The sequence below is a fragment of the Pongo abelii genome, chromosome 14 (genome assembly GCF_028885655.2).
Source record: "Pongo abelii isolate AG06213 chromosome 14, NHGRI_mPonAbe1-v2.0_pri, whole genome shotgun sequence".
Lineage (NCBI taxonomy): Eukaryota > Metazoa > Chordata > Mammalia > Primates > Hominidae > Pongo > Pongo abelii.
The window spans coordinates 104061528-104122475 of record NC_071999.2 but is presented as its reverse complement, the minus strand read 5'-3'; the positions used below and the strand labels follow the sequence as shown (position 1 = coordinate 104122475).

Sequence of the window (60948 nt, the reverse complement as noted above, 5' to 3'; positions counted from 1 at the left end):
ACAATCAGGACAATGAGTATCTTTGCAGTGAAGGACTAATGTCTAGGAGGTGGCCCATGTAAGCTTCTGGGGGGCTGGTAGTTTTCTATTTCTTGATATTGGAGATTACAAATGTGTGTTCATTTTGTGAGAACTCATTGAGCTGTAAACCTATGATTTATGAAGTTATTTGTATGTATTTTATACTTCAATAAAAACATTTTTTTTTTTTTTAAAAAGGGAATCCCAAGATTAATAAAGTAATTGAGAAAGGACAAAATTCATGTTTTTTTAATGCAAAATCTGGGATTTCCAATTTATATATCCCAGTGTCTTCAGGAAGGAATTCACTTTTATTTTGTCAAATATTTTCTCTGTTGAGACAATCCCCATTGATCTGATTGCCATTTGATAAACTCTTTTCTCTCTTATGCCTGAGTCCTGTTTTTATTTCAGTAATAGTTATCAAGTATGACTAACATCCTTTAATGGCTATTTTATGTTATGAATTTCAGGAGAAAACACATTTGCCACTGAGGATTTTGTATAATATCATCTTGTAGCCAAAGCAAAAGTTGTGGGAGGAAGCAGCAGAAGATGAAGATGAAATAGGCTGGGGCTGATTACAAAATACCGTGAAGGTATGCAAGATTTCACATTTTACACAAGAATAAAAAAAGACAACAATTATATCTGGATTTTACAAAAATCATGAGATAGCTGTGTTTAAAATGGCATAGTAAGAAAGTTCTTCTGCAGTCTCATCTCTAAAAATGTCACCAAACAAAAATAAATAGAAAAGAAAACTCCATGTTTGAATAAACAAGGGGACAGTTGTAGTGCAGAAGCACAGTACATGGGGGAGGGTGGCCAAATTCAGTGATGATGGTAAAACGTGGGCTTAATGTCCACAGAAGGTGCCTGGAGTACAGATCTCTCAGAACGTCAGCAGAACAAGACCAACAATACCTAATTTGGAACACAGGGAAACACACAGACCCACCATATTTGCTAGAAGCACTTTGCCAGTGGAGCGGAGGAAACTGTCACATGCAGTGCCAAAGTTATCAGTCTGGATTTCCTGGGGAAAAGTTGACACTGAAAAACCCTCCTGGAACCCAAAACCTCACTCGGGGAACCTAATTGTGATTCTGATACTCTGGAAATTATCCCCGGCCCCTCTCCCATGATATTTCTGCAATTATTTGATATGAAAAGGACTGAATAATTCAGCAATGATTACTAAAGAAAATTAGACATTTGTAACTTGTAACTTGCAACAAATTGTAGCAAATAGTAATGAGAACCATACAACGATACTATAAGAAAAAAAAAAAGGGGAAAGGAGGAACACTAATGCTGGCTAAAAAAACACTCATCAGAAAGATGTTACCTCAAAGCAAGTGAATGTTGTGGCCAAACGGCACCATTCAAAACCTAAAAGGGAAAAAGAATTAATGTTTGATTGTCTATAAAACAAGAGCTTAAAGAAGAAATATAGGAAATTCAGGAAAAATATAGCAGGGCAACATAAGGAGATGAAACATAAACTAACAGACTAAAGGGAAGAAGAAGAAAATACATATTCACTATTATAGAAATAAAAACCTCATTAAAAGTAGCTCAAAGGAGCATATGGATGGCATATTGAGAAAAGCAAACAAAATGCAATGTAAATGAGCACACTTAAGAAGGATTAGAGAGAAACTGATCTATGAAAGACAAAACATGTTTAACATATGCCTAAGAGGTGTACATGACAAAGAGAAAATAATGGAACAGAAAAAAATTGGAAGATATTTAAATGTTAAGGCTGGGCGTGGTGTAATCCCAGCACTTTGGGAGGCTGAGGTGGGCAGATCGCTTGAGGCCAGGAGTTGGAGACCAGCCTGATCAACATGGTGAAACCCTGTCTCTAGTTTAAAAAAAAAAAAAAATTATCCAAGTGTGGTGACACACGCCTGTAGTCCTAGATACTCCGGTGGCTGAGGCAGTAGAGTTGCTTGAACCTGGGAGGTGGAAGTTGCAGTGAGCTGAGATCACACCACTGCACTCCAACCTGGGCAACAGAGTCTGTCTCAAAAAAAAAAAAAAAAAGATATTTTAAATGTTTAATAAACATTTCCAGGAGTAAAATAGAATTTGAATGTGCAGTTGTCTCAGAAAATTAGAAAAAAAAATTCCAGATATTTATTTAGTAGAAATAGAAGACATGAATCTGCAGTTTGAAGGGATCCATCTTATTGAAAAAATTGATGCAGACTAATCAACAGCAGTAACATCTGGTAAAGTTATGAGTCTACAAAGATGAAGCCAGAGACCTTGGCATTTTGGTGGGGAGGAAATGCTGGAGCCACCTCTAAGGCGGAAACGTAAGGTTGGCCTCTGACTCTTCAGGAAACATTCAATGTTAGAAAACAATGGAGCTTTGCTCACAAAGCTTTAGAGAAAGAGAGTGTGACAAACATTTTTTTAAAACCTAGCTAAAATTTTCCAGTACAAAGGCAATATACATTTTTTTTTTTTTTTTTAATACAGAGTCTCACTCTGTCACCCAGGCTGCATTGCAGTGGTGTGATCTCAGCTTACTGCAACCTCTGCCTCCCAGGTTCCAGTGATTCTTGTGCTTTAGCCTTGAGAGTAGCTGGGATTTTAGGTGTGTGCCACCACGCCCAGCTAATTTTTGTTTTTTTTGGTAGAGAAGGGGTTTCACCTTGTTGTCCAGGCTGGTGTTTAACTCCTGGCCTCAAGCTATCCACCCGCCTCAGCCTCCCAAAGTGCTGGGATTACAGGCATGATCCACTGCACTCAGCCTCCATACAAATATTTTTTAGTCACCCAGGATGCAAGCACTATAGCTTTTTTTTTGAGACGGAGTCTTGCTCTGTTGCCCAGGCTGGATTGCAGTGGCATGATCTTGGCTCACTACAACCTCCACCTCCCAGGTTCAAGAGATTCTTCTGCTTCAGCCTCCCGAGTAACTGGGACTACAAAAGTGTGGTACCATACCCGGCTAATTTTTGCGTTTTTGTAGAGATGGGATTTCACTATGTTGGCCAGGCTGGTCTCGAACTCCTGACCTCGTGATCCGCCTGCCTTGGCCTCCCAAAGTGCTGGGATTACAGGCGTGAGCCACCACACCCGGCCTAAGGGCTGTAGCTTCTATGAGCCCTTCTTAAGGAAAATACTATAGACAAACTTCAGCCAAATAAAAGCTCAATGAAAAAATTGCAGTATAACATCAATTCTACTTGCAGGATTAAGACCAAAACAGATCTCATGTTATGGTTGAGGATGAAAAGTTAAATCTATAAGTTCTGATGACGTAGAAGTGATGTAGCTATTAAAATTTTGGAGGGTGAGATAGTGAGAAGGTATGAAGTGACCTAAGTACTATGATTTTTTTTTTGAGATGGAGTCTCGCTCTGTTGCCCAGGCTGGAGTGGAGTGGCGCAATCTTGGCTCACTGCAAGCTCTGCCTCCCGGGTTCATGCCATTCTCCTGCCTCAGCCTCCGGAGTAGCTGGGACCACAGGCGCCCGTCACTGTGCCCGGCTAATTTTTTTGTATTTTTTAGTGCAGATGGGGTATTTTTTGTATTTTTTGTATTTTTTAGTACAGACGGGGTTTCACTGTGGTCTCGATCTCCTGATCTCGTGATCCTCCCGCCTCGGCCTCCCAAAGTGCTGGGATTACAGGCGTGAGCCACTGCACCTGGCCAGTACTATGATTTCTTTAATAGTTAGAGATTGAGATACAAGAAATCATTGAAATCTGGTATAAAAATAATAGATGGTAGTGAGGATGTTTTATTTAAGGATAAAAGTAAATACTAAAAACGGATAATATGGGGATGTAGAAACAAAAGAAATATACTAACATTATTGTTCATAATGGAAGTAATTCATACTGTCTAAAAATAGATGATTAAGTATTAAACAATTATAGCTATCAAAAACTTTGTGACAATAAATGCCTCTAAGATGGAGAACTGGGTACCTGGGAAGGCAGGAGAGACATATTTGTCTTTTGCTTTGAGACAGAGTCTTGCTCTGTCATCCAGGCTGGAGTGCAGTGGTGCAATCTCAGTTCACTGCAGCCTCGACCTCCAGGGCTCAGGCAATCCTCCCACCTCAGCCTCCTGAGTAGCTGCGACTACAAGGCTCATGCCACGACTCCTGGCTAATTTTTTGTATATTTTTTTGTAGAGACGAGGTCTCCCTATGTTGTCCAGGCTGGTCTCGAACTCCTGAGCTTAAGTGATCCTCCTGCCTTAGCCTTCCAAAGTGCTGGGATTACAGGTGTGAGCCTCCGTGCCCAGCCAAGACATATTTTTCAATGTATATTCTTATACCTTTTAAAATTTGTACATGTTCATATATTAGCTACTAAAAAATAGAAAAACAAAATAATAAAAAAAGGTGAAATTATAAATGTAAACGTTAGAACAAAGCCACCAGATTTTCCAATTATCATAAAAAACGTACCAGGCCAAATGTGGTAGTTCACGCTTGTAACACTAGCGCTTTGGCAGGCCGAGGCGGGAGGATCGCTTGAGGCCAGGAGTTCAAGACCAGTCTGGGCAACGTAATGAGACCCTATCTCTACAAATATAAAAAATTAGCCAGGTGTGGTGGTGCCCACCTGTAGTCCTAGCTACTTGGGAGGCTGAGGTGGGAGGATCCCTTGAGCCCAGGAGTTTGAGGCTTCAGTGAGCTATGATCACTCCAGTGTACTCCAGCCTGGGTAACAGAGCATACCCTGTATCAAAAACAAGACAAAACAAAACGAAACAGCACATACACCAAAACTATAAAGAAATCACAGCCTATATGAAGTATTTTTTAGGCAACAAAAATATTAAAAATGTAACAAAATAGGATGACGGAACTAAGACCAAACGTACCTCCCACGTTTATATAGGTGAGTTAATCTCACCTGATAACAATAAAAAGACTGACTGAATTACTATGTAAGACCCAACTATTTGTTGTATACTAGAAACATCTGAAACAAAGTGGAGCGGAAAAGTTGGGAATACAAAGATGAGCAATGGCATTAACTTAGTATCAGTTATTAAAAGGCTATACCCTTGGCTGGGTACGGTGGCTCATGCCTGTAATCCCAGCACTTTGGGAGGCCAAGGCAGGCAGATCACTTGAGGTCGGGAGTTTGACACCAGCCTGGCCAACACAGCAAAACCCAATCTTTACTAAAATACAAAAATCAGCCAGGCGTGGTGGCATGCCTCTAATCCTAGCTACGTGGGAGGCTGAGACAGGAGAATTGATTGAACCCAGAGGCAAAGGTTGCAGTGAGCCAAGATTGCACTACTGTACTCAGCCTGGGTGACAGAGTGAGACTCTATGTCAAAAAAAAAAAAAAAAAAAAAAAAAAATTAAAAGGCTACACCCATGGAATATTGTTATCAGGTGAAACTTCCCGAGTAGCTGGGATTACAGTCATGCGCCACCACGCCTGGCTAATTTTTGTATTTTTAGTAGAGATAGGTTTTCACCATGTTGGTCAGGCTGGTCTGGAACTCCTAACCTCAAGCGATCCGCCCGCCTCGGCCTCCCAAAGTGTTGGGATTACAGGCGTGAGCCACTGTGCCCAGCCTTAATTTAGATCTTTTCAATTAGGAAAGAGTTGGAATTTTCTGGTACATATATTGGTCATTTGTAACTCTTACTTTCTAATTGTTATTCAATGACTTTGGCTATTTTTCTTCAATCCATTATATTGTAAAAAAAAATGTAAGTATTGAATGTCAATGAACTTTTCAAGCATCAAGAAGTATGTAGGACTGGGCGGAGTGGCTCACGCTTGTAATCCCAGCCCTTTGGGAGGCCGAGGTGAGTGGATCGCCTGAACTCAGGAGTTCGAGGCAAGCATGTACAACACGGCAAAATCCTGTCTCTACCAAAAATACAAAAACCAACTGGGTGTGGGGTGTGCACCTATGGTCCCAGCTACTTGGGAGGCTGACTGGGAGGATCGCTTGAGCCGAGAGGTTGAGGCTGCAGTGAGCCGTGATTGCACCAGTACACTCCAGCCTGGGTGACAGAGTAAGACCCTGACTCAATAAATAAATAAAATAAAATAAAATAAAATAAAATAAAAGACATACCTAGATTTTGTTTAGTTATCATCTCAACTTTGGAAGGGCATAGTGACCTGAAAAAAACTGCACAAACTTGCCATTCAGATTTTCTTTCCTAAAGAGATGCTGACAAGTATTAAATAGCAAAGAACAGATGTGATTCCCTTCAGGCTCCATGTGCCTAATCAGGAAATTCTAAATCATCTAGGAAAAGGCAAGGGAAAAGGCCTGCTCTGCATCTTTCTCCTCTTGCTGCCTTTTGTACCATTTCTGCTGCAAGAGTGAGGGTCAAATTTTCTTGATAACTAAATCTAGGCACAGCGGGAAAGCAAGAAGCAGAGTTAAGTCGTGATAGAAAACCTTTCATACTCCTCTATACTGTCTTTACTGAATGCATGAAAACATGAGTAAATGCATCTTTTAAGGGTGTAGAAAACTTAGGTTGCTGGGTTTCAGTTTAGTCAAAGTATAGTTGCACAGCCAGGAATGACCTTTAGAGAATAACATTGGTAGGAAGGCTTCTACAGCAGCTTATTGAATGGACTCATGTTCTTAGCCTCACTTATTTTTAATTATTACTATTACATTTTATTGCAGGTATTTAATAAGTTCTTGATAAATACAGATTAATGATAAATATCATTGGCATTTTACAATTCTCATTAACAATATATTTGAGATTATTCATTATTCTTTTCACTTTATTGATAAGGAAGTGGTGCCCAGAGACTTGTCAAAGTTCATACAGTTAGCAGTGAGATTAACCAGGCCTAGAACCAGAGATTTCAAATCCATGCCTTTCTCTCAATGCTGTATACAACCGTAATTTCCACTAGGTTACTGCCTTGCTTCCTAGTAATTATGTTAAGCTCGAATTCTTCAGTCTGCTATTAAAGGTTCTCCAGAATTCAGGTAAACCTTATCTTCCAGTCTTTTTTTTTTTTTCTTTTTTGAGATAGTCTCACTCTGTTGCCCAGGCTGGAGTGCAGTAGTGCGATCTTGGCTCACTGCAACCTCCGCCTCCCAGGTTCAAGCGATTCTCCTACCTCAGCCTCTCAAGTAGCTGGGACTACAGGCACATGCCACCACACCTGGCTAATTTTCATTTTTTCAGTAGAGATGGGGTTTCACCATGTTGCCCAAGCTGTTCTCAAACTCTTGACCTCAAGTGATCCGCCCACCTTGGCCTCCCAAGTGTTGGGACTTCAGGCATGAGCCACTGCACCCAGCCTGAATGTTCTTGTATATGTCTTTTTGTGGATATATATTTCTTGGGAGAATTCCTAGACGTGAAAATACAGGACATTATGCTCATTAAAAGTCCTAGACAGAGAAACCTTGAATTCTGGACGACTGGGGCACTTACCTAGCTCAGAACTACTTTACTAGATTATGATGGGATTCTGAACTCGCCTTGTATTTTTTTTTACAAGAAAATTAATCACTATCAAACTATCAGGATATCAACATGTACCTAATATACACTCTGGGCATTTTGCATCATACATCATCTCCTATGCTGTTATTTACTAGCTGTTCAACCTTGGGCAAATTACTTAAACTTCCCGATCATCAGTTCCCTTATATGTAAAATAAGGATTAAAAAGAGCACCTCCTTTGGAGAGTTTTTATGAGAATTAAATGAAATAGTGCATATAAAGTCCTTATTAAATTGTCTGATACATGAAAGTACTCAAAATAATAACTCATAATAATCATTATATAACATCTTACAACAATCCAGTGAGAATTACTACTAATTTTCAGAAGTAATAAACAATTTGTTTTATTATAGTTACAGAATGAAGAGTGGAATGCAAATTTAGGTCTACTTTGGCGCCTAAATTTGGCACCAGACTGGGCGCGGTGGCTCACGCCTGTAATCCCAGCACTTTGGGAGGCCGAGGCAGTTGGAACACCTGAGCTCAGGAGTTCGAGACTAGCCTGGCCAACATGGTGAAACTCTGTCTCTACTAAAAATATAAAAATTAGCTGGGCGTGGCGGTGAATGCCTGTAATCCCAGCTACTCGGGAGGCTGAGGCATGGGAATCACTTGAACCCGCAGCCAGAGGTTGCAGTGAGCCAAAATCATGCCATTGTACTCCAGCCTGGGTGACACAGCAAGACTCTGTCTCAAGAAAAGAAAAAAAAAATTGACACCAAAGCCTGAGCCTGTTCCACTATATCATTTTGATGGGATAGGTTTTTTCCATAGAGCATGTCATTTAATCTTTTTTTTTTTTTTTTTTCCTGAGACAGGGTCTGGCTCTGTCAGCCTGGAGAGCAGTGGCACATTCTTGGCTCACTGCCACCTCTGCCTCCTGGGTTCAAGTGATCCATCCACCTCAGCCTCCCCAGCAGCTAGGACTACAGGTGTGTGCCACCATGCCTGGATAATTTTTGTATTTTTTGTAGAGACAGGGTTTCACTATGTTGCCCAGGCTGGTCTCAAACCCTTAGACTCAAGTGATCTACCTGCCTCAGCCTCCCAATGTTCTGGAATTACAGGCATGAGCCACCATGCCTGGCCTCATTTCATCTTCACAGCAATTCTGTGAATGATTTCTGCCAATTTGAAAAGAACAAGAAGGCCTTGATGGAAAGAATATCATCAACTAGAAAAATAGTGGTATGAGACAAAGTCTCAGAGAAACTTGGAATATGATTTAGTTTGCTGTGTTTTTTCTCAAACAAAACAGATACCCAGAAGTCTTTTCAAGCTTTCCAGGGTTCCATGGGGTTATTCTGCCAGTAAAGGTAGGATTGAGGTGTTTTTTTTTTTTTTTTAACTTTTCTAAAAATTTACCTGTAGATTTCAGCTCTCTCTTCTTTCTTCTCTTTCTAGTGCAATGGTCCGCTATTGTAATCACAGCAGGATTACAAATGGCGCACTCAGATGAGACTGTGGGAGATTTTAATAAAGGAATTATTTATACAAGCGTGGGCAGAGTGAAGGCAAACCCACAAGGCAGAGTAAAGGAACGTGGGGATGAAGAGTGGGAAGGCGTTCTCACCCCTGCATCTGCAGATGCCATGGAAGGGCATGGCTATGGGTGTACTATGGAGAAAATAGCTCTGTCTGTAGGAGAGGACTGCCCAACAGTGTGTCCCTTGGTGGAGGGACTCAAGATGTTTGTGATGGACTGGCAGAGTGGAAGACAGGGAACCCCAATCTCCCTCTGTCTTTCTTGGATCTGTGCAGGTGATGGTGACACACTCTGCATGTGACTAGTGCAGTCAGATATTTTAATGCACATTTTACAGATGTGGAAGTAGACTCAGAGAGTCTTAATAACTTGCCCAAGGTCATAGAGCTAGGAAGTGAAAGAATTGAGATTTCAGTGTGGGTTCAGGTCAGTGGTTCTTAACACTGGCTGAACATAAGTATCACCTGGTATATATAACTTCAGTATTTTCTTAAAATACTGAAGTCTGAGCCCCATGCTCCGAGATCCTGATGTAATTGGTCTGGCTTGGGGCCCAGGCGGTGTATTAAAAGCTCCCCAGATGATTCTAATGTGCAGCAGGGGTTGAAAACCATGGTTTGGTTGTACTCCAATGTCTGTGCTGTATTTACGGTAATATGAGCGGCTATGGGCATAGGGCTAGTGACAGAGAAGTCACTGAACTGAGGAAACCCACTGTCTTATGCTAAGAATACCACCAGAGTATGTTGAAACCAGGGAGTGCCCTGAGATGCTGGAGGCAGTTTGGAGGAGTAAGGGGAGACTCCTCAGAGGAGCTAAAGCTTGTGCTCAGCTGGGTGGCAGTGACAGTAACAATACTTGCTTAGTGTGGTTTTCCCATGGCCCAGCCATTACTCCAAACACTTGTTAGTAGTAGCTAATTTAATTCTTATCACCACCCCTATGGATAGGTGCTATATTGTCAGTAATTTATTTGTAATCTATTAATTCAATTAATATTTTATTAATATGTTTTGTCCATTTTACAGATAAGGGTGCTAAAACAGAGGTTAAGTGTTATATTAGTCTGTTCTCACACTGCTAATAAAGACATACCTGAGACGGGGTAATTTATGAAGAAAGAGTTTTAATTGATTTACAGTTCCACATGGCTGGGGAGGCCTCACAATCATGATGGAAGGCAAAGGAGGAGCAAAGTCATGTCTTGCAGGGTGTCAGGTAAGACAGGGAGCATGTGCAGGGGAACTCCCTTTTGTAAAACCATCAGATCTTGTGAGACTTATTCACTGTCATGAGAACAGCATGGGAATGACCTGCCCCAGTAATTCAATTACCTCCCATCAGGTTTCTCCCACAACATGTGGGAATTATGGGAGCTGCAATTCAAGATGAGATTTGGGTGGGGACATAGCCAAACCATATCAAGTGTCTTGCTCGAGGTCACACACAGATATAGGTGGGTTTAAACCCAAGCATTTTGACTTGAGAGCCCATCTGTGTTAACACTATTAACATAGGTGAGACTGGGGGTCAGGGGGAGAAGAGGGAAGATGGAGGGTAGAGAAGGTGGTGTTCTAGGCAGAACCTAAAGCAGGTGAAAGATGGAAGCAAGCAGACACAGAGAGCATTTAGTGGATCTTTGCTGGAGCTTGGGGTGAGTGGTGGGAGTAGGGGACAGTGGGCAGGGGTAGTGCATTTCCCAGAATGGGGTTGCATCATGTGCCTTATTCTAAAGGCAATAAGCAGCCAGAAGAGAGTGACTTGGTCAGATGATCTGCTGGTGCCATTTACCTTGGGAATCATTGTAGAAAACCTGTGTATGCCAAGGCCAGCAGCAGCAAGAGGTTCTGGGGAGGCATCTGTGCTCTTCAGGGTGGGTCACTGACAGACCCCCGCACCTGTGTGACATTTAGAATGTACCCAATGCCAGAGGACCTGGGCAGCAACCCAGAGGGAGCCCCAGCCATGAGGTGAAAGCTCTGGACTAAGGTTCAGTCCTCCTCCTGGTTCTCTGGTACCAGGATTCTCATACAATTCTGTGAAAAGTAGGAAGAGATCCTCTCTCATGTTGAGGGAGTGGGTGAGGCAACTCATAGTGTAGTGGGTTTATCTGACTTAGAAAAAGGAAGAAATGTGAAGTTTCTCATATTTGAGTACTGAAGAATAAAAGTCTCATTTTGCCACAGCAAAGGAGAGGTATATTAGTCCATTTTCACACTGGTATAAAGAACTGCCCCAAAGTGGGTAATTTATAAAGAGGTTTAATTGACTTACAGTTCCGCATGGCTGGGGAGGCCTCTGGAAACTTACAATCATGGTGGAAGGCAAAGGGGAAGCAAGGCACCTTCTTCACAAGGCGGCAGGAAGGAGAAGTGCCGAGTGAAGGGGGAAGAGTCCCTTATAAGGCCATCAGATCTCGTGAGAATTCACTATCATGAGAACAGCATGGGGGAAACCGCCCCCATGATTCAATTACCTTCATCTGGTCTCTCCTTCGACACGTGGGGATTATGGAGATTATAATTCAAGATGAGATTTTGGGTGGGGACATGGCCAAACTATATCAAGAAGGAAACTTTTTTTAAAAAATAGAGATGGGGTCTCACTGTGTTCTCCAGGCTGTCCTCGAGCTCCTGGGTTCAAGCAGTCCTCCTGCCTCAGATTCCCAAAGTGCTGGGATGACAGGTGTGAGCCACTGCACCCATTTTTTTTTTTTTTTCAGAGCCTGGAGGAAAGGATTTGAAGGTAGGATTGATGCGATGAATTTTCCAGTGGAGGACAGACTTGGGAGGTTGAAATCATAGCATAAAGAAAATTAGGATCTGGCAGCAATGTGGCTGAGGTAAGGGAAAAGGAATATGAAGTCAGATTTATGACATCAATATCAGTTGAAACTGTGTAGGTAAATGCTAAGTTTTGCAAAAATCCCCACCAGGAGGAAGAAAATGGCAACAATCCATCCCCACCTGCTTCCCCTACATTACCTTCCCCTCAAGTATCAGCAGATTATACTCGACAATTGCTTGGTGGTAAACATGTAATTACATTTGTTTTTTTATTTCTAGTCTTCACAGCCAATGAGACTGGTTTTGATCTAGGCCGCCTAGCTTAATGAAATCAATGGATTAAAAAGCTTAAATCTGTAGTTTGGTTTAAACTTCTTCTTTCTCAGCTCACAGGATATCTCAGTCCTTGGACCTCATCCCAGGGATGGAGAGGTTTTTGTCTTTTAAATGAACTGATTGGATGTAGGTTTAAGGACTATGTGAACAGACCTTTTCACATAAAATAATAAAAGTGGTATTGACCCTGGCTGTGAGACTGGAGCCTTGTGGCTTTGCTGAATAGTGTTAAGAAGAGCAGACTGCAAAGGTCTGAGGCCACAGAAACTGCTTGAGAATTATAAGTGGCCTATTTTACCCACAAAAACAACCAGGGAAACATTTTAATCTTCTTCTTGAGTCCAAAATAGAGATCTGATTTTATCTCCTCAAGGCAGAATAATTTCATATGGCCATAAATAAGCAAAAGAGCTTTCCTTTTGCTCCAATTAATTGTTGTAGAATAGCTGAGCTTTTTCCTACATGGATATAAAGGTAGAGAGAACAGTATAAAAAGCACCAGTTTCTCACCTGGAATTAATGTAGGATATTTTTGTCATATGTATCTTTTTATTTTTATAATGAAAGGAAGTATTATGGGGAAAACTTAAGTCAGGGTTCCCCAACCCTCAGGCCACAAACCGGTTCCTGTTAGGAACGGGGGCCACACAGCAGGCGGTGAGTGGCAGGCAAGTGCTCCTGAGCTCCGCCTCTTGTCAGATCAGCGGTGGCATTAGATTCTCATAGGAGTGCAAAGCCTGTTGTGAACTGTGTATGCAAGGGATCTAGTTTGCGTACTCCTTATCAGAATCTAATGCCTGATGAGCTGAAGTGGAACAGTTTCATCCCCAAACCATTCCCCCAATCCATGGAAAAATTGTCTTCCGTGTAACTGGTCTCTGGTGCCGAAAAGATTGGGGACCACTGCCTTAAGCGACATTTGACCTTGTGTCCCATTCATGTTCCCACCACCACTACCATGAGTTTTGTAGGTATCCTTTCAATTAATTCTATAATTTCTTTTCATATACAGGTTGTGAGTATTCTTTTTTTTTTGAGATGGAATCTCACTCTGTTGCATAGGTTGGAGTGAAGTGGCACAGTCTCAGCTCACTGCAACCTCTGCCTCCCGGGTTCAGGAGATTCTCCTGCCTCAGTCTCCCGAGCAGCTGAGACTATAGGTGCCTGCCACCATGCCCAGCTTTTTGTAGAGACAGGGTTTCACTATGTTGGCCAGGCTGGTCTCGAACTCATGAGCTCAGGTAATCCACCCGCCTCGGCCTCCCAAAGTGCTGGAATTACAGGCATGAGCCGCTGCGCCCGGCCCAGGCTGTGAGTATTCTTAATCCAAAAATCTGAAATCCAAAATTCTGCAAAGTCCAAAGCTTTTCGAGTGCTGACATGACGCTCAAAGGAAATGCTTGCTGAAGTATTTCAGATTTTGAATTTTGGGGTTAGAGATGCCTAACAGGTAAGTATAATATTCCAGAATTCTAAATATTCAAAAGTCTGAAAAAGTCTGAAATTCTAAACACTTCTGGTCCCAAGCATAAGGAATGCTTAACCTGTATGTATGGATGTGTGTGTGTGTGTGTGTGTATTTATATATATATAAATATAAATAAATAAATAAATATATATATATACACATACAACCAGTAGGTAATATTGTTTTGTGAGTTGGTTGTTGCTTTCAGTGTAAATGAGTAGTGTCATGCAAGACATATTCATCCGTATGTTGATTTTTCCACCCAACATTGTTTTTCAAACATAGTATGTTCATACAGATAGATTTAGTTCATTGCTCTTAACAGCTTTATAGTCAGTGTACCACATTTTATTCAGTTTCCATCTTTAACAGTCTCATTATTGTAAACAATACTGCAATAAACATCATTATATATGTTTTCTTGTACAAATGCATAGTGGCTTCTGTATGTTATATACTGGAAATGGACTGGCTAGGCTGTAGAACATGCACATTTTCCATTTTTTTAAGCACCTATTGATATGGTCTGGCTCTGTGTCCCCACCCAAATCTCATCTTGAATTGTAATTGAATTCGTAATTCCCACGTGTTGGGGGAGGGACCTCATGGGAGGTGATTGAATCATAGAGGCAGTTCCGTCATGCTGTTCTTATGATGGTGAGTGAGTTCTCATGAAATATGATGGTTTTGTGAGGGGCTTCTCCCCTCTTCTCTCTGCACTTCTCTCATTCTTCTCCTTCCTGCTGCCATGTGAAGAAGGACATGTTTGCGTCCCCTTCTGCCATGATTGTAAATTTCCTGAGGCCTCCCCAGCCATGCTGAACTGTGAGTCAATTAAACCTCTTTCCTTTGTAAATTACCTAGTCTTGGGTATGTCTTTTATTAGTACCATGAGAATGGACTAATATACCCGCCAATGTTTCTACCCCAATTTACCCTTCTTCCAGATGTATCTTAGACTGTCAGTGACCCATTTCCCTCCATACACATAATGTGGAATCATCTAAACCCAGACTTTCTACAGTCTTCCCATCCTGCTCATAATAAAACACAAACTTGTCCACTGGTCAACAAGCTCTACAGCAAGGCCCTTTTCCTCACTCCAACTTCAGCCTCACCTCTAAATGCTCATGCTGCTCCAGCAATGCTGGTTTTCTTCCTTTTTCTTCCTTTCTTCCTTTCTTCCTTCCTTCCTTCCTTCCTTCCCTCCCTCTTTCCCTTTCTTTCTTTCTTTCTTTCTTTCTTTCTTTCTTTCTTTCTTTCTTTCTTTCTTTCTTTCTTTCTTTCTTTCTTTCTTTCTCTCTCTTTCTTTCTTTCTCTCTCTTTCTTTCTTCTTTTTTTTTTTTTTTTGACAGGGTCTCACTCTGTCACCCAGGCTGGAGTACATTGGCATGACTATGGCTCACTGCAGCCTCCATCATCCTCCCACTTCAGCCTCCCAAATAGCTGAGACTACAGACACCACGCCTGGCTAATTTTTTTTGTATTTTTTATAGAGACAGGGTTTTGCCATGTTTGCAAGGCTGTTTTTCAACTCCTGGACTCAAGCAATCCTCCTGTCTCAGTCTCCCAATATGCTGGGATTGCATGTGTGAGCCACCACAGCCAGCCTGTGCTGGTTTTCTTGATGTTTCTTGACATTTCAAGTTTGTTCTGACATCAGAGTTTTTGCACTTGCTCTTTCATTAGACTGCAATACTCTGGTCAGATTTTTCTCATGGCTTGCTCCATTATTTCGGGTATTCTCTCAAACAGTTCCCTAATATAGCTCTTTTCTTGGACCACCCTACCTAAAACACCTACCTCTCCTTCCAGAGTGATTCTACCATTCAGCATCCTCCTTACTGCATTTTATTTTATTTTATTTTTTTTCCAGATTCAAAGTTATTTTATTCAAGAACAAAATTTGCTCACTATAGCAGTATTATATTCAGAGACTGTAACATTTGCTGGTTACACAATTTTTGAAGTTTTAACCAAATTTTTTTTTTCAAAAAACAGAGAGACTCTTTAATAATGAGAAAATAATAAACAACATTTAACCACAGATGTGTTATTGCATTCCCTAATTTTAAAATACAATATTAAAAAAATTTAGTCTCCAATTATTATTATTATTTTTTAATTTTATTATTATTATACTTTAAGTTTCAGGGTACATATGCACAATGTGCAGGTTAGTTACATATGTATACATGTGCCATGCTGGTGTACTGCACCCATTAACTTGTCATTTAGCATTAGATATATCTCCCAATGCTATCCCTCCCCCCTCCCCCTGCCCCACAGAGTGTAATGTTCCCCTTCCTGTGTCCACGTGTTTTCATTGTTCAATTCCCATCTATGAGTGAGAACATGCGGTGTTTGGTTTTTTGTCCTTGCAATAGTTTACTGAGAATGATGATTTCCAATTTCATCCATGTCCCTACAAAGGACATGAACTCATCATTTTTTATGGCTGCATAGTATTCCATGGTGTATATGTGCCACATTTTCTTAATCCAGTCTATCATTGTTGGACATTTGGGTTGGTTCCAAGTCTTTGCTATTGTGAATAGTGCCGCAATAAACATACGTGTGCATGTGTCTTTATAGCGGCATGATTTATAGTCCTTTGGGTATATACCCAGTAAGGGGATGGCTGGGTCAAATGGTATTTCTAGTTCTAGATCCCTGAGGAATCGCCACACTGACTTCCACAAGGGTTGAACTAATTTACAGTCCCACCAAACAGTGTAAAAGTGTTACTATTTCTCCACATCCTCTCCAGCACCTGTTGTTTCCTGATTTTTTAATGGTTGCCATTCTAATTGGTGTGAGATGGTATCTCATTGTGGTTTTGATTTGCGTTTCTCTCATGGCCAGTGATGGTGAGCATTTTTTCATGTGTTTTTTGGCTGCATAAATGTTTTCTTTTGAGAAGTGTCTGTTCATGTCCTTCGCCCACTTTTGATGGGGTTTTTTTTTTTTTCTTGTAAATTTGTTTGAGTTCTTTGTAGATTCTGGATATTAGCCCTTTGTCAGATGAGTAGGTTGCGAAAACTTTCTCCCATTTTGTAGGTTGCCTGTTCACTCTGATGGTAGTTTGTTTTGCTGTGCAGAAGCTCTTTAGTTTAATTAGATCCCATTTGTCAATTTTGGCTTTTGTGGCCATTGCTTTTGGTGTTTTAGACATGAAGTCCTTGCCCATGCCTATGTCCTGAATGGTAATGCCTAGGTTTTCTTCTAGGGTTTTTATGGTTTTAGGTCTAACATTTAAGTCTTTAATCCATCTTGAATTAATTTTTGTATAAGGTGTAAAGAAGGGATCCAGTTTCAGCTTTCTACATATGGCTAGCCAGTTTTCCCAGCACCATTTATTAAATAGGGAATTCTTTCCCCATTTCTTGTTTTTCTCAGGTTTGTCAAAGATCAGATAGTTGTAGATATGCGGCATTATTTCTGAGGGCTCTGTTCTGTTCCATTGATCTATATCTCTGTTTTGGTACCAGTACCATGCTGTTTTGGTTACTGTAGCCTTGTAGTATGGTTTGAAGTCAGGTAGCGTGATGCCTCCAGCTTTGTTCTTTTGGCTTAGGATTGACTTAGTGATGCGGGCTCTTTTTTGGTTCCATGTGAACTTTAAAGTAGTTTTTTCCAATTCTGTGAAGAAAGTCATTGGCAGCTTGATGGGAATGGCATTGAATCTATAAATTACCTTGGGCAGTATGGCCATTTTCACGATATTGATTCTTCCTGCCCATTAGCATGGAATGTTCTTCCATTTTTTTCTATCCTCTTTTATTTCATTGAGCAGTGGTTTGTAGTTCTCCTTGAAGAGGTCCTTCATGTCCCTTGTAAGTTGGATTCCTAGGTATTTTATTCTCTTTGAAGCAACTGTGAATGGGAGTTCACTCATGATTTGGCTCTCTTTGTCTGTTATTGGTGTATAAGAATGCTTGTGATTTTTGTACGTTGATTTCATATCCTGAGACTTTGCTGAAGTTGCTTATCAGCTTAAGGAGATTTTGGGCTGAGACAATGGGGTTTTCTAGATATACAATCATGTCATCTGCAAACAGGGACAATTTGACTTCCTTTTTTCCTAATTGAATACCCTTTATTTCCTTCTCCTTCCTGACTGCCCTGGCCAGAACTTCCAACACTATGTTGAATAGGAGTGGTGAGAGATGGCATCCCTGTCTTGTGCCAGTTTTCAAAGGGAATGCTTCCAGTTTTTGCCCATTCAGTATGATATTGGCTGTGGGTTTGTCATAGATAGCTCTTATTATTTTGAGATATGTCCCATCAATACCTAATTTATTGAGAGTTTTTAGCATGAAGCGTTGTTGAATTTTGTCAAAGGCCTTTTCTGCATCTATTGAGATAATCATGTGGTTTTTGTCTTTGGTTCTGTTTATATGCTGGATTACATTTATTGATTTGCATTTGTTGAACCAGCCTTGCATCCCAGGGATGAAGCCCACTTGATCATGGTGGATAAGCTTTTTGATGTGCTGCTGGATTTGGTTTGCCAGTATTTTATTGAGGATTTTTGCATCGATGTTCATCAAGGATATCGGTCTAAAATTCTCTTTTTTGGTTGTGTCTCTGCCAGGCTTTGGTATCAGGATGATGCTGGCCTCATAAAATGAGTTAGGGAGGATTCCCTCTTTTCTATTGATTGGAATAGTTTCAGAAGGAATGGTACCAGTTCCTCCTTGTACCTCTGGTAGAATTTGGCTGTGAATCCATCTGGTCCTGGACTGTTTTTGGTTGGTAAGCTATTGACTATTGCCACAATTTCAGAGCCTGTTATTGGTCTATTCAGAGATTGAACTTCTTCCTGGTTTAGTCTTGGGAGGGTGTATGTGTCGAGGAATTTATCCATTTCTTCTAGATTTTCTAGTTTATTTGCATAGAGGTGTTTGTAGTATTCTCTGATGGTAGTTTGTATTTCTGTGGGATATCCCCTATATCATTTTTTATTGCATCCATTTGATTCTTCTTTCTTTTCTTCTTTATTAGTCTTGCTAGTGGTCTATCAATTTTGTTGATCCGTTCAAAAAACCAGCTCCTGGATTCATTAATTTTTTGAAGAGTTTTTTGTGTCTCTATTTCCTTCAGTTCTGCTTTGATGTTAGTTATTTCTTGCCTTCTGCTAGCTTTTGAATGTGTTTGCTCTTGCTTTTCTTGTTCTTTTAATTGTGATGTTAGGGTGTCAATTTTGGATCTTTCCTGCTTTCACTTGTGGGCATTTAGTGCTATAAATTTCCCTGTACACAGAGATTCTGGTATGTTGTGTCTTTGTTCTCATTGGTTTCAAAGAACATCTTTATTTCTGCCTTCATTTCATTATGTACCCAGTAGTCATTCAGGAGCAAGTTGTTCAGTTTCCATGTAGTTGAGCGGTTTTGAGTGAGTTTCTTAATCCTGAGTTCTAGTTTGATTGCACTGTGGTCTGAGAGACAGTTTGTTATAATTTCTGTTCTTTTACATTTGCTGAGGAGAGCTTTACTTCCAACTATGTGGTCAATTTTGGAATAGGTGTGATGTGGTGTTGAAAAAAATGTATATGCTGTTGATTTGGGGTGGAGAGTTCTGTAGATGTCTATTAGGTCTGCTTGGTGCAGAGCTGAGTTCAATTCCTGGGTATCCTTGTTAACTTTCTGTCTCATCGATCTGTCTAATGTTGACAGTGGGGTGTTAAAGTCTCCCATTATTATTGTGTGGGAGTCTAAGTCTCTTTGTAGGTCACTCAGGGCTTGCTTTATGAATCTGGGTGCTCCTGTATTGGGTGCATATATATTTAGGATAGTTAGCTCTTCTTGTTGAATTGATCCCTTTACCATTATGTAATGGCCTTCTTTGTCTCTTTTGATCTTTGTTGGTTTAAAGTCTGTTTTATCAGAGACTAGGATCGCAACCCCTGCCTTTTTTTGTTTTCCATTTGCTTGGTAGATCTTCCTCCATCCTTTTATTTTGAGCCTATGTGTGTCTCTGCACATGAGATGGGTTTCCTGAATACAGCACACTGATGGGTCTTGACTCTTTATCCAATTTGCCAGTCTGTGTCTTCTAATTGGAGCGTTTAGTCCATTTACATTTAAAGTTAATATTGTTATGTGTGAATTTGATCCTGTCATTATGATGTTAGCTGGTTATTTTGCTCGTTAGTTGATACAGTTTCTTCCTAGCCTCGATGGTCTTTACAATTTGGCATGATTTTGCAGTGGCTGGTACCAGTTGTTCCTTTCCATGTTTAGTGCTTCCTTCAGGAGCTCTTTTAGGGCAGGCCTGGTGGTGACAAAATCTCTCAGCATTTGCTTGTCTGTAAAGTATTTTATTTCTCCTTCACTTATGAAGCTTAGTTTGGCTGGATATGAAATTCTGGGTTGAAAATTCTTTTCTTTAAGAATGTTGAATATTGGACCCTACTCTCTTATGGCTTGTAGAGTTTCTGCCGAGAGATCAGCTGTTAGTCTGATGGGCTTCCCTTTGTGGGTAACCCAACCTTTCTCTCTGGCTGCCCTTAACATTTTTTCCTTCATTTCAACTTTGGTGAATCTGACAATTATGTGTCTTGGAGTTGCTCTTCTCGAGGAGTATCTTTGTGGCGTTCTCTGTATTTCCTGAATCTGAATGTTGGCCTGCCTTGCTAGATTGGGGAAGTTCTCCTGGATAATGTCCTGCGGAGTGTTTTCCAACTTGGTTCCATTCTCCCCGTCACTTTCAGGTACACCAATCAGATGTAGATTTGGTCTTTCAACATAGTCCCATATTTCTTGGAGGCTTTGTTTGTTTCTTTTTATTCTTTTTTCCCTAAACTTCCCTTCTCGCTTCATTTGATTCATTTCATCTTCCATCACTGATACCCTTTCTTCCAGTTGATCGCATCAGCTCCTGAGGCTTCTGCATTCTTCACGTAGTTCTCGAGCCTTGGCTTTCAGCTCCATCAGCTCCTTTAAGCACTTCTCTGTATTGGTTATTCTAGTTATACATTCATCTAAATTTTTTTCAAAGTTTTTAACTTCTTTGCCTTTGGTTTGAATTTCCTCCTGTAGCTCGGAGTAGTTTGATCGTCTGAAGTCTTCTTCTCTCAACTCGTCAAAGTCATTCTCCGTCCAGCTTTGTTCCATTGCTGGTGAGGAACTGTGTTCCTTTGGAGGAGGAGAGGCGCTCTGCTTTTTAGAGTTTCCAGTTTTTCTGCTCTGTTTTTTTCCCCATCTTTATGGTTGTATCTACTTTTGGTCTTTGATGATGGTGATGTACAGATGGGTTTTTGGTGTGGATGTCCTTTCTGTTTGTTAGTTTTCCTTCTAACAGACAGGACCCTCAGCTGCAGGTCTGTTGGAGTTTGCTGGAGGTCCACTCCAGACGCTGTTTGCCTGGGTATCAGTAGCAGTGGCTGCAGAACAGCGGATTTTCATGAATCGTGAATGCTGCTGTCTGATCGTTCCTCTGGAAGTTTTGTCTCAGAGGAGTACCCAGCCATGTGAGGTGTCAGTCTGCCCCTACTCAGGGGTGCCTCCCAGTTAGGCTGCTCGGGGGTCAGGGGTCAGGGACCCACTTGAGGAGGCAGTCTGCCTGTTCTCAGATCTCCAGCTGTGTGCTGGGAGAACCACTGCTCTCTTCAAAGCTGTCAGACAGGGACATTTAAGTCTGCAGAGGCTACTGCTGTCTTTTTGTTTGCCTGTGCCCTGCCCCCAGAGGTGGAGCCTACAGAGGCAGGCAGGCCTCCTTGAGGTGTGGTGGGCTCCACCCAGTTCGAGCTTCCTGACTGCTTTGTTTACCTAAGCAAGCCTGGGCAATGGCGGGCGCCCCTCCCCCAGCCCTGCTGCTGCCTTGCAGTTTGATCTCAGACTGCTGTGCTAGCAATCAGTGAGACTCTGTGGGCTTAGGACCCTCCGAGCCAGGTGCGCGATATAATCTCCTGGTGTGCCGTTTTTTAAGCCCGTCGGAAAAGCGCAGTATTAGGGTGGGAGTGAGCCAATTTTCCAGGTGCCGCCTGTCACCCCTTTCTTTGACTAGGAAAGGGAACTCCCTGACCGCTTGTGCTTCCCGAGTGAGGCAATGCCTCGCCCTGCTTTGGCTCACACACGGTGCACTGCTCCCACTGTCCTGCGCCCACTGTCTGGCACTCCCTAGTGAGATGAACATGGTACCTCAGATGGAAATGCAGAAATCACCCGTCTTCTGTGTCGCTCACGCTGGGAGCTGTAGACCAGAGCTGTTCCTATTCGGCCATCTTGGCTGCCCTCCCTTTATTTTTTATTTATACCACTTCTCACTATTTGACATTATATTATGTATTTTTTTTTTGTTTATTGCCCCCTACACTAAAACATGACCCCTGTGAAGGCAGACACCTTACCTCTTTTGTTTATTGCTGTGTTTACTATCCTGGCACTACCAGAATAGTGCCAGGATAGTAAGTGCTTAATAAATGTTGAATGAGTAAACATAATTCTGGAAAAGCAGGGATGGAGGGGTGACTTGTAGGTATTAGAGGGATGTTAAACATTTTTTATGCATTCACACCTCCAGCCTCATATCCTTGTTTTGGAATATGCTTTTCCACATGGTGGAAGCAGGCAATATTCAGAAAGAACTGGAGAAGGTATTGAAATACTGGAAACCAAAATCTGCATGAACATCTTTTAAAAGTCAAGTTTAAATCAGAACACTGTCTGCTCAGGATAGTGCAGAGGATTCTATGTGTCCTTAAACTATCCAAAATTTGTGTGTCACACTGGTCTCTGTTTTTAAGTTATGTGCAAAAGTTGACCAATGACAAGAAGGCCATGGAAGATGTATTAGTTACCAATTGCTCTCTAACGAATCACCCCACAGTGTAGTAGTTTAAGAAGCATACATTTATTATCTCACAGCTTCTGCAGTTCAGGAATCTGGAAGTCTTAGCCAGGTACTCAGCTTCTGGATTTCTCACAGGCTGTAAGCAAGGTGTTGGCCAGGGCTGTAGCTATCTCAGGGCTTGACTGGGGAAGCACACACTTTTAAGCTCACTCATGTGGCTGTTGGCAGGATCAGTTTCTTGTGAGCTGTTGGCTAGAGACATCAGTTCATGCTGGCTGTTGGTCAGCAGCCACCCCCAGTTCTTTGACACATGGGCCTCTCCAGCACAGCAACTTTCTTCATTGAAACAAGCCAACCAAGAAAGCAGTCAAGAGGCTGCATTCAAAACAGTAGCCATAGGCATTTATAATCCCATTTCAGAAATAAATTCCGTATTTTTTTCTATCTTCTTTTTGTTAGAAGCTAGTTCTAGCTCCCACACAAAAGAAGCAGATTCCACAAGGGAGTGAATACCAGGAAGTGGGGATCACTGGGAGTCATTTTATAAGCTGTTTACCACCAAAGGAAAGCAAGAGATGGGCATATATGGCCTGGGGAGGGGAGCTGTTATTTGGTGACAGAGAATTTGTTCTACTTTAAATTTCATTTACAAGCTTGAAATGTTATTTCTTACCACTTGGATGAAACTGAATGGCAATTTAAAAGTATAGATATTGTGTTAAAGCATAGAGAATGTATACTGTGTTAAAGCAAAGAGAAATTATTCTGACACTTGTTAAAAATAGCAAGGAAGACTTTATTCATGACTATTGCAGCAGGGGAGAGAGCATGAACTCAATTCCAAATACAGCAGGGACAAGTGAGGATTTATTGCCAATGGGCAAGGTGAGGCCAAGGATGGAAAATGACTAAGAGAATTGTTAGGTATCAAGGGAACAAGAGAGAGGAACTGATTAGTTTCGAGGGTGAGGGAAAAGGAGTTCGATTTGATATCAGGATGGGGGTATTCTTGATAAACTGACTTAGCGGGATTCTTTGCTAAAAGTGGGCTCAGTAGGCCAAGGCCAAGGCCTAGTTGAGAAGAGGGGTGAGAAATGACTGAAGTTTGTTTAAGGGGAAGTCCTTCTCAGTTATCTTCTGTTAGCATCTATACGTCTCTGGCACCCCTTTCACTCAGTAGCAAACACCAATCTGTTGGCATTGCACACTTAAGGGTGGGACCCTAATCCCATAGCACTGGTGTCCTCATTAGGAGGAGGAAGAGATGCCAGAGCTTGCTCTCTCTCTGCAAATACAGAAGAAAGGCCATGAGAGGACACGGGAGGAAGATGGCTGTCTGCAAGCCAGGGAGAAAACCCTCACTAGGAACCTAACTCATCGGCACATAGATCTTGGACTCTTACCCTCTAGAAATTCAAGAAATAAATGTCTGTTGTTTGTACCCGGCCTGTAGTATTCTGTTATGGCAGCCCAGCTGACTAAGACACCCACCGTTCTCCAGTCCATGTCATTCCCCTCCCTGCTGGCAACTTCTTAAGACAGTTTTGGCTGTTTCTTCTGACATATATCCTGTTCTAGATTTCTCAATAGTATCCTTTGACTCATTAATTTTAGACATTACCTATTAATTTCCTATTATGGCAGTTAAGTATTTACCTTTGTTGTACTGCTTCCTCTCTCCCACTGGAGTGACATTACAGTTTTGGTTAAATTATTATGTAGAATTTATATAATTTTCTGAATTATTGGAAAAACTATTGGACAACACCATTTGACCTGAATCCATGCAGGGGTTCCTCTGTGGGGGCAAGTTGCTTGAAATGTGGAAGGGGAAAACAATTGCATCTTGAAATCAGAATATGGATAGAGTGAGTGGAAGTGGCTGAATCACTAATGTTCCTTCCTTTTCCCAAATGCATCCATCAGATACGGTGCTCTCAACCATTATCCATACCCTACAGAATTGGAGCTACTCAATCTCAAAATAAATAAATAAGTAAAATAAAATAAAATTAAATTAATTTAAAAGGCCAAGCATGGTGGCTCAGGCCTGTAATCCCAGCACTTTGGGAGGCTGAGGCAGGTGGATCATTTGAGGTCAGGTGTTCGAGACCAGCCTGGCCAACATGGTGAAACCCCATCACTACTAAAAATACAAAAATTAGCCTGCTGTTGTGGTGTGTGCCTGTAATCCCAGCTACTCAGGAGGCTGAGGTATGAGAATCACTTGAACCCGGGAGGCAGAAATCGCAGTGAGCTGAGATTGTGCCACTGCACTCCAGCCTAGGCAACAGAGGGGAACTCAGTCTCAAAAAAAACAAAACAAAAAAACCCAAAAACCAAAAACCAAAAAAAAACCCAAAACAAACAAACAAACCAAAATTAGAATAGTAGCTAAGGAAGCCAAAAGGGGCCAGAAGGATTCTTCCTACATTTTTGCCTCCAGGGTAATGGAAAGGAAATTCCTTCTCTTAAAAGAAACCTGAGGCAAGAATGACACTCCCTCCTACACAGTCCAAATGACTTGATTTTTGTGAGCCTGTAGCCATGTTTGAGGCTCAGCTGTTCTCCAGGGCTGGAGGCTTCCGTGTGCATGTGGGCCAGCACAAACATTCCCTGGGAGTTGAGTGTGGTAAGTAGGTACCAAAGAATGAGCAGCTTAGGAAGTTCAAAGTGAAGTGTGCGGCAGGTCGGATTCCGTAATCACTTGCCCTTTGAATTGGACTCCACTGTTAATCTGCCGTGTTCAGTGTCCTGTTAAACAATAGACTTTTTAAATGATGCACACACAGCCTTAAATTTGCTGAGCTATTCTCATAGTCAGCCGAGCTCATTTCAAAGCATTCAGACTGTACCACAATTAGCTGCTGACACTATCCTAAAATAATATAAAGCCCGGCCAGTAATTATACACTAGAAGAAACTATGTATAGAAAAGCTGATTAACTTGTAGGGTGGTGCAATTTTCTGAGCTGTGAACATTTCAAACAGAACCGTAGCAGTCATGTTGGTATGGATGAAAATCCAACTGCAAATCCTTAGCTAAATATTTAACAACATCTTGCTCTAAAAGTATCAACCAAGACTTCAGGTTGATACTTGGATCTTCTCTTTGTGGGTCAAGGGACTGAAAGGGCCAGGTCTTTCTCAAGTTTACCTGCAGGTGGCACTGCAGGGATAACCTCCACTAACCCAGCCGATGTGTCGTCAAGGTGACCACAGCCATCACACGATTGTTGTTATTGTCTTCATCATCACTGACATCTTCACAGTCATCTTAGCATTGTTCTCTTATGAACTAATGGCATGTGGTGCAGTTCTAGATTTCAATTGTCTCTATTCTATACCCATCTCACATGTGCATGGATTTGGCATTGGGATTTTCATCTTTGCTCCTGATTCTTTGCTCCTGTGATGTCCCTTGGCTGGGATGGCCAGCAGTGCCCCTCCCTGCCTTGTTTTGAGGGAGTGTCCTGTGTGAGTCACTGCTGTTTCACTCAAGTTCCTGAGACAGCTCAGGGAGGGCTTCTGTCAAACAGAAAAACTTTGCCTGAAGAAGCTTTGCCCTGTTTCCCTGGCACTTTCCTACCTCACTAAGGTCTTGCTTCTTTCTTCTAAAGTCAGTGTCTAAGATAAGTCTTAAGCATATGTCTCCTGGGCTTCCTTTTGTTTACAGCCAATGCGCCACCCAGCTCTCTAGAGCAGAAGGAAGCTCTTGACCCTTTTGCTCACTTCCTGACTTCAGTCACTGGTCTCTCCTTTGTACACAGAGTGTTCTCCTCTCCTCTCTCTCTTAAACTTTTAATTTAGGTTCAGAGAGTACATGTGCAGGTTTGTTTTATGGGTAAATCATGTGTTGCTGAAATTTGGTGTACAAATGATCCCATCACCCAAGTAGTAAGCATAGTACCTGATAGGTAGTTTTTCAACCCTTGCCTCCTTCCTCCTTTCCCTCTCTAGTAGTCTCCAGTGTCTGTTGTTTCCAGTTTTATGTCCATGTGGACCCAATGTTTAGCTTCCACTTATAAGTAAGAACATGGCAGTTTTTGGTTTTCTGTTCTGGTGTTAATTTGCTTAGGATAATGGCCTTCCACTCCATCTATGTTGCTGCAAAGGACATACCTTCATTCTTTGTTATGGCTGTGTAGTATTCCATGGTGTATATGTACCATATTTTCTTTAACCCACCATTGATGGGCACCTAGGTTGATTTTATGTCTTTGCTATTGTGAATATTGCTGTGATTAACATACCAGTGCATCTATCTTTTTGTAGAATGATTTATTTTCTTTTAGATACATACCCAGTGATAGGATTTCTGGGCCAAATAGTAATTCTATTTTTAGTTCTTTGAGAAATCTCCAAACTGCTTTCCACGCTGGCTGAACTAATTTATATTCCTGCCAACTTTGTGTAAGTGTACCTTTTTTCCAGAAACCTCACCAACATCTGTTAATTTTTGTCTTTTTAGTAATAGCCATTCTGACTAGTATGACATGGTATCTCAGTGTGATTTTGATTTGCATTTCTCTAATGATTAGAGATATTGAGCATTTGTTTCATATGTTTGTTGGCCACATGTAGGTCTTCTTTTGGGAAATGTTTGTTCATATCCTTTGTCCACTTTTCCTAATGGGGTTATTTGTTTTTTGCTTGTTGAATTGTTTGAGTTCCTTATAGATTATGGATATTACACCTTTGTCAGATGCATAGTTTGCAAATAGTTTCTCCCATTCTGTAGGTTGTCTGTTTACTCTGTTATAGTTTATTTTGTTGTGCAGAAGCTCTTTAGTTTAATTATGTCCCATTCGTCAATTTTTGTTTTTGTTGCAATTACTTTTGGGGACTTAGTTATAAATTCTTTACCAAGGCCAATGTCTGGAATGGTAGTTTCTAGGCTTGCTTCTAGGATTTTTATAGTTTTAGTCTCTATATTTTTATTGATGGTCTATAACCATCTGATCTTCACTGAAATTGACAATAAGAAGCAATGGGGAAAAGAGTCCCTATTCAATAAATGACACTAGGATAACTGGCTAGTCATATGCAGAAGAATGAAATTGGGCCCTTACATTTCACCATACACAAAAATTAACTCAAGAAGGATTAAAAACTTACCACTCTCTTGACATCATTCATGAGCTCCTAGAATTTAGGGGCTTTGGTTTATTTATTGTTATATCCCCAAAGGTGGTAAAAAGCCAAAAAAGTAAAGAACAAAAGCAAAAATCCTCATAATATATTTTCTTAAAGGCAGAGATGTGGAAAGGAAGATAAATTTTTGGTGCTCCTTTTACTAAAAATTTTACTTTGGAGATCTCTCCAGCTTATGGGGGAAGAAGGAAGAAGCTACAGGAAAGCCTGTTCTTTGGTTCTTTGAGGAAAAAGTTGTATTTCCCTCCCTCGATACAGAAATGTTGGATACTACCTTGCAGCAATTACCACCTTTTTCCTTGTTGGTAGAAACTTTGAATCTGTGGCTCGTTCACAGTCCCAGGAGGTAAATCATGATTGACTTAAGTGACAACCTTATTCACATTCCTAGGAAATGGTTTGAGGCTGAGTTCTGGCGAATGGGATCTGAGGGTATCTTATTTGAAGATTTGGGGAGAGATTTTCCTCACTAAAACAAAGAAAACCCTAGGGTGAAATGCTGCTATTCTTGACTAGAAGTTGTTGAGTTAGTGTGTGAGACCTGGAACATCTACAGTCATCTCGCAGCCAAGAGGAGATTTTGCTCTCATGCTACCAAGATGGAAAAAGCCCCTGGCTCTTGAAGACATAGTAGGATCATGGATTTACCTAGGCTTGAACTTGTCTTTCTTCTGGACTTACTATAAAATAATCTTTTATTTTAACTTCTATTAGTTGGGTCTACTCTTCTTATAGTCAGAAGTACCACAATTGATGCACCTACAATCTTTTTGTAACATTTTTCTCAATCATTTCCCCAGTATTAGCTGAGGTCCTCCCTAAACTGTGGGGAGGTAGAGGGGTTGGTTCAGTGGAAGGAGAATGAGGGATGAGACATATCGAATGTATTAAATTGCTTTCCTTTGCCCTTCCAGATCCATTTTCCACTGTTTTGTATTCTGCTCTAAGCTCCAAAGTAGGAGCAGGGATAACCTATATGGACAATCTCTGTTTTCTCATGTTATTGAGAAGGACAATAACCAACACCTTTCTGAGCTTCCAAATTATATGTTAACATATGATTCTCTCCAAAGGCTTCTCATCAAATATCATTTGACCCGTAGTCTTCTTTTTAATTTTTCCCAAGACCGACTCCTAAGAAAATATTTCCCAAGAAAATATATCAGTCAGGGCCCCAACAAGAAACTCAAATTTGGATAATTTGAAGAAGGTTTACTTACAAAAGTGTTTGTGCAGGGTGGTGGACCTCAAGCAGATTGAAATCCAATATCAGTTATAAGCCTAATTCTTTCCGGTGCTGTGAAATTAAATATCACCCATATTCCTCTCAGCTAAATTCTTCCCTTTCTTCTAGAAGGATTTTAAGTTACACCTTTTCTGGAAAGTTCCCCCATCCTTCTGCATTAGTCTGTTCTCACAATGCTATAGAGAACTACCGGAGACAGGGGAATTTATGAAGAAAAGAGATTTAATTAACTCACAGTTCTGCAGGCTTAACAGGAAGCATGACTGGGAGGCCTCCGGAAACTTACAATCATGGTAGAAGGCAAAGGGGAAGCAAGCACATCTAACCATGGGATAGCAGGAGAGAGGGAAATGCCACACACTCTTCAACCATCAATTCTCGTGAGAACTCTCTCACTATCACAAGAACAGCAAGGGGGAAATCTGCCTCCATGATCCCATCACCTCCCACCAGGTCCCTCCCTTAACATTGGGAATTACAATTCAACATGAGATTTGCGGGGGGACACAGAGCCAAACCATATCACCATCACTACCAAAACTTACTGAGATTTTGACTTATAGTTGGACTCTACATTGATATTCATGCTCAACATATTGGAATTCCTTGGGAACAGAGAACATATACCTATGAAACCTGTCATTAAACTGAGTAATAACACCAATATAATTGTATACTTTATTAAGATACATTTAAATTCTGGTAAAATATATATAATTTACCATTTTAACCATTTTTAGTGTACTAGCTCTATAGCATTACTTACATTCACATTGTCATGCAACCATCATCACCATCCATCTCCAGAACTTTTTCTTCATCTGAAACTGAAACTCTATACCCATTAAAAAATAATTTTAAACACCTATTTAGTAGCATGCAATTTAGAAAAATTAATAGACTTTGTTTTGAGACAGGGTCTTTCTCTGTTGTCCAGGCTGGAATGCAGTGGCATGATCATGGCTCACTGCAGCCTTGACCTCCTAGTCTCAAATGATTCTCCCATCTCAGTCCCCCAAGTCACTGGAACTACAGGTGTGTGCCACCACACCTGGCCTTTTGTATTTTTTGTGGAGACAGGGTTTTGCCATGTTGCCCAGGCTGTAGACTTTGTTTTTTAGAGTATGTTTAGATTTACATAAAATTTAAGCCCATAGTACAGAGTTCCCATCTCCCCATTATTAACATCTTACATTTGTAGGGTACATTAGCTACAATTAATTAATCAATATTGATAAAATATTATTAACTGAAGCCCATACTTTATTCAGGTGACTTTAGTCTTTATCTAATTATCTTTTTATCTTTCAGGATCACATACAGGACACCACATTACATTTATTTGTCACGTTTCCTTGGGCGCTCTTCATTGTGACAGTTTTTCAAACTTTTTTTTATGACCTTGACAGTTGTGAGAATTATTGGTCAGTTACTTTGTAGAACGTCCATCAACTGGGATTTGTTTGATATTTTCTTTTTTGTTAATTTAATTTTTAGTTTTAAAATATTTTATTTCATCTCCTGCCCACACAGTGATGTCTAATATTTTCATGATTAGACTGAGGTAATGGGTTATTGGGAGGAAGGCCACAGATGCTAAGTACCATTGTCATCATATCACATCAAGGGTACATACTATCAACGTGATCTATCACTGTTGATTTTGAATTTGGCCACCTGACTGTAGTGCTGTTTGTGAGATTTCTCCACTATCAAGTTTCTCCCCTCCCTTCCACATTGTACTCTTTGAAAGGAGGTCACTGTGCACAACTCACACTTAAGGAGGAGATAATTATGGAGTTAATTTTTAAATGATTGTGGGAGACATTTTCTGAAGCATCTGCCCAGCTCACATGACCTCCCCCTCCCTAGGAACTGCTCACTCTCAAATCCATAAGGATACCCTCCCAATTCCTCTCTTAAGCAGCCAGAATTGTTCTGTGAAATCCTTTTCTCTTGGTCGCAGTGATTGGAGAACATAAGGTCAACAGGATTCTTTCCTCAGGTGCTGGAAATGTTAGGGTAAGTGAGGCTTTCTGTGTGCCCAAGTTCAATACAAAGCTACTAAATTAATGACTACTTAATAATATCCTTTGATTGACTAATAATTATACAAAAGCCTAGTTAAAATACTTCCAACATTGTTGATTGTCTCCCTATCATCCATTCCTCCTTCCCACATTTACTACATAAACCCAATTTTATGTTTAATGCAACTCACTCTCTACTCTCTACTATGCAACTCATATGCCCCAAGGATGGATTCCCACCCCTAGTTCCAGGAGGGGGCCCAATTGCTCCAAGAGTAATCCCCTTGTTCTTGCCTGTCATAAGTTTGGGAATTGACATGTGATCCAATTAAGAACAATGAGATGTGCAGAAAGTTTGCTAGAGCCTCCCGGGAGAGTTCTTCACTCTCTTGCTGTTGCTTTGAAGTGACCTATCTCTGCTGAATGTTGTCACATATTAAGACTGGGACCATTGCACACATCTTCCCACCAGCCCAAGGAGGCAGCTGGCACACAAAGGAGGAAAACTTACAAAATGTCAGGGAGATGGAACAAGAACCATACGAATGCCCAACCTATTTCTAGACCAGGGCCACTCAAAATGTAGGGTGTCTGGGAACTGTTTGTTACCATTCTATGACAACATAGACATAGAAATTGAGAGACATGCTTAGGAATTTTTGTAGGGATTTGATATTGCAATCGCCTCCAAGTGTGTGGTCAGCGCACTTATCTAGCCAAATAGGCTCTAGACTAGTTGGGGTGTTGTCCAACAAATGGGTGAGTTGTAAGTTGTGCAAACTGTGTACAAATCTTGTGCTTTATAACCATGTAGCAATTTGCACTGAATTGAAAAATTAAATCAATGCAAGAACAACTGTCCACAGATATTTTGAGAAACATTGCTATAGACTTCAATAATTATGTGAGTCAATTAATTTCCCCATCATTTAAGACAATAAGGATTTTCTTTTCTCCAATTCACAGCCCAAAGTATCTTATGTTATACCGTAGTGAATCTAGTAAAACGACAAGAGACCACATAGACATTTGTGGTAGGGTATACACGTAATTAAATAAATATCTATATATGTGTGTGCATGTTTTCACCTAACTCTGTACTGGGTAACCATTTCTCAATGTTAGTGATTGTAAAAATTTGAAAAAGAGAAGCTATTTTGGTATCTATTGCCAGCTGTTGGCACTTCACAGTTCTAGTTCTCTGATTTGGATATGATGCCATGATGTAACACATGGGAGAGATACTAGAAGAACCAAAGTTCCATTTGTATCTCTAGAGAGAACTCATAAGTGTAAGGAGAGTTGACTATATGTCATTTTCCAATTATATTTTTAACTTCGTACTTCAAAACTTTTCAAGTTTTGAGAGAACGTCAATGTAATTTTTTTTTTTTTTTTTTGAGACAGAATTTTGCTCTTGTTGCGCAGGCTGGAGTTCAGTGGTGCGATCTCAACTCACTGCAACCTCTGCCTCCCAGGTTCAAGTGATTCTCCCGCCTCGGCCTCACGAATAGTTGGGATTACAGGCGTCCACCACTATGTGCGGCTGATTTTTGTATTTTTGGTAGAGATGGGGTTTCACTATGTTGGCCAGGCTGGTCTCAAACTCTTGACCTCAGGTGATCTGCGTGCCTCAGCCTCCCAAAGAGCTGGGATTGCAGGTGTGAGCCACCGTGCCCAGCCCAATGTAATTTTTATAAGTTTTGGGGGTCATAACCTTTAAGGCGTTATCAGAATTCTAATTTGTAAAAGCATTATTTATAAGTTACAAAAATAACACTTTGCAATTCTTATTTTTTTCCTAGGGATACAAACTAAGAAAGGGCTATAATGAAATTATGATTGTGTGCAAACAAATAGAATAGATGCATTTGTTAATGGAGGTAAAACATTTTTGTGACCATTCTTTTTTGATATTATTTTGATCCCAATGGAATGTTTTTAGAGTCTCAGATTATTTTTCACGTGGGGAATGACTATTTCATTTATCATCCCAAAGATAGTCTTTAAGCTAGTGATCTGGGAAAGATTGCTGTGTGAAATTAAAAACTTTATTCTTGCAACAATGATGAAATGGGCACATCTTTTTAGCCTTGATGGAATGAAGCCACATGACAATTAATTTATAGTATGCATTGCCTCAGCCATTAAGAGCTTTGGAAGGACTCCTGGTGTTGAAGGATGAGGCAGATGGGGTGTTCTAGAGAACTAGAGAGTTTATTTTGGCTTCAAAGCTGGTTACTATTATAAGAGATAGAAAACTGGGCAATAGCAAGCTGCAGCAGAAGGGACGGCCTCAACAGATGAGCCTGATGTATTATTTTAAGAACTTTCTTCCAAAGCCAAGTCATAACACCTCATTGCTTTGCACGAAATAAAAACACATTTTCTTTACAGGACTTGCTTTCCTTGAAAATGATAAAGATCAATTGCATGAATAGGGATTTTATTTTAATATAAAAATGTGGAGCTCTTAATTAATTTACACAATAAAATATATTGTTATGTGCCTTGTTGGTATAGCTGTATCACTATATAAGTGGCATTCTGTAACTGGTCCCCTGGTTCCATTAAAAAAATTTGGTTGTGGCCAGGCATGGTGGCTCATGCCTATAATACCAGCACTTTGAGAGGCCAAGGTAGGCAGATTACTTGAGGTCAGGAGTTCGAGACCGGCCTGGCCAGCATGGTGAAACCGTGTCTCTACTAATAATACAAAAATTAGCCAGATATGGTGGTGCACGCCTGTAATCCCAGCTACTTGGGAGGCTGAGGAAGGAGAATTACTTGAACCTAGGAGGCGGAGGTTGTAGTGAGCTGAGATCAAGCCACCGCACTCCAGCCTGGGTGACAGAGTGAGATTCTGTCTCAAAAAAAAAAAAAAAATTGGTTGTATGCTTGAGACAGTAACATTCACTAAATATTCCATGGGCTCCCCTAGTTCTTCATCTCACTCATAGTTGAGCTGGGGCCATGTATCTAGATCAGGCTGATGGGCCATGAGAAAAATGAATTTTTGTCACTTTTGGACTGAGACAGTTAAAAACAAGCACAGGCTTTTCATCGTCTTCTTTGGTGTGACCATTTTGACATGGAGGAGCCACACAACAGAAACAGCCTCTATCTTTGAGTCATTGCATCAAAAAAAATCCCTGGAGAGCTCTTTACCTGCACTAGACCTTTTGTGAATAGTGGAAGGAGACTTTTGCTATGATACCCCAGTGAGATTTAGGTGTCTATTTGTTACCACAGCACGGGCTAGTGTTATACTGACTTTTATCCATAGTTATAAATTTCTGTTCTTTATAAATTACCCAGGGTCTGGTATTTTGTATGTGTTTGTCCATTTGCACTGCTATAACAAAATACCAGAGGCTGGGTCATTCATAAAGAATAGAAATTTATTTCTTACAGTTCTGGAGGCTGGGAAGTCCAAGATCAAGGTGCCAGCAGACTTGGTGTCTAGTGGGGGCTGCACTCTCTGCTTCCATGAAGGCACCTTGTGACTGTGTCCTCATATGGCAGAAGGTGCAGGGGCAAAAAGGGCTGAATCCTGGTGAAGCTTCTTTGATAAATGCCTTAATCCCATTCAAGGGGGAGATGCCCTCATGACCAAATCACCTCCTCAAGGCCCTACATCTTAATATTATTACATTGGAAATTAAGTTTCAACATGAATTTTAGAGGAGCACAAACACTCGATTGTGATAGAATTGGTAACTACTAACCAATTTACCACTTGTAGTGTGTAGGTAATCCCCAGAAGGGGAGAGACTGGTATGTGCTGTAGATGTGGGTGCACGGTTGAGTTCCCAGGGGCCCTATTGTGCATTGCTCATTGGCCTCTGTACTGTTTCCATGTGTGCAGAACTGTGCTGGGAGCTGTAAGAATGTAAGCAGCAACAACAAAACGATCTTAGACCTAAATCAGCTCAGTCCAAGGAGAAGAAACATACACTTCTTTTCTTCTATAAACTTGCAATCTATCTATTAGGAGAGCGAGGACAGGCACCCAAGAAATTAAAATATAAGGTAGAGGGACAAAGAATATTTCATTGGCTTGGGGAGATCACGAGCTGTAAATAGTAAATGAGTCTGTGCATTCTAGGCTATAGTACCATGCAAATTTGGAGAATAAAGGTATTTTAATGAGATTAATATGTTTGAAGGTTAATTTTTATTTTTATGTACAGTAAAGGTAACATTAAACCTTTATCCCAGTTTGGCGACAAGTTCTTTAGCCTTGCTTTTTGAGCTTAGCAATGACAGCCATAAATTTGATAGAATGTTATCCCCAATGATAGCAGATCTTGTCATATCTGTCATTGTAATTGGTCCTGGTAGTTTCCACCAGCTTAGCTAGGACTCCTTTTTCTTCTGAGTTAACCTATGTAAAGGCAATGGTGGTGCAGGTCTTTCTGTGGACGAAACATCCCACGATTTTCCCTTGATAATGAACTAGGAGACTCCCATTTTAGAGCCCAAGGCAGCAGGAAGAACAACCAGCTCAGTGGACTCCACAGGTGTGCAGTCATCCCCAGGTGAGCCTTCTTGTTCTCCACCAAGGTGGTGACTTTATAAACACCTGCTTAAAGGACCGGCAGTCTCAGTGGGGATACCCCTTTTCTGGCAGCTCTCTGCTTTTCTTGCTCTGTGCTTGAATGTAGTTGGCCACTTTAAGCAATTGAGTAGCTGTTTGGCCAATGTCTGAGTGAGCTGGTTCATCTCAGGGGATGCTTTCAAACACTTATAAAGGAAGACTCTTTGCTACCACAGCTGGATATAACAGCTGCATTTGACAAGCAGACAGAGGTGATTATTGCATCCCGTTTTGTAGGCCTAACCGGGAATGATAATAATTTCTTTTTTTTCTTTCTTTTTTTTTTAAAGACAGAGTCTCGCTCTGTTGCCCGGACTGGAGTGCAGTGGTGCGATCTTTGTTCACTGAAACTTCTGCCTTCTGAGTTCAAACAGTTCTCCTGCCTCAGCCTCCCGAGTAGCCGAGATTACAGACATGCACCTGGCTAATTTTTGTATTTTTAGTAGAGACGAGGTTTCACCATGTTGGCCAGGCTGGTCTCAAACTACTGACCTCAGGTGATCCATCTGCCTCAGCTTCCCAAAGTGCTGGGATTACAGGCATGAGCCACTGTGCTCAGCCTGGAAATAATAATTCAGCTTTGATTTGAACATTTTAAAACATTTTGATAGCATTTTAAATTTTGGTTAAAATAACACATGTGCCATATTTAAAATCAACAAGCCCCTGTCAGGCCTGATGCCACCCGTTTTCCTGATGGTTTACATTTGTAGAGAGGTTTTCCAGATTCGCCTTACAGAAATAAATCTGGCCATTCAAGGTCAGTCTAAATCTGTACTTCTAGAACTCAACATATGTAAATATGACCAAACATTGAGGTTTTATTTTCCTCCATAGTAAAGACTTATCTTTTTTTTTAAAACGGACTATATCAAATCAATTTTTATACTTCTTTCCTCAGTAAGCAAAAATAAATTTTCCATGTGCTATAAAGATAGCATTAAATCTTTATGTCCTCTGTTGATTAGAAAGTATGGTATTAGCAACACTAGGATGTTTATGCTCAGGATTCTGTAATTATTCTAAAATACATGCTGTCTTTTGTTTGTCTATTTTATGTGGGTTGCTCTCTCTTACCTGGTATTTGAGAAATCTACTAATGAGATCAAAGAGAATAAAAACTGGGATACTAGATTATTATTATTTATATATACATATTCCTAGAAGAATCTAGGCCTGATATAACTTTTATAAGGGACTATTGTTTTAGGATCATTTTATCTGTTCATTATCTATCCTCCAAACCAAATTCTCTAGGTTTTTTTTTTTTTTTTTTTTTTTTTACATTTTCTCCTGGGAAAGATAAACGAGGCACTGCATGGTAGAACAAAAAAACAGATTTGGCTTTTGGGAGTTGGGAAAGTTCTGGTGAAATGCCAAGTGCTGAGCTGCAGGTTTTAAAAATTGTTTATTTTGAAGTTTAAAATTGTGGAAAAATATCACATATGAGACTCATGTCATTGCTTCTGACAGTGAAATAGGTCAGCTGCCCAGGTGGTGTCTGAGAAACCTACAGAAAAAGATAATGTACACATCTCTTCTTCAGCCCAGACTCTGTTAGCCATCCGTATAAAAGGCTCAGTGGGGTTGAAAAGCTTCAGTACCATTCCTTGGATACAGACTCATAGTCTGGTGGTCTGACTTTTATAATCATGGTCATAGTTCTTGAGAGGTCTGATTTTTTTTTAAATTTTGCAAATTCCAAATTAATCCAGTATGGATGTGTTCACCGTACTGTGTAACAGCAATGCCTGTTCTCAAGAGGCATATGCTTAGATCTCTTTGTACAGCAAATCAGCCTGAAATTCCATATGTCATTATTCTGACTTTAGTTCATGTGGTGAATTAACTGCAAGCTTATCATGTGCACAGAAACAGCAGTGACGCAGAAGAAGGGGCGGGAGGTTCCAAGAATGACGAATACCAGGTAGGAAATTGGAGAAAGGCCAGAACATGAGCGTCCTCCCCACCAATTGTGGAGGGAAAACTTTCTTGGTTTTCTTTTCCCCAGTGGGAAAAATACTTCATTAAGAAAACTGGTCACTGCAATCCCAGCTACTAGGGAGGATAAGGCATGAGAATCGCTTGAACCCAGGAGGCAGAGGTTGTAGTGAGCTGATACTACACATAAAGCATTCTTTATCTTGTAGATAGATGATGATGTAAACTGAATTTACTAAAGAAATGGTGAATGACATATTCATGGAACCATTCTAGTTTCTAATAAACAGTTATAGCTTGGTTAGCCCATCTGTGGGTGAGGTCACTGCAGTCAGTATGCACATACCCACCCCCAAATCGGCAGAGAACATCCGCAGAAGTGAGGCTTCCTCACTCTTCCCCCTGCCTGGAATGGTGGAGCTGGATTCTGAAAGGGATTCCTGGGCTTGAGAACGTTCTGGGCAGACCCTGAAGGGGCAAGTCCATAGTACACAAAGATGTGGTAACAAGACAAGCTTCTTATCAAATCCATAAAGCTATCTAAACTGCACAATATCTAGCAATGAATTTAACCAAAGAAATGAAAAATCTGTACAAGAAAAATGATCAAATATTGATGAAAGAAATTGAAGAGGACACATGAAAACTGGGAATATATTCCATGCTCATGGATTGGAAGACTTAATATTATTAAAATGACAATTCTACCCAATACAATGTACAGATTCAATGCAATCCCTATCAAAATACCGATGATCTTCTTCACAGAAATAGAAAAAACAATCCTAAAATTTATATGGAACAACAAAAGACCTTGAATAGCCAGAACAACCCTGAGCAAAAAGAATAAAGCTAGAGGCATCATACTACCTGACTTCAAAATATACTACCAAGTTATAGTAACCAAATCAGTTTAGTACTGGCATAAAATCTGACACATAGACAAATGTAACAGAATAGAGAACCCAGATATAAATCCACACACTTATAGCCAACTCATTTTTCACAGAGGTGCCCAGAATATACAATGGGGGAAAGGACAGTCTCTTTAATAAGTGGGGCTGGGAAAACTGGATTTCCATATGCAGAATAATGAAACTAGACCTCATCTCACTATATAAAAAAACAATTAAAAAGGAGTTAAATATTTATTATTATTATTATTATTATTATTATTTTTGGAACCGAGTCTTGCTCTGTTGCTCAGGCTGGAGTGCAGTGGTGTGATCTTGGCTCACTGCAACTTCCGCCTCCAGGGTTCAAGTGATTCTCCTGCCTCAACCTCCCGAGTAGCTGGGACTACAGGCGCCCGTCGCCACACCTGGCTAATTTTTTTTGTATTTTAGTAGAGATGGGGTTTCACTGTGTTGTCCAGGCTGGTCTTGAACTCCTGGGCTCAAGTGATCCTACCACCCTGGCCTCCCAAAATGCTAGGATTACAGGTGTGAACCACTGCACCCAGCCCAAAAATGAGTTAAATATTTAAATCTAAGACTGGGAACTGTGAAACTACTAGAAGAAAACATTGAGGAAATGGTCTCAGACATTAGTCTGGGAAAATATTCTTTGTGCAAGACCTCAACAGCAGAGACAACCAAACAAAAATAGACAAATGGGATTACATCAAGCTAAAAAAGTTCTGTACTGCAAAGGAAACAATAAAATAAAAAGACAACCCACGTGATATGGTTTGGCTTTGTGTCCCTGCCCAAATCGGAACTTGAATTGGAATCCCCAGGTGTTGAGGGAGGAAACTGGTGGGAGGTGATTGGATCATGGGGGCTATTTCCCCCATGCTGTTTAGTCAGTGAGTTCTCATGAGGTCTGATGGTTTTATAAGTGTTTGACAGTTCTCATTAGATCTGATGATTTTATACATGTTTGACGGTTCTCACGTGATCTGATGGTTTTGTGTTTCAGAGTTCCTCTCTCACACTGTCTCTGTTGCCTGCTGCCATGTAAGATGTGCCAGCTTCGCCTTCCTCCATAATTGTAAGTTTCCTGAGACCTCTCCAACGATGTGGAACTGAGAGTCAATTAAACCTCTTTTGTTTATAAATTTCCCAGTCTTGGATAGTATCTTTATAGCAGTGTGAAAACAGACTAATACACCACAGAATAGGAGAAAATATTTGCAAACTACACATCTGTCTAGGGATTAATAACCAGAATATAGAAGGAACTCAAACAACTCAATAGCAAAAATGCCAAATAATCTAATGTAAAAATAGGCAAAAGATCCAAACAGACATTTTTCAAAAGAAGACATACAAATGGCCAAAAGGTATATGAAGAAATGCTCAATATCACTAATCATCAGGGAAATGCAGAGCAAAGCTACAATGAGATACCATCTCACCCCAGTTAAATGGCTTTTATTAAAAGGCAGAAAATACAATACAATAAAAAATAAACTACACAGATAATAACAATCTACAATTTGAAATTTGAGGTATCTCTTTGGAACTCCATTTGCTATAGTCTGAATGTTTGAGACCCCTGAAAATTCATATGTTGAAGTTCTAACACCCAAGATGATGGTATTAGAAGGTGGGACTTTTGGGAGGTGATTAGGTCACGAGGGTAGAGCCTTTATAATGAGATTATTACCTTTATAAAAGAGGCCGCAGAGAGCTGGGCCCCCTCCACCAAGTGAAGATGCGGAGAGGAGACACCATCTATGAACCAGGAAACAGACCTTCACCAAGCTTAAAATCTACTGGTTCCTCGACTTTAGACTTCACAACCTCCATATGTGAGAAATAAATTTTTGTTGTTTATAAGCCATTCAGTTTATGGCACTTTGTTATAGCATTCCAAACAGATGAAAACAGCATTCAACATAAATTTCATTCCAGGAGTGAAGCTCAAGCTCAATCTCAAGAAACCACTAAAGGTATATCAGTGACTTGAATAAATTGTTAGAAACTTTATTTTAAGCATTTATATTTCAGAATACAGTATACATTCAAAAGACAGAAGTTAAATAAGGAGAAATGTTTGCAAGAAAAGGGATATGGTTGAATATAAAGGGTCCCACAGATACGTCTAGTGCATGGGCTCATCTGGGGTGGAATACCATATGAAGCATTTAAAATATTTAAGAGTGTTCAATATTTTTAAGTGCCGGCAGGGTTTCGTTCATAAATTCTTATAGCCCAAATGAGGCAGGGAAAATTCTCAACCTTTTTGGTTTCGTTCATATATTCTTATGGCTCAAATGAGGCAGGGAAAATTCTCAACCTTTTTATAAGTGGCCAAACTATAGCTCAGAGGGATCTGGAAAGGAAAAGACTGTTCAATGTTACACAACAAAAATGAAAAACAGACACCAAAAATAGATTTAACTGCATTATGCTTTGCATCATATTTTTAAAATGTCTAACTGTTTTTGTCTTAGAAATGTATTCTCACTGAGTACATCAGGTAATTCTCCAAACTAAAAACTTCAAGGGAATAGAGACAGGAAAGAAAGTCAATTAGATTTTATCTTAAATTTTTGCCTGATTTGAATTTTTAAAAATCTTAATACTAATATTAAAAATTTTCTGCTTTTTGAGTTGAAGTATGACTCATGTACAGCAAAGTACATAAATCTTACTTAAGGCATTAGCTCAATGAATTATATACACTTGTGTAACCATCATTCAAATTATATTTGGAATACTTTCAGTACCCCAGAAGGCTCATACTCCCTCTCAGTCAATGCTCCCTCACAAAACACCCACTTCTCTGGCTTCTCTTTAGCCCCACAGATTACTTTTGCCTGTTTTGAGCTTTTTTGTGCTGGTTTTTTTTGCTCAACATTATATCTGTGAGATTCTTCCTTGTCTATAGCAGTAATGTGTACTTTTCCGTTGCTGTGTAGTGTTCCATTGCATGAATATACTACATTTATTTATCCATTCTCCTGTAGATGGACAAAGGTTATTTCTGGTTTGGGAACTATTTTGAGTAATGCTTCTATGAATGTTCTTAAACTTATCTTTTAGTAAAGATAACCAGTCATTTCTGTTGGGATTTCACCCAAGAATGAAAATGCCAGGTCATAGGGCGTAACTCCATTTGGCTTGGCAGCTACTGCCAAATGGTTTTCAAACTAGTGGAAGGGCTGAACCTTCTGCAGAAAGTATGAGAGTTCCAGTTGCTCCTCATCTTTGTCAACACTTGGTTTTATCTGTCCTGCAATTTTAGGTGTCCTGGTAGATGTGTAGTGATATCTTACAGTAGTTTTACTTTGTATTTCCCCAATAACTAATGATGTTCAGCACCACATAAATTTATTTATATATATATTTTTATATTTTAAAATATATATCTTATATTTATAAAATACATAAATATATATTATTCTAATAATAAATACATAATATATTTGCATAAATACTATATATTTATTAAGATAAATATATATTAAATAAATACATATATAGAGATATATGCATATATTTTGAGACTAGGTCTTGCTATGTTGCCCAGGCAGATCTTAAACTCCTGGGCTCAAGTCATTCCCCCCACCTCCGTCTCTGGAGTAGCTGGGACTACAGGCACTTGCCACAATGCCCGATGATATGAATATTTTTTAAAAATACATAAATGTATTACTCTAGTTTTAGTTTTCCATGTGTCTTTTCAGTAAGGCCCATATGTTTACATAATTATAATGAGAGTACATTTAGAATTTTGTGTCTTTTTAAACTAATCATTTAAAAGGTTATGTCCTTCATATTTATCCTTTAAAATGGCTTCTTAATATTCCCCTGAGTTTGGTGTCGCTAAGACAACTAGTTTACTTAACGATTTGCCTCTTGTTGATCATGAGGGTTACCTCCTGTTTTCCCGCTGGCTCATTATTGTCCATAAAGAGGAGAAATGCAGATGCACAACCCGAGGGAATGTTTTAATATCATGGAAACTATCAATAATGAAGTGTGGTGTGCCAGTTAAGTATGTTTGGTCCTTGGAATATGGTTTTCATTTCTTTCCCAGTATAACCTCTGGAAGTAAGCATCATCTCTATTTTACAGCAGAGGAATCTGATACAAGGCTGTGTAACTTGCCCACTATCATACACCCAGTAGGTGATAAAGCAGGATTTCTAGTCAAGGTTGATGACTCCAGAACTCTGACCAGCCACAGAATGGCTCTACCCATCCCATTGTCCATGTGCATAGAAGGTTCCCAGCCCTAGCTCCTGGTTTTCCTTGCAGACTCTCCTTGCCCACTCCTCACTCCTTGGCCTCCTTCTTTGCATCATTGTTTCAGATTGCTGTTCCAAGGCTCCATACAACATAACATATGATTTTCCTACACTGTCCGTGGGTTCTCATCTGCTTCATCTCAGGACGTCTCTTCAGAATGATCCAGAGCTTAGGATGGAGGCAGGCCAGGAGTGACCTTTAGCATGGTGGCTCCTGGAATCCAATGCCAGATGGAGCCAGAGGCCTGGCCTTTCTGGAGGAGGGTTTGGGAACTTAGGCTCATTTCTATCACTTTGGCCTCTGGATAAATTTCAAAAGTCTCATAGGGTTTGGGTGAGAATTAAGCATAAGTGAGCTGAACAAAGCCCAGAGAGAGTGCACTGTCTCTTGCTCTTGGAAGTGCTCTTGCACTTTCTGCACTGAGCATGGGCAGATGATGCTTCTCCTGGATGCTTGCTGGCAGTGCGGAGGCTCGATTATGCAGCCTACTGCACTGGCATGAGGGAAAGCAGGGCACAGAACTCACCCTAAACTACCATGTTGTTCTGACTTCATGGGGTCAAGGGAACCAAATGAGACAGATGTGAGCACACTTTAAAGTTATAAAGTGCAATACAAATGTGAGTTTTGATAATGATGACGAGCCTTACTAACCATCTGTCTCGACATTCTGATTCCTTGGTAAGATGTCTTTGGCTTCTTAGCATGTTGTAGCATTTTTATTTCCTCATTCAAGTGAAGCCGGGAGTAGGCGTGAAACTAATGTCAGACTGCCTGGGTTGGAATCTGAGCTTCACTATGCAGTAACTGTGTGCTCTGGGCAAGTTATTAATTACTCTGAACTTTTTATTTTTTTTCACCTGTAAAATGGGTGCTACGATCTGAATATTTGGGCCTTCACAAAATTTGTAGGTTGAAACCTAATCCCCAGTGTGGTGGTATTAAAAGGTAGGGACTTCAGGAATTGATGAGATCATGAGGGTTCTGTCCTCCTGAATGGGATTAGTGACCTTATAAAATAGGCTGAAGGAGCTTGTGTCTCTTTTCCATCATGTGAAGACATAGAAAGAAGGTGCCAACTATAAGGCAGAGAGTGAACCTTCATTAGACACTGAATCTGCTAGCACATTGATCTTGGACTTCCCAGCCTCCAGAACTATGAGCAATAGATTTCTGTTGTTTATAAATTAGCCAGTCTGTTATTTTGTTGCAGCAACCTGAACTAAGACAATGTGGATTAAGAAGGGTAATATAATCCCCTCATAGGGTGATTATGAAGATTAAGTAATATGAATAGCACTTAGTGCCTGGCATAGAGGTAGTTTTAAAAATATGTTATTCATTATTTACGTGTGTATATGTGTGTGTCTGTGTGTGTGTGTATATGCTTAGGTGGAAACCTTCCAAAAATATTTAAGTATGTCACAATCATACTTTAAAAATACAATACATGGTGAAACCCCGTCTCTACTAAAAATACAAAAAATTAGCCGGATGTGGTGGTGGGCACCTGTAGTCCCAGCTACTCGGGAGGCTGAGGCAGGAGAATGGCATGAACCTGGGAGGCAGAGCTTGCAGTGAGCCAAGATCACGCCACTACACTCCAGCCTGGGCGACAGAGCGAGACTCTGTCTCAAAAAAAAAAAAAATACAGTTATTAATTATAATTTATAAATTAACTGAAATTATAATTTATTAATTACAAATTATAAAGTTCTTTGTAATTTATCTTACTGATCTCGCCAGCTTACTGTTCCACTCATCCTGCACACACAAGCACACACAAGCACACACGCCACTCACTTCAGCCACAGCTGAACTCCTGAGTTCTCACAGAGTGTTGTGTCTTTGCTTCCTTCCCACATCCCCTATCCTTTCTGGAGAAGTGCAGACTAAAGCTGGGGAGTTTCTCCTAGTTTCTGGTTGTCACTGTTTCCAGAGGCTCTGCTGGTTTCCTTCTCCTGGGTTCTGGGAAGCAGCCTTGCAGGCTCATTCCTGCTTATGCTGGTTGGTGTTTCTTTCTTGCAACCAAAGAGTTCTGTTACTAGGACCCGCCTCATATGAGTCCTGTGAGGTTCAATGGGATGACTCATGACCTGTATCTGTCATGATACTTTACACATCCTGAGTATTTAAACGTCATTATTATTGTATGCTCCAAGTTGTTGATCAGTGGTGGATCTATGCATGTGAATAAATAAAAAACTTAGCTTGTTTCCTTCTGGAAGGTAATTTCAAGTTGTGGATTGGAAAAGCATTTAGTTAAGAAAACAGAATGGACTTAAGGTGATCTGACTCTGAACTTCTACAGAGTCACATTTACTTGAGAGTGTGCATGGCGAATAAAAGCTTAACACATTTTCTTTAGGATGTGATGGTTGCCTGAGTAAATTATGAGGGCCACGTTTAGTGTATTCTGATGGGAGTGAGAATACTTGGGTTCCAATCCCAGCTCTCATCCTTATTAACTGGGTTATCTCAGGCAAGTGGTTAAATTTCTCTGCACCTCTGTTTTCTCATCTGTAAAATGGATATGGTAGCTACCTCCAAGACTGTTGTAAAGATAAAATGAATTGGCTGGGTGCGGTTGCTCAGGCCTGTAATCCCAGCACTTTGGGAGGCTGAGGTAGGTGGATCACTTGAGGTCAGGAGTTTGAGACCAGCCTGGCCAACATGGCGAAACCCTGTCTCTACTAAAAATACAAAAATTAGCCAAGTGTGTTGGCACATGCCTGTAATCCCAGCTACTTGGGAGGCTAAGCCAGGAGAATTGCTTGAATCTGGGAGGCAGAGGTTGCGGTGAGCCGAGATTGTGCCACTGCACTCCAGCCTGGGTGACAGAGAGAGACTCCGTCCCCCCCCAAAAAAAGAAAATGAATTAATACATATGAAGCTCTTTGCATAGTGCCAAGCATGTAGCACTCAGTAAGAGTTATCTCATATTTAATCATCTAAGTTTCCTTTATCATCCCAACATTAGAAGGTCAATTATTTTTAGCTGGAAATGATCTTAGTGCTCATACATGCCAGTGTTTGACAGACTTGTTTATTTCCTCTTCCTTTTTAAGCAATGAACTCTTTTTTCCTAGTGAAACCTGTGTGGAACTGAAGCAGCTGAGGTTGGCACCACCATGTGCCCATGAACACACAGCATTTCTGGACCATCTGGAGGCTTCTCTTTTATATCTCTCAAGGAGTAGGGGTGGGAGGCAAATATGTCCACAATCAGAGGTGATAATACCTAACTGATAACCCAGACATGTGTGGATCTCTAGGCAAGTGGTGTAAGCACAGATCTGGGCCCAAACCCCTTCATTTTATTCACAAGGAGGCTGAGTTACATGAAGAGGCTAACAAGGAAATTTAGTAAGGGTGGTAGCAGCTGTACTTCATCAGGTTCTGGAATGTCTTTTCCAAATCTTAATAAAATGCAACATTGTCATAAGTTCAAACACAAGCAAGAAAACAAGTAAATAGTAGGTTTATTAATAGTAGGTTAACCCAACCAGGTTGAATTTGAGATTACCTTTGGTTCAACTGTTTCAGAAACAAAAGGAGACAGGGAGATTGTAAATTCCAAAAGAACTGGAAACTCACAGTCAAAGGCACCTTACTAAAATCCATTTTAAAGCTACTGAATCTCAGCAAGTCACCTATTAAAGGCCGCAGTTTCACTTCTAATGAACAGAGGTTAAACCAGTTTTGACCACCACTATCTAATAATGTCTTTATATTTTACCTCCCTTGTCAGAAAGAATTAATTCATGCTTTATTCATTCAGCAAATATAGCAAAAATAGCAAGTGGCAGAATCAGAACTTGAACTTAGATTGTCTGACTTAAGGCCAGTGAACTGTCAGCTAAGCTGCTTCTTTAGCAAGAAGAAGACAAGAAGAAGAACATTGGGTTTGGAATGAGGAGAACTGGCTTTGGATCCTGGCTTTGCAATTTGCTAATTTTATAACCTTGAAGACAATTTTTACCTGTCTGCTCAGCCTAAAAACCATGACCTCCCTTTTCTCTATAAACTTCCTCTGCAGTTTGGCTCCACATTACCGCACCCTTTGTCCACAGCAAATGAGTGCTATTATTTTATTATTCTTTGAGAAAAGCTGGATCCTTATTCCTGAAAAGTCCATTCTTGTGTAAAATGCAGGTGTTGGTTTAATTAGAACCAGTTGATGGAATCAGATTGCCCAAAGTAACATCTGTAGCACTTCCTTCTGAATCTTGATTTAAAAAAAAAATTTTTTTTTTAGAGTAATAGTACTATGGATGCCATGACCTTAAATGTGGATTTGCAGAATCATAATTAAATTCTGCTCTCTACTGGCTCAACGCTGGTCTTTTATCTCCTTCAAAAGTCATTCTTTGAGGCTGGGGGTGGTGGTTGACACCCGTAATCCCAGCACTTTGGGAGGCCGAGGCAGGTGGATCACATGAGGCCAGGAGTTCAAGACCAGCTGGCTAACATGGTGAAACCCAATCTCTACTAAATATACAAAAAAAAAAAAAAAAAAAAAAAAAATTAGCCAGGCATGGTGGTGCCTGTCTGTAGTCCCATCTACTTGGGAGGCTGAGACACGAGAATCGCTTGAACCTGGGAGGCAGAAGTTGCAGTGAGCCGAAATTGCACCACTGCACTACAGCCTGGGTGACAGAGTAAGACTCTGTCAAAAAAAAAAAAAAAAAAAAAAAAAAAAAAAAAGTCATTCTTTGAGATGTCTTTCTCATGCATGGGGATTCTTGATTTGGCCCTGAATAATTTTTCAGCCTCATCTTCCCCATTGCCAAATTCATACATATTGAAACACTTGTCATTCCCCAGATACTCCAAGCTCTCCCCGCCTTGCCTTCAAACATAATATTGTTCTCTTTCCCTGAAATGCCCTCTCCTGTTGGGCTTCCTGCCATCATCCTTCAGGCCTGAGTTCCAATGTTTCAGTTCCTCTGAATGGCCTCTCCTGACCCTGCTGGCTGGGTCTGCTCTCCTCATCTGTGTGCTCATAGATTACAATCTGCTGCTGTTCTCTTGGGGTTGTCAGTTGTCTTATCTGGCTCCTCCACTATGAGCTCTTTGAGGACAGAACTGTGCACTATTCGTGTCAATACTCCCTCCAGGACTTACAAGAACTCATGGTGGAACATGAACAATCCATAAATATTTGCTGAATGAATAAAGCATGAATTAATTCTTTCTGACAAGGGAGGTAAAATATAAAGACATTATTAGATAGTGGTGGTCAAAACTGGTTTAACCTCTGTTCATTAGAAGTGAAACTGCGGACTTTAATAGGTGACTTGCTGAGATTCAGTAGCTTTAAAATGGATTTTAGTAAGATGCCTTTGACTGTGAGTTTCCAGTTCTTTTGGAATTTACAATCTCCCTGTCTCCTTTTGTTTCTGAAACAGTTTTGAACCAAAGGCAATCTCAAATTCAACCTGGTTTGGTTAACCTACTATTAATAAACCTACCATTTACTTGTTTTCTTGCTTGTGTTTGAACTTATGACAATGTTGCATTTTATTAAGATTTGGAAAAGACATTCCAGAACCTGATGAAGTACAGTTGCTACCACCCTTACTAAAAAAGAGTAAATTTAAAAGATATTTGCTCTTTCTTCTCACTTAGAAATGTTCCCATATCAAGTTTCATTAAATAGAGAAGGACATTAAAACTGTAGGGTTTTTCAGTCCTTAAGACTTTAAAAAATGGGTCTTACATGTTAAAAATTAATACTTCTTTGCCTTCATTTCTGGACCAAACCACATATCATCACCAAGATTGCCTGGTCGGGAAGAGTTTGCAAAGTAAGTTTATATAATGAGGTTTCATTGAGCTAACTGCTTCCCCAAAATAGCATCCTTCATTTGGAAGAGCTTGAAGTTCAGATAGCTGTTCTTCCTTTGTTAATTTGTTTTCTAGTGAAGCGAAAGTTCCTGTCACAGATTTATTTTTATTGTGACAGTGGTGGGGGAGCAAAGAAATTTTATTTGTAATCTTGTGAAAGGAAATTGAATCTTAGGACCCCAAACTCATTAAGCCAAAGGGAAAAGTCAATCTGGGAACCGGGTCACACAAACCTGCCTCCCCCTTTTGGTTCCTAAATAAGATCGCTACGAGATAAAAAGCTACACACCTCCCCCATAATTTGCCCACAAGAAAATTCCTAGTGAGCTGCAAGATCTTTTATGGTGTTTCTGTGAAGATTTCACCATGGCAATGTAAAATGATAGCTTCTCTTTACAGGTGCAGTCACCCCAGGCCCACCAGACACAGATGCATATCTGATTGTTCCCCTGCCCCATTTTGTCTATGTTATCTTATGTCAAATGCAGATTCCCTGTATTTTTCCTCTGCCCCATTTGTCTATGTCATCTTATGCAAAAAAATGCAAATTAATCGAGCCAGACAAAGGCATGAATGACTATTTTTCCCTATACCCCTCTTACATGAAAATTGTTTATTTCTCAATATCCTACCATTTCCCCTTTAAATCTGGAGCCCTCAAAATCATCCTTGGAGAAAGGCATAGACCTGTCTCCTGGGTGTGCATCCTTAGCTTTGGCAAATAAGCCTCCTAAAATGATTGAGACTTGTCTCATCATTTTTCTCGATTGACAGACTGTTTCCATTATTCAGATGTATCATTTCCCCTGTACCAACAGTGCCAACTGGGCTGGTTAGAGATATCACGAAATATATTCTAATTTCTTTTTTTTTTTTTTTTTGAGACAGAGTCTCACTCTGTTGACCAGCTGGAGTGCAGTTATATGATCTCGGCTCTCTGCAACCTCCACCTCCAGGGTTCAAGTGATTCTCCTGCCTCAGCCTCCCAAGTAGCTGGGACTACAGGTGCACACCACTGTGTCCGGCTAATTTTTGTATTTTTAGTACAGATGGGCTTTCACTATGTTGACCAGGCTTGTCTCAAACTCTTGACCTCAGGTGATCTGCCCACCTCGGCCTTCAAAGTACTGGGATTACAAGCGTAAGCCACCGCACCTGGCCTCTAATTTCTAATATTGTGTTTGTGGCTTATGTTGACAGACAATGTCACAAGGTATGATCAAGTCACGTTAAACTCTGTGTTTGTATTGGTCAGCTGTAGCTGCAGAACAACCTCGAGATCTCAATGGCATACCCCAGTAAACGTGTATTTCTTTCTTATGAGTTTACAAGTCAGCTGAGACAGCTTTGTCTCATGTTGAGGGTTGACTGTGGTGGCCCTGCTCCATATAGTCCTCTTCCTCTCCTGGTTCCAGCATGTTGGCCAAGGCCTGTTCTATAATCTTGGGGGGAAAAAATGTGTTATCTTTCCTCCTGGCTAGGCAGAACCTGCTAGCCCTCACTGGATGACCTGTCTTCCCTTGGTTCTTGCTGGTACTCTGTGAGTTCTGGGTTTCTGCATTAGTGTCCACCTGGCTCCTGGTAAAGGAGGCCACCCCAAGCCTCTGGTGTTGATTATTTTTCACTTCAGTGTGGCAGGCCCTATGATTCTTTGAATTTAGCTGCCTCCTGAGTCTCCCCTGGGACTATGGGAATGTCTCGGTTCTGCTTATGTTATTGGGAGCCACAAATAGCCTGAGCAAGCAAAATATTAGGGTGCTCATCAGGTGAACCATTGTCTTAGTTATGGTTCTTCAAAGAAACAGAACCAATAGGGGATATCTGTCTCTACCCCTACTCTATCTATCTGTCTATCTATCTATCTATCTATCTATCTATCTATCTATCTATCCATCCCTTCACCATCCATCCATCCATCATCTATTTATCCATCTAAAAGGAGATTTGTTATGAGGAACTGACTCACATGATTGTGGAGGTTAAGAAGTCCCATTATCTGCTGTCTGCAAGTTGGATACCTGGGAAAGCCAATGGTATAATTCAGTCTGACGTCCGAAGGCCTGACAACTAGGGAAGCTGATGGTATAAATCCCAGCCTGAGGGTAGGAGAAGATGAGATGAGATGTCCTAGCTCAAGAAAAGGGGGCAGCAAATGTTTTTTCCTTTCTCTGACATTTGTTCTATTCAGGTCTTCAAAGAATTTGATGAGGCTCACTCACATGAAGGAGCGCCATGTACTTTACTGAGTACACCAATTCAAATGCTAATCTCATCCAGAAACACCCTCCCAGACAAAGCCAAAAATCATATTTCACCTGGGCACCCTGTGGCCCAGTCACACTGACACATAAAATTCACCATCACAACCATGTTGTGCTTCCAGATTTACTTTGATGTGTGCTATGGTTTAAAATGTTGACGTCCCCTCCAAAATTCATGTTGAAACACATTCTACTTTGTAGTGGTGCAAAGATTGCAAAGAGGTGGGATCTGTTGGGGTGGATTAATGCCCTTATAAATGAGCCTCCAGACAGACAGATCATCCCTTTTGCTCTTCCACCTTCTGATGTGTAAGATGACCCTCACCAGACAGTGAATGCTGGTGCCTTGATCTTGAACTTCTCAGCCTCTAGGACTGTAAGAAAATACATTTTTGTTCTCTATAAATTACCCAGTCTCAGATATTTTGTTACAGCAGCACAAATGGACTAAGACAATGTCTGCATCATAAGCTAATGCAGGACAATGTGTGGGGGGCCACTTTTTAGGATTCATAATGAGGAAAAGGGGCAACCCTTCTCCCTCCCTGCCTCACAGCATCTCTTTTGGTGTCCCCAGCCGGTACACCTAGATGAGCCCTCCCTTGGCTGGGGAGGACCACCATTCCCCGTCTGCCTCAGAGAAAGGTGCTTGGCAGCCATGGTCATCATCCATTCTAGGGAAAGGCAACTGGAAACTCCACTTAGGCCTCAATTATACTCCTTTTCTAGTCCAGTTTACCCACACAGCCTTGTCTTAGTGATATTGTTGGGCATTTTCCAACCCATTCATGAGTGTGGTACTTTGACTATTGGTTCTCTATGGTTTAGATTGAATTATATGAATGCCAACATTCAACATCACTTCTTTTTCACATCAGATGGGTAATGTGCCAACATCGTAACAAGATCTGAGGGAGGCACATCTCACATATGAGCCTGAAAACCCAATCGTCACACTGAGGAGCTACAAGAGGATCTTAACATCATTTTGACTGAAGCATAACAGCATTTCCATATGGCTCAACCCATATGCTAACTGGTAGAATTCCTAAAGAGAGGGAGGATGGGTCTTAACCTGCTTCCCTCCCCGTTTCCCCACTGCACTTCACATTCTGAAGGTCTCAGAAAGCACAAGTTCTGGAGGAAAGTGAACCAAGCAAGAGGTTGTCAGAATTGCTGCCATGAGCCAGGCAGTGGCTGTGGAGGGTTTATGCACTAATCAGGGTGCCCAGGCACTGTAAGTCCTCTTCTTGCACTGGGATCTGTGATTCCAAGAGTCTGCTTTCTGCTCTGTGGCATCCAGAAGGGAAAGAAGTTGCAGCTCCAGTTTCACCTGGAAGCTTGGCTCCTGCTCCAGGTGGAGTGATGCACTCATGCTTTCCACATTGAAGAGGGCTGCAGACTGTGCTGTGAAATGCGTCTGTGTGTGTGTGTGTGTGTGTGTGCAGATGTGCATGCAGGTGTGTGTGCAGGTGTGTGTGTGTTGAGTATGTGTGCAGGTGTGTGTGGGTCGGAGGGGCATGGACAGAGGTGGTGGACAGGCCTGATGGGAGGGGCTGGAAAAGCAAAAGCCAAATACCTCAGTCCTTAATGGATGGTCGGTTCGCTTAGGCTTTTGAGGACACGCCGGCCCCAGTGCAGACCCAATTTCAAAGATAGCTCAGGCCAGTCAGGGAGGGAAGGTAGGTCAGGGCACATCTGTATCCCCAAAAGGAGCTGAAATTGTTCTTTTCTCTGCACAAGGATGACGCAGAGAGAGAAGCAGAGCAGACATAGCCATTTTTGTAGTACTTTCTCAAATCGTTTTCAGATTTGGGAATTGCGGTTTCTAAAAGAAGTAGCGCCGTGGCTAGCTGCCATCTGATAGAGCCATGGAGGTGTTTTTAGACAGTCTTGAAATGTGTGGCTTTGCAGCTCCCCATGTGACAACAGTCAGTACAATTCAATTTGGACCAGTTGGGGGAAGGCCAGTTAGACTTTGTGGGAATTCTGAATAGTAGACTATCTTAAAAGAAGTGGCATTGTGTTGTATTTTATTTTTCAGATGTGTATATAGGGATTCAAGCTGTTGATGGAGTCACTATGAGTAGAGGGCCTGCTGTCCCTTCTTCCGACCCATCCCAACCACCCTACTACTCAAACTGCCTGCTCTCACCCAGGGGGCTGGATATGCTGACTTTCACCCTTCTCCCCATGCTGTGTTCCCCAGGAGGCCAACCTCTGTAGACAGCAGCTACCTGGATTTCTGGTTTCTAGTGGAAGATGGCAGCGTTGGGGGAGGTGATGGGAGGGAGGGAGTAGAGAGTCATCAGTATCGCTTTCTTGTCCCTTCCTGAAGGGCAGGGTTGGCAATAGCTGCCTCCTCTTCTGAAGCCCCCAGCTCCACTGATGGCCACCTGTGGATGCAAGTCTCACCGGGGCTTGAAGAACATGCCCAACTCACTCCTTCAGGCTAGGGGTGGGGGTGGATTCCTGCTGTTTCCACCCCAGGGCACTTCACCCCAGCCACTTTTCCCTGAGTCTGCTCAGAGCATTGTACAATTTCCTCATTCAACTCTCTTTGGAGCTGCCATCTGTTTCCTGCTGGAACCCTGACCAGGGTCCCCAGTGACTGCCTAATCCATGATTTATCTGGATATATTTCAGCGCTTATCTTCAGCATCTAACTGTGGACATCTCCCTGTCTATAAGTCCCTTCCCTCTGGGCTCCCCTGTCTCCCTCTTCCCTGCTTGCCACCCACCTCCTTCCAGTTCCTCCTGAGTCTTCCTGATGTCTCCTGGTGTGCCTCTTGGCCCCTTTGCCTCTCATTCCTTATTCTCTCCCAGATGATCTTGACCACACTCATGGCATTGACTGAGCGAAGGGAACTAACCCTCACTGAATGTGTCTATGATTGATATCAGGGGCTTTATCCCATCATTCATCTGAATGTTGAATACTTAGTGTCTTCCATGTATCAGGACTGTTCTGGGACTGGGGATATGTTATGCCTTTGACTCTTTACAACAAGGTATGCACCATCGTCTCCGTCTTATAGATGAGGCTTCTGAGCTTCAGAGAAGTTAGATACTGTGCCCAAGGCCAGGCTGGGATTGAAGCCCTCTTTCCTGCCTCCAAGGTCAGAGCTTATCCTTCTGTATTGTATTGCCAATGGAGCACTTCTTTTACATTGCTGAACTTGAGATGAACTTAGCAGAACCTTTATATATTCTAAAAACAGTCTCATCTGACTTTGGCGGTTTGAACTGTAGTAGAACAACATTTTTTTGCTAGCTCATTCATCAGAGACATGTGCCTGACTCTGACTTTGAGCCTCTGTTTGCTCTGTCATTCACTGTGATTCTAAAAATTACCCCTGGCTCCCCAAGTGCTCAATTTTAGACTCATGGTCTCCTGACTATACAAGATTAATTTAAAACCAGAGCAGCAGGATTTATTCCAGAGATTTCTTTTCATATCAGAAAATTGAAATAGGAATCATTGTTTGCATCTTCTTTCACTCTACAAAAAGAAAATGCAGATGAACCTTTTCAGGGTGTAGGGCCAGGGCTACCCTAAGTTGCGGCCTCCGAAGCTCCATCATCACGATTATTCAACTGCTGTGACCTCATTAAAAGAAACAAAGAAGGGATGCTTAGAGAATGGAGCCACCACCTGGATCAAGCTTGGGCTGTGAAATTTAATTAACTTAGTTTCAAAATCTAGCTGAGAGATCTTGGGCAAGTTACTTAACTTCTCTGAGTCTTGATTTTCTCAGCTGTAAGCATGGAATGATAGAGGTGAGTAAACCAGGTATGCACACTCAGCAGTGCTTGGTGAACTGGGTGCTAAAATATTGGCCAGCTACTTTTGGTAGAGGCCACAAATGTCACTTTGGTGAAGACTTGAGTTACTACTGGGGTTAAGTTGGGGAGGAAAATCACTTCATTGGCCTCCCACCTCATAGGGTTTAGAAAGCAAAGTGCTGGGGTGAACCTTCAACAGTTTGTATGAGGAGTTCTATACCTTCTAAGAAAGAAGGGACTAAAACTCTAACCTCTTGTCCCTAAGATTTGAAGCTCAGAACAGTCTTCAGGAAGGTTCAGGAGGATGCTGAGCAGGGTCAGAGTGAGGAGGGCCCTGAAATAAAACTACCAACAGGGTAGAAAGAAGTGGGCTGTGGAGGCCGTGGTGGTGCGTGCCTTTGGCCTTGAGTGAGTGAAGAGAGAAGAATCAGATGGCCCTTGTCCCTTGAGAGGCAGTCCCATTTTCTGCTTGTCCCTACCTAGCCTTCCTGAAGGCAGACTTTGGCCTTAGAGGAGTGGCTCAGAGGAATTGCCTAAAAAAAGACCCTGTATAGCTTAGAGTGAAATTCTTTTTGATATGGACAGGAGACAGGGAAATACTGGGCAGAAGAGGGCAGTTCCCTGGCATAGGCCCCACCCCCAAGCCTGGAAACCTGTGGCAATAAATGGGAACAGGCATTCCTGTTTTTGCACCCAAATGTTGCATTTTTGGCCCATGACACCTCCCTATCCTGTACCCATATAAACCCCAAACCCTAGGCTCCACAAGCAGATGAGCAGACAGACAGATGAACAGAAGAGCAGAGGAACTGAAGAGTGGTGCACTAGAAAAGGAGAGAAGAGAAGGAGCGTTTGAATTTTGAGAAGAGTTTGGCTTGGGACGGTCAGTGAGGAGATCGGCCACGGGACAGCTGAACTCCAAAGGAAGATCATCTTCCTACTCCATCCCCTTTCCAGCCCCCATCCATCCCACTGAGTGCCACCTCTGTCACCCAATAAAATCCCTGCATTCACCATTCTTCAAGTCCATGTGTGACTTGATTCTTCCTGGACACCAGACAAGAACCTGGGTAGGTGTGTGGATACATGGGTGCCAAGAGGACACTGAGATGGTTAACACTTAAGCTATCTGCAGATGGCAGAGCTAAAAGAGCACTGTAGCATGCCCACTGGGGCTTTAAGAGTCACAGGCACACACCCCTAGATGCCACTGTGAGGCTGGAGCTCAAAAGTGCTCATCCTGGCTCCTGCACCTGCCCACCTGCATGCTCCCCCTCCTGTAAGGGGTTTGAGCAGCGGTGGAGGCAGAACAGACAAGCCACACCCCTGTGGCACGTCCTGCGAGGGCATCAGGGAACTCTCCCATTTCACTTTGAGTTTTGGTGTAAGGAGACTGAAGCAGGCAGGACAGCCTGAAAATCTCCTCCTGCCATGGGTGAGTGAACAGATTCCTCCTGGATATTAGGGAATCAGATGGGCAGGGGCTGGACCTTCTGCTGGTCAGCGTAATTGGGCTCATGGCATCATAGCATGGGAAACTACCAGTCTATCAGTTACCAGTCACATATATAAAGCATTAAGCACAGTGCTTGGCACATAGTAGGCTATCAGGAAATGGTAGGCAGCTATGAGTAATGTTACGTTATTAAATGTCAACAAAAAGAGTCAAACTCTGTAAAATATTTGAAAAGATATATTCTGAGCCAAATATGAGTGACCAATGGCCTGTGACACAGCCCTCAGGAGATCCTGAGAACATGTGCCCAATGTGGCTGGGCTACAACTTGGTTTTATACATTTTAGGGAGACATAAGTCATCAATCGATACATGTAAGACGTACATTGGTTCATCTAGAAAGATGGGACAACTGGCAAGGGTCGGGGCTTCCAGGCCATAGACAGATTCAAAGATTTTCTGATTGGCAATTGGTTGAAGGAGTTATTATTTAAAGACCCAGAATCAATAGAAAGAAATACCTGGGTTATGATAAGGGGTTGTGGAGACTGAGGTTTTATCATGCAGATGAAGCCTCCAGGTAGAGCAGGCTTCAGAGAGAATAGAGTGTAAATGTTTCTATCAGACTTAAAGAGTCTGTTCTGTTAGTAATCCCAAAAGGGAGGGTATCATGAGGTGTGTTCAAGTTCCCCTTCCCATCATGGCCTGAACTAGTTTTCCAGGTTAATTTTGGAATGGCCTTGGCTGAGAGGAGGGGTCCATTCAGATGGTTGCGGGACTTAGAATTTTATTTTCGGTTTACATAAGAGAGATATCAATGAGAAGAATGAACCACTCAGGCTGAGGGAATAGGGGAGGAGGGTGAGACACTGTTATACCCCCATCACCTTTGCCAGGTGTCAGGCCCCAGTGGCTGGCACCTTGGGCAGGGTGGGTGTGGTCTGTGGAAGGAAGCCCAGAATTATTCCTATACTTTCGCCTATAGGGGGTGTCACCTCCTGTTTTATTGCCCAGAAGCACAGTTGAGAGAGGCTAAGCATTGCCCAAGTCCTCAAAGTGTGAGTTTTAGAGCCTTAAAATCTTGGAAGGATCCCAGAAGCCATCCACCTGTGGTTTGGTAACCTGCGGTTACCAAATATTTTGAAGCAGTAAAGTCCCTCTTCCCTTTCTTCTTCAATAAAATTTAGATGATATCCTGATACATAAAACAAATAAAGTGGCATTTTTCTAATAAGGTATATTTGCAAGTGGAAATGTATTTTGTTGATTTGTGTTAGCATCAGTCAGTGAGAACAGTAAAACTATTTTGAAAAATCCAAAAACTCATAATTGAAGCTATGGAAGCTGGTTTCAATCTCCCATCAGATCTGGCAGTCATAAAATTCAAATCAAAGTGCAAATGGAATCCAAGAAGGCCCCCGAAGACACTCAGCATTCCTCAGATCTAGCTCATTGTATTAGTCATGGTCTCAGTAGGAAACAGTTTGCATTCTCAAACTGAGGAAATTTAAGGAAGGTCTAAACTTACTAAACCACCCACAAAGGCAGGAATAGGGAACCATACAGGATGGTATAATAACCCAGGGCTAGTTGTTACCCTGCTGGGCTGAGGGACCTGGCAAGGGACCCATTACCAGAAGCTGAAAGGGGAGGACTGGGTAGACAGGGCTGCCTCGAGAGAGCAGGGAACTTCAGGAGAGGGACATTGCTACTCCCAGGAGATCCCGCAGGAAAAGAGCAGGGGGCAGATGAATATCCCACCCTCACTCTTAGGATTCCCTCCTAATCTCTTCCTGGGAGTCCCTGATGGCAAACTGGAGGCCACAGGGCAAAAGAACCCTGTGATGTCATTCCTACAGGTCAGCCTCCGAGGACAGAAAGTAGGTTGCAAAAGATGGAGAGTGAAGCTAGAGGAGCCATGGGACTGCTCCACCCCGCAAATACACCCCTTCCCCTGTTTTAAAGAGAGCAAGAATGAAGGCTCAGAGAGTTCAGATGACTTTCCCAGGGTTACAAGGTTAGAAGCAATAGTAGGAAGCCAAGTGCTCCAATCTCAGCTCAGCCCTCTTTCCACTGTGCTTTTTCATCACCGTGAGCTGAGGACTACTGTAGATACGGAAAAGGTAATGTCATCCATTGCATTTTTGAATCTAGAGTTAAGGGAGTAGGCTTAGCCTCGTCCAGTCACTAGCCCAGTGACTTTGCAAGTCTAAAGAGAAAGCATAGCTATTTAGGGGATTAACACATCAAGAAGCTCTTTGGCTTTCTGTCCCACACTCGCAGGTCAAACACTTTCTCAGAAAGGGCAGGAAGAATGTCAGCCAAACAATGTAAAGGATTGTATGGATCATGGGTGCTAATTCTGACCCAGAAATATCCAAGAGGACCCATGTCTGTAAAGCCTGAACAGCTGCAGAGAATTCTTGGATCGCTGGTGACATCCGTGCTGTATTCAGCATGCTCCCCAAAGATTCTGCCCTTTGCCTGCTTCTTATAGAACTTTGGCTTAAAAGGATCTTGTCTAAAAGGACATGCCCCTTAAGATGGTGGATCATAACTGGTACCTAGTGCTCTTGCTATGGTTTGGGGAAATTAGTGGCAAGGATCCTTGCCTCCATGAACTCAAAGTCATTTGCAGTTTGAAGCAGCTTTTGGATGGCTTGTGTGAGAGTCTTATGACTCCTTCAACTTGGAAACAGCAGACATGCAAGCTTTGTGGTGAGGAGAAGCTGTTTACTTATGGATGGTTTAGGACATAAGAGTCAACTCACAAAGAAAACACACAAGCCAGAGTCTTTGTAAGCCCTAAGCATCGTGGGTGTTCTTTTGCCACAGGTAACCACCACATGGCTACTTCTCATCTAGCCGGTCAGTGGTATACCCCTTCTCCATGGTTGCCGCCTCCCTGTATTGCTGGTTGCCTCCTTGAGCTTATCCGTGTCCTGCCTGCCTTTTCAAAAGCTGTTTACTTAGTCATGGTTGACATAAACTCCGTGCATTTTTCTTTCACAAACTGTAAGGACACTTGGGTAACCTTGGTATCCCAGGCAACTGTGGGGTCATTCTGACCTGCTCTGCCTCTCCTCTCTGCTGGAGCAGGAGCTCAGGTTCCTTTTCCTAGTTTTTCAGATGAAATAGCACCAATCTGTAGCTTGGGCAAGGCTGGTTCTCTCTTGTTCGGTTCTGTAGTCAGCAGGGTCAATACCATTCACTTACAATGCCTGGTTCTAATAGGACTATGCCCTCCAGGGGCCTTGTTTTAACCTAGAAAATGATGTGACTTCCCTATTGTCTAGGATCAGGATGCAATACTACAGTAAGCCATTTACACTTAAGTGGACGGGACCACCAAACTATTCTCTACAGAAAACATTTTTTTCTTTTTTTTGAGATATAGTCTCATTTTGTTGCCCAGGCTGGAGGGTAGTGGTGCGATCTCGGCTCACTGCAGCCTCTTCCTCATGTGCTCTGCCCGCCTTGGCCTACCAAAGTGCTGGGATTACAGGCATGAGCCATCACACCTGGCCAATGTTTTGGTTTTGAAAGACCTCCTTACATATAGGCATCACTTAAAAGTTATTCCCACAGGATGACTCTCCTAGTACAGCATCATTCCAATGCTTCAGTTCTACCCAAGATCTAGCCTATAATAAATCTGCACAGTGCAATGTTAAAACAAAAGGCCAAGCAGTGTCTCACAGTCTCAGCAGGAATACCAGGTAGGAGCATCAGAGTTTTGCACATGTCGCTGTAGCTGAAATAGGCAATTTGGTCTTGTTTACATATGCCAGGGAAGGAAAAGGGTGGCCAAGTCTGGGTCTTTGCTGTAAAATATACATACATTCTTTCACTTGATTTAAAAATCATGAAAATCTCTTATTTTTTTTGAAACAGAGTCTCCCTCTGTTGCCCAGGCTGGAGTGCAGTGGCATGATCTCAGCTCACTGCAATCTCTGCCTCTCGGGTTCAAGCGATTCTCATGCCTCAGCCTCTGGGGTAGGTGGGACCATAGGTGCGAGCCACCACGCCCAGCTAATTTTTGTATTTTTAGTAGAGACAAGGTTTTACCATGTTGGCCAGGATGATCTCGATCTCTTGACCTCATGATCCACCCACCTCGGCCTCCCAAAGTGCTGGGATTACAGGCATAAGCCACAGTGCCTGGTCAAAACTCTTAATAATACAGTTTATACTGAGTCCTTCTCATTGACTCATTAATCACTCTTCCTTGCTATCTGCGACACCTAAAACCTTATTTAATTCTGATGAATAAATATAAATAGCACTCTATACTATAATTACATCTATATTTTAAATATTTTAATTCTTTTTTTTTGGCTAAGACCCTTTAGTGAATGTCTTATTTTCACTTAAAGGAAGCAATTTCTTTCCCAGCTTCTCCAAATTAGCAAATGTTAAATAGTGCATTGTTAATAGGAGGTTTGACCTATCTATTCAGCTCTGCTGTAATTTTGTGAATAGGGCTAGGATTTAGGAATAAATTTTTAATTGTTTGGTATATAGTAATAGTTAAGTAATAATTTTCTTCAAAAGGCAGATTTCCTGGCTAATGAGTGACTTTTCTAACCTAGCTTACTTTGAAAAAATACACATTTATTTTAGAAGAGTTTTACATTTACAGAAAAATTACAAATATAGTACAGAGTTCCTATATATCCTACCCCAAGCTTCCTCCATGACTAATATCTTACATTCGTATGGCACATCTGTTGCAATTAGCGAAGCAATATCGATATGTTGTTATTAACTAAAATTCATACTTTATTCGTATTTCCTTCATTTTTACCTAATGTTCTTTTTCTGTTCCACGGTCTCACCCAGAATACCATATTACTTTTAGTCATCATATCCTCTTAGGCTCTTCTTGGCTGTGACAGTTTCTCAGATTTTCCTTTTGAAATGGCCTCATTGTCTGGAATAGCACCCGAGGTTCATTGTCTCACATCCGTGGAGAACGAGCGCACGGACACACAAAGAGTGAGGTTGAGAGCAGAAGTTTAATAAGCG

General features: G+C 41.3%; 1 long non-coding RNA gene and 1 other non-coding gene across 2 annotated transcripts; one reads left to right on the top strand and one right to left on the bottom strand.

The window, feature by feature from the left end:
• Positions 1-235: 235 nt before the first annotated feature.
• LOC134759862 (uncharacterized) lies at positions 236-40443 on the top strand. Its single transcript, XR_010136712.1, has 3 exons — positions 236-620; positions 39287-39358; positions 39988-40443. It is a non-coding gene; the product is annotated as an uncharacterized LOC134759862 (long non-coding RNA).
• An 11107-nt stretch (positions 40444-51550) lies between these two features.
• Positions 51551-51654, bottom strand: LOC112128657 (small nucleolar RNA U13). The gene has a single exon (XR_002911146.1). It is a non-coding gene; the product is annotated as a small nucleolar RNA U13 (small nucleolar RNA).
• Between the last annotated feature and the right edge of the window lie 9294 nt (positions 51655-60948).